The 70916-nt window shown below is 37.4% G+C and overlaps 6 protein-coding genes across 9 annotated transcripts in view; 5 read left to right on the plus strand and 1 right to left on the minus strand.

The window, feature by feature from the left end:
• The first annotated feature begins 2532 nt into the window (after positions 1–2532).
• On the plus strand, positions 2533–6237 carry noxred1 (NADP-dependent oxidoreductase domain containing 1). Of its 2 annotated transcripts, none has more exons than XM_059521091.1 (6): positions 2533–2690; positions 2785–2933; positions 4095–4275; positions 4385–4542; positions 5767–5953; positions 6025–6237. In XM_059521091.1, exons 1-6 carry the CDS (start codon positions 2533–2535, stop codon positions 6182–6184), a joined length of 993 nt encoding a protein of 330 aa, XP_059377074.1. In that variant the 3' UTR covers positions 6185–6237. The 2 variants fall into 2 exon arrangements, with proteins under 2 accessions (XP_059377074.1, XP_059377075.1); XM_059521092.1 differs by having other exon boundaries at positions 6046–6237.
• A 1025-nt stretch (positions 6238–7262) lies between these two features.
• Positions 7263–16925, plus strand: tmed8 (transmembrane p24 trafficking protein 8). 2 transcript variants are annotated; one of them, XM_059520759.1, is made up of 7 exons: positions 7263–7372; positions 7639–7688; positions 7779–7887; positions 7985–8084; positions 8175–8253; positions 10121–10411; positions 15441–16925. In XM_059520759.1, the coding sequence occupies exons 3-7, from the start codon at positions 7781–7783 to the stop codon at positions 15656–15658; spliced, it is 795 nt and encodes a 264-aa protein (XP_059376742.1). In that variant the 5' UTR covers positions 7263–7372; positions 7639–7688; positions 7779–7780; the 3' UTR covers positions 15659–16925. The 2 variants fall into 2 exon arrangements, with proteins under 2 accessions (XP_059376742.1, XP_059376743.1); XM_059520760.1 differs by lacking the exon at positions 7779–7887 and having other exon boundaries at positions 7264–7372; positions 7948–8084.
• A 1272-nt stretch (positions 16926–18197) lies between these two features.
• zgc:163014 (uncharacterized protein LOC100038766 homolog) lies at positions 18198–24693 on the plus strand. The gene is made up of 13 exons (XM_059520761.1): positions 18198–18388; positions 19062–19238; positions 19777–19882; positions 20004–20114; positions 20536–20640; positions 20729–20909; positions 21322–21444; positions 21553–21740; positions 21858–22054; positions 22223–22314; positions 22411–22465; positions 23135–23232; positions 24406–24693. The coding sequence occupies exons 1-13, from the start codon at positions 18327–18329 to the stop codon at positions 24633–24635; spliced, it is 1725 nt and encodes a 574-aa protein (XP_059376744.1). The 5' UTR covers positions 18198–18326; the 3' UTR covers positions 24636–24693.
• Positions 24694–25134: 441 nt separating this feature from the next.
• Positions 25135–26510, minus strand: gstz1 (glutathione S-transferase zeta 1). The gene is given in 5 exon segments (XM_059521176.1): positions 25135–25191; positions 25194–25263; positions 25348–25391; positions 25615–25667; positions 26438–26510. Coding segments are annotated over 5 exon segments (297 nt in total).
• A 2735-nt stretch (positions 26511–29245) lies between these two features.
• aldh6a1 (aldehyde dehydrogenase 6 family, member A1) lies at positions 29246–44829 on the plus strand. 2 transcript variants are annotated; one of them, XR_009425063.1, is made up of 13 exons: positions 29246–29401; positions 29978–30022; positions 30639–30713; positions 31304–31465; positions 32901–32979; positions 36022–36324; positions 36423–36544; positions 37264–37453; positions 38811–38992; positions 39472–39651; positions 43436–43534; positions 44587–44779; positions 44811–44829. XR_009425063.1 is itself a non-coding variant. In XM_059520762.1 (12 exons), the coding sequence occupies exons 1-12, from the start codon at positions 29363–29365 to the stop codon at positions 44689–44691; spliced, it is 1581 nt and encodes a 526-aa protein (XP_059376745.1). In that variant the 5' UTR covers positions 29246–29362; the 3' UTR covers positions 44692–44784. The 2 variants fall into 2 exon arrangements, 1 of the variants encoding a protein (XP_059376745.1); XM_059520762.1 differs by lacking the exon at positions 44811–44829 and having other exon boundaries at positions 44587–44784.
• A 22765-nt stretch (positions 44830–67594) lies between these two features.
• The window catches only part of entpd5a (ectonucleoside triphosphate diphosphohydrolase 5a), an 8337-nt gene continuing 5015 nt past the window's right edge, over positions 67595–70916 (plus strand). Inside the window, exons 1-5 of the mRNA XM_059521093.1 lie at positions 67595–68283; positions 69023–69102; positions 69543–69686; positions 70152–70227; positions 70791–70826. Of these exons, the coding sequence (XP_059377076.1) occupies positions 68001–68283; positions 69023–69102; positions 69543–69686; positions 70152–70227; positions 70791–70826 (619 nt within the window). The 5' untranslated portion in view covers positions 67595–68000. The remainder of the gene's footprint in view (positions 68284–69022; positions 69103–69542; positions 69687–70151; positions 70228–70790; positions 70827–70916) is intronic.

A 70916-nucleotide genomic window follows, 5' to 3' on the forward strand; every position in this document is an offset into this window, starting at 1 on the left:
CGCTAACGTACACACATAAAAACGAAGCATATACTTTGGGCTTAAAAGTTTATTTTAAGCTTAACTAATATCATGAGTGGAGCAAGAGTTAGAATATTGCCGTGTTAGTTAACGCCTAAATAAAAAATACTGTCATCATTTACCCACGTTCATGTATTATCACTGATTAACCAAAACTGTTTGGTTACCAACATTCTTTAAAAGATCTTCTTGTGTGTTCCGCAGGAAAAAAAGGTTTTGGAGTTACAAAAAGGTGAGTAGATGATGACAGAATTCTCATGTTTGGGTGAACTATGCCTGTGTTCGATTGGAACATGTGCTTGTACTTCCATAGACTGTTTCTGACCTCAATGAGTTTGCAAGAGGAAGAGTTTTTCAAGAAATGGTGACCACTGAAACAATCATAAAAAAAAAGTGTTCTTGCGCTTTGACGTGCCTAAAGAAGTTTTGCTTGGAAATGGAATATACAGTATATAGGGCAGGGTCAAGCTTTCAGAAACTGAAGACACTAACTGTGGTAATTTTCCTTTTCTGTAGAGCTTCTGGTGTTCCGCAGCTATGTACTATTTCATGCAGAACACAATGTCATACAAGTCACACTTATTTTTACAGGCCCTCATATAAACTATGCCTGTTATACTTAATACTGGACCCCCCCATCGTAATATTTTCTCATATAAATATTTTAGTTAATGTGATTTGTACTTTCAGCTACTAATATGATTGACATACTCTTAGCTCTGTTAAACATTTACCATTGTTAATCCATTTTACAGATTCCAAGTAGATTCTCTCTGTGTGTCTTGAAATCTAAAATCACTCACCTTGCATATGACATCAGAGATCTGTCAACTTAATGTTAAAAGGGAAGGTTTTAAAATTGCAATACTTTTACAATTTCTTATTTCAATTTCTTATTTCATGGGAAGGGTTCTGAAATGATAACAGTTGCCAGTAATCACTAATTAAACATATAGTTTTATTACATGTGCCACACGACATACCCAATCAAACAAAACTGAACAAAAGTTAGTTTACATTCCAGAACCTCAGCATTTTTGGCTGCTATTTGGCATTTGTCAATCAAAGTTTTACATGTTATAGAGTTCATAAAAAAAGAATAATACCTATTTTAAAAAAGCATGCAGCTAATTCCCTTCAGAGACTGGAACATTAAGTTACACAGTCGTCTTCCTTCTCCGCCTGTACAATGCTGTAATATAGCTTCCACTTCCCATAGAAGGCCAACTCTTTGCATGAGCTACAGAAAAATAACAAAACGCTGCCATGTACAATAAACACAGCTTAAGTTTTCATATACCAGGAGTTTATAACCTGATAAGTACTGTCAGCTTGTAAATAGGGACTTCATGTTTGTTTTTCTCTTAACCTCATTACCCATTTTTAACTTTATATCAGCACTTACAGAGAGACAGTTTGAATACTTACTCAATCCTCAACTGGTTTATATGCGTTTATGTGTTTGAGGATGTGATCTGGTAGGTGATTTACCAGAGCATGTGGGATATCAGCATATGGCATCAGAAAAACCCTAATATTTTCTCACAGTATGAAATATTGGGATTGGAGAAAATTCATGCGTAGCAAGATTTATTTATTGATTTATTTGAATTAGTAATATAGCATCGCTTTAGTCAGACACTAATTACAGTTGCAATCATAGCCTTGTATAATATATAGTCAGTTATTGGTATTAATGGGTCAGATTTAAGACAACGTCTGGCTAATCACCTTAAAAATCAGCTGTTTTCTATCATTACGGCAATAAATTCTCTGGCCGAAAGAAATTACAAGCAATTTTCACTGCAGACAAATTTTCATTTTATCAATTCGCTGTTAAATAACAAAGAAAAAAGTGCAGAATTGTCCATCTATTTATTGATTAGTAAAATACCGTTTAGTATACTGGTTTATCCCATACAAAACAGACTATTCTAATTAAATGAACATGTCACTGAGGTTGTTGTTCTTTGCTTGTTGAATCTCTACCTATTTTATTCCATGCATTTTGTCAGTATATCGAACATTGAAACTGCACAGTATTGTTTTGACAATGGACTGAAAGTTAATCTGTAGAAGTAGCTAAGATTTTAACATATCAACTTTAACATTAGATTTTTTGATGTTACTGCATATTGTTGTTCAAAATTTGTCGAGTGAAATGTACAGTGTACAAAAGAATGTTATGGGGTGGGACATTGCACATTAATATAATTATTTGTGTTATTTTTATTTGTATCATAAATGCAGTGTACAGTGTTATTTTTTCGTTTAGTTGTTTTTTTTTCAATTGGAATTATTTTGTATTTTATTTTTATAAACTTGCTACGAATAAAATTTTCATTCAGCATGCCAACCATGAAAAGTCTGTATATGTGTCGGACTTTTATTTTGTAAACGTGACGTAAGAGTTTTTTTTTTTTTTTTGTTGATACTAGTTTCACTGTTTGAAACAGTTACCATAGAAACCGCACTTCTTTACGTAAAATCTAAACATCCGCGATTAGCAACATGTTGGACTTGACAGTGAATTTAACCTCTCTCGGGTTTGAGGCTGGTCTCAGTGCCGATGAGAGAGATTTGTTATCTCTGCGCAGTCGGTGCGCAGGCTTGACTGTCGCTGGATGCGCGCATGCTGTATTTGCATATAAACTTCTCAGTTTATTAAGGTAAGACAAGTCCAACATTGTTTTGGATCTCATACGACTGTTAATTCCCAAACTGATGTTATTCTTTACTACAGTCGTGAACATTTTCACACAGAATGAAGGTGAACGCTGAGAACACACATTTGTGTGTTGGCGTAGTGGGAGCAGGACTCATGGGCAAACAGCTGGCGACGGCTTTACTGCGCGGATCCAGGCTCGAACCTCGCCACATCAACATCTCAACCAGAAGACCCGAGAGACTGGGTGACTTAGTATGTGTGTGTGTGTGTGTGTGTGTGTGTGTATATATATATATATATATATATATATTGGTTATACACTATTGTATTAAAACATGAGTAAATAAACAAACATACACACACATCTATTTTAAATAAATGTTTTTTGTATGTTATTCATCAAAGAAAATGTATCACTAGTCAGATATTACAATCATAATAGCACCAAATCAGCATATTAGAATGATTTCTGAAGGATCATGTGATACTGAAGACTGGAGTAATGATGCTGAAAATTCAGCCTTGATCACAGAAACAAATACGTTTTTTAAAATGTATTACAATGGATACCAGTTATTGTAATTGTAATGATATGTGAGCCTGGACCACAAAACCAGTCATATGGGTAAATTTTATGAAAATGAGATTTGAGTAAATATGCTTTCAATTGATGTATGGTTTGTTAGAATCTGACAATATTTGGTCGAGATACAACTATTTGAAAATCTGGAATCTGAGGATACTAAAAAAAAATCAAAATATTGAGAAAATCGCCTTTAGAGTTGTCCAAATTAAGTTCTTAGCAATGCATATTACTAATCAAAAATTAGTCTTTGATATAATTACGGTAGCAAATTTACAAAATATGTTCATGGAACATGATCTTTTGATCTAAATGTTTTGAAATCATAGAACCTAGATTGATCTATCTATCTATCTATCTATCTATCTATCTATCTATCTATCTATCTATCTATCTATTTAGTATTATTATTATATATTATTATTGCAACTTAATAAGTTGCTGCTTAGTTGTGTTAGTTTAAGCAACCACCTAATATGTTTAAAAAAAGAATAAAAATAAAGAATGCCTTAAAAATATATTTGTTCTGCTAAGATTAATCATGTTTCATTTGACCCTTATTAAATAATTTATTTGGGACACAAAATAGATTGGCTAGATGCAACCAGATGCAATTCTACAGTTTTTAAAACGATTGCTTCTGAGCGCATTTAGATTGCCGTTCAAAAGGCAGCATTTATCTGATCATAAAAACAGTTAAAACAGTAATCTCACAGCAATCCATTGTGATAGTCCTCAAATCACAATCCTGAAGGCCCATCAGTATGCCCACCAAATGCTTCACGAATCATAAAAATGCTCTTTTCTTTCATTGACCCATAGGAGAATATTCAAACATGGGTGTTGCGTGTTACTTTGACAACATTAGACTGGCTAAATGGGCAGACATGCTGTTCCTGTGTGTCTTGCCCTATCAGCTCGCTCAAGTCTGCACAGACATCGGCTGTCACCTGTCTTCAGGCTGTCTGGTGTACTGCTTCACCTCAGCAGTGCCACTCAACAGGTGCAGACTTAATATTATTAGCCTTAGGTTTGAATTGCCACTGCTATTTATTATGGAATAAGAAGAACTATATGTGCTTTGTTGTTATGCTTTGTCATCTTAATTTCAGGCTTGCTGTGCTCCTTGACCACAGTTCTGTTATCAAACCTCAGTATGAGTTTGTGGCTTGTGATGATGTCAATAGAATTTGGCTTCTTCACAATCAGGTGACCGCAGCTTTACAGGATAAGGAAGTGATTTCAGCCTCAGATCCTCTTTCAATGAATGGTGTGTGACGATTGCGGATGTATCTTTGTCAATACATTTTTATTTCCTCTCAAAATATATCAGTATCCATCTGTCACTGTTATACACATTAAAATAACTAAGAAGAAATAAGTATTAGTATTAGTATTCACTACAAAAAATTGAGGTCTGTATTATTTTAAAGAAATGAATTATTTTATTCATCAAGGATGCACTGAATTGATCAAAAGCAACCGTCAGGAAAAAATCGATTTAATATAAATGGTGTTCTTTTGAGCTTTCTATTTATCAAAGAAAATGAATTAAGGTTTCCAAAAAATGTTTTTATTTTTATGGTATGTTTTAGTTCACAGTTGTTGTTATAAAACTTATAAAAACTTTATTGAACAAAACAAAAATATAAAGCAGCATAACTGTTGTTGTTTTTTTTTTTTACATTGACAATAATAAGAAATGTTTCTTGAGCAGTGAATCAGCATACTGGAATGATTTCTAAAGGATCGTGTGATACTAAAGACTAGTAATGATCTTGAAAATTCAGCTTTGCATCACGGGAATAAATTACATTTTAAAATATATTAAAACAAAATAACAATGGTTTTAAATTTTAATGTTTTACAATATTACATTACTTTTTATTATATATTACACTTTTATTACAACAAAAATTTGTTTTTGTTTTATTGCAATAATGTTTTTTATTTTATTTTTATTACAATAATGTTTTTATTACAAATAGAGACTTTGTTTCACAAAATGTAAAAATCTTACCGACACCAAACCTCTAAACAGGGTTGCCAGGTTCTCACCAAAAAACACACCTCATTCCACGGGGTAAAATACACGTTTTCTTATGGGGTTCCCTTGATAAAATAAGCATTACAGTGGATAAATATCATATATTGGGATTGCTTCAACCTGTGGACATGAAAAACAACTCACAGCAACAGTTTTTTTTTACGTGTAATTGCAGCTAGGCCATAGTTATTATTATTATTTTTTTTCTAGACAAATAATTTCAAAAGTTCATTAAAACATGATTAATCTTAGATGCACAAATATCTTTTGTAGGAATTCTTTTAATTTTGAGTCTTTCTGCAACTTTATAACTAGCCGCTTAAACACACAATAAGCAGTTTATTTCCCTTCTAAATATGTCTGTATGCTTCTGTTATATGAAGTCAATATGGTTTTTGTATGGTGAGCTATGACACACATTAAGTAAACTTGCACTGTTTGCTGAAGGTGGCCTCTTCCTGGATCAGAGATGGCTATCTGCTGTGCTCTACAGTCTCCTCAACATGTGCACGGCTCAGAAGCTGGGCTCTGGAAAGACTCTTCGGCTGCTAAACGGGCTGTTGGAGACAAACACATTCACTTATCACAGTTTTGTTCATTCACCCAGTGCATCTGATCTCAATAACCCTAATGAGTGAGTCTTGTTGTAGATGTTCGACATGAATTATGACTATCATTCAAACTTGCTTTATATGGTTATAATAGTTTGTCTCTGTTGTTTGGCAGCCTTTTCCTATGGATCAGTTTGGTTGGTGCACAAACTAAAGACACTCCATTGACTGATTTGTTGTCGAGAGATAAAGGTTTGCGAGACTGCATTTCAGTTATGTACTACAATATATTCTCAAACTTAGCAGAAAGATAAGATATCATTTTGTTCCGTTCAATGAAACGGCAATTAAACTATGCAACATTTAAGTTTCAGTGTGTAAATTTTTGTGTTCATCTTCAATCTGTTTATCTTTAACCAGCAGGTGTTTGAAAAGTGAAGTCTAAAATAAGTGTTAATTAAACACAGGGGAAAAGTTAGCATGTCAGCTGGATCCCTTTGAGCTGCCGAGTGTTATATTTGTGTTTTATCCTCTGCAGATTCATGCCACACGTGGCCAAATGACTTTGAAATGGTTCCCAGTATATTTGACTGTGCCGAACCATTTACATACACATGATATATGCTGCTAATAAACAAAAGCACTAGAACTGGAACTACTTATCTCACATATGTTGTAATGCTACAGATAAAAGCTCTTAAATGCAAGAAAGATAAATGTAAGATAGGTAATAAATATTTTTTGTATTGTGTTTTATATTAAGAGATGTAATATATGTGTGAATAAATAGTTAAGTGTCATTAAAAAAAATAGCAAGAATGACAGATAAATAAATTATATTTTTATAATGTAATATACAGTAAAATAAAATGTACATATATTTGGCTGATATTATTACTTTTTTGTGCTATTTTATTGTGTAATTAAGTTTACTTCTTTACTATATTTTAAAATGTAATTTATCACTGTGATCAAAGCTGAATTTTCAGCATCATTATACCAGTCCTCAGTGTCACATGATCCTTCAGAAATCATTCTAGTATGATGATTTGCTGCTCAAGAAACATATAATTAATGTAAAAAAAAAAAAGTTATATTATCTAATATTTTTGGGAAACCCAATATATATATACAGTACAGACCAAAAGTAAAAAAAATACATTGTATGGGTCAAAATGATTCATTTTTTTTTATGCTAAAAATCATGTTCCATGAAGATATTTTGTAAATTTACTATCGTAAATATATCAAAACCTAATTTTTGATTAGTAATATGCATTGCTAAGAACTTCATTTATATATATAAACCTTTCTTGAAACATATAGCTTTTTCCCAAACTGCATTTTTGGGGACTTTTATTGTGTAGTCGTGTGTGTTTGGCAGCCATTCAGAAAAGGCTTTACGCTCTGAAACGTATTTACAAATCAGCGGACTTCCTGAGCGTCAAACGTTATCTGTCAGGCAACACTGTTGCATCTACAGCATCACGCGCTCGCCTCAGGTACGTGTGTGTACATTATATCATTAAACTCCACTGTACGTGTGGCTTTAGCGCATAGGGAGGGTTTGGTTCGAATGCAAATGTCTTTTTTCTTGTGCTGAGATTGATGGTTTAATGGTGAATTTCACTTTAGTTTCTCGACGTGTCAAAACTGATTCGAATGTGCTTCACGTGTCGGTTGATGACGACCACGCACAACAGCCTTACTTAAATGTCATTACATTTAATATTAAAGTACAGTATGGATTATTCCCTTTTTCTTACAGATTTAGTTTCATTTTTTAATGAGGTTCATTGAAAGCCACCTCTGAGTCAGGTAAGAGTTTTCAGCTGATGAACTGAATCTTTGATCAGACAGTGATGAATGTGATGATGGTTTATATATTACATGTGTTTGCTGCTCTAGAGATGGAGAAACTAGAGACATCAGAGCTTCAATCTAGACTGTCATCCCTGTCTGTTTCTTCTTTCCCTGGTATAACGTCAAAAAACTGTGAAGCAAACCCTTTAAACAGGTTTGTGCAGGGGTTTTCTTTCTTTCTAGAGCTCAGCAATGGTTATTTTCGATTTTAAAGGTATGTTAACCTCATCCTTCCCACTTTCATTTCGAAGACTTCAAAGCACAGACCTTTCCCAGACGGTAATCCAACCGGACAACCAAACTAAAATGGATGATAACAGCAATAACAGAGAATCTGCTAAATCCACCGAGGTACAGTGTATTGAAGCCTGTCAGATATTTGTGAGCTTTAGCTCTGTGCTTGTATGTACAGTATGTAATGTATTGTGATGTTGTCAATAGGAGCCCAGCTCATCTCTGGGGAAGGCAGAGGCGGGTGACTCACAGGAGAGCAGTACTTCAAACCCTGGAGAGAAAAAAGGTTCGTAAATCCCCCCCCCCCCCCACTAGAGAGGTGAAGCTCAGCTCAGTAAGCCTTCTCATCATCTTTCATCATTGCCTCTCGAGAACAGAGCCGTCAGAACAAAAGAAGGATGTCTATGCTGTTTGTAATGTGCCATTCACAACCACAAAGACTAGTTTTTACCATCCAAAACAATGAGAATCTTTCTATATATGACGCTGCTTTATCCGGATAAGCGCGTGCGTTTTCTTTCAAGTCGCTATTGGGCAGGACACGTGACTTTCAAAAATAGCATGCAGTGTACATTATATAGGCCAAGTTCTGTAGTATGCAGTAAAAAAGTTTGTATAGACTTGTATAGGCTTAGCAGATATTTAGGCGCTGATTGTATCAACTATGATGAAACCTGCTGTAAAAGATACTGATATACAATACAAACTGCTTATCAAATAATTTCATTATAAATGTGCCAGGTCTGCATATCACTAATAAGCTGAAGTTATGCTAAGTAACTTTTTGTTTTGGTGAAAGACTATTTATTATTATTAGGGCTGGGCAAGTTAACATGTTATTATTGCGATAACGCATTAATTAACGTGACAATTATTTTATCTTGCGTTAACGCAGTTTTCATTCACTGGTCTATATATAACTGAACCACGCTTTGGCCCACCTCTTCCAACCGAGCCAGGGAGCGATCACACTAGTCAAACAAACCAGGCTTCAGGGGTCAAACGTGCTCCCGCATGGTTAAGATTGCCTAGTGTGAGCACACCCTTATTATTCTCCCGCATCAGGCACACACGAGTCTCTACTGTGTGGTCCTGCGCCACACTCTGCTGCGATGGGTACCGCGATCATGCAGGTCTCTGTCTGATGTAATGTTATGATCGAGGCTCTGGACTCTGAGCATAACTTGTTTTTCTATAACGAACTATAAAATATGTTCTATAAAAACGTTAATGTCGCGGCAGTGACAAATGGCTTGTTTTATATTTAATTTAATTACATTAATGTTGAGACTTAGGCTACAATAAATATTTAAACTGCGATTAATTGCAGTGCGATTAATTGCAGACAATGATGCCATTAATCGCGATTCCAAAAAAATAATTAATAATTGCCCAGCACTAATTATTATTATTATTATTAGCTACACAAAGGTCATAGGTTCGATTCCCAGGGAATGCATGAAACCAATAAAATGTATCAATTGAATGCAGTGTATGGCTTTGGATAGAAAAAAAAGTCTGCCAAATGCATAAATGATGATGATAATAATAATAAAATAATTCTAACCCTCCTCACAAAATAGTGGATTACATAGTAAATATACATCAATAATGACATTTAATATTTTGGCTTCACTATACATGTTCATCTTTCTTCATAAATAATATTGACAGTCAAAAATTTGAGCTGAGTAAGTTTCAGAAATGTGGTTGATTTGACATGGAGTGACCCTATTGCTGTTGTTATAAAAACAGCATCATAATCAATAAAAAAATATATATATTTTTGATGTCCTCTTAGGTGTATTGATACTTTAGTGATTTTTTCTTTAACACTTCAATTTGCTGGGTGAGCCAATTTATAAATTAATTATATGTTTGTAAAATATGTATTTGTATTTTTTACGTAAACAAATATTGAAAATAAATGACAAATTTGAGAGACCCATGATAAAAATAGTCACAATGCAAAAAGAAAATTTAATAGTCATAAAAATAGGTTAATTGTTTTTATTTAATTTTCATTCATGTCTTTTTCTTTTGAATTTTGAGTGATTTGAATGCATGCACTGCTGTGCAAATATTCTCAGCCATTTCTACTCAATCCAAATGTGAAATGAAAGAATATAAATCGATCAATTGTCTCTTTGCAGCTCTTCCTCCGATGAAAGCAGCATCCACATGGACCTCCACGGATCTGAAGGAGCTGAAGACGAAGCTGCGTCAGGAGAAGGACGGCGTGGTGACAGTATATCGTGGAGACATAATGAGTGTCCACGTGCCCACTGTCCCCGAGGCCAAGCGCGTGTGCTGGGAGTTTGCCACAGATAGCTATGACATTGGTTTTGGGATTTACTTCGACTGGTCACCAGTCACTAGCCGAGCCATTACTGTCCACATTAGCGAATCCAGTGACGATGAGGATGAAGATGATGACCTGGAAGGTGAGGGAGTACTTCCTGTCCTGTTTCCTGCTTTTGTTCAGACAAATTGATAAGAGTTGCTTTGTCTTCTCTTGTCCCTTGAATGCTTAGTGTATCCACACAGTAGGGATGGGACGATAACCGGTTTTATTGATAACCGTGATAAAATGTGCTGAAGGTTAGTAATATCGTTTAAAAATGAATTATCATTAAAACCGTGTTTGATTATCGCGGTTTTAATAACTCGCTATTAAATCATGTCCAGCCAGCAACAGTCTGACGCAAGCGCAGCGCACAATGTTTTTTTTGTTTTTTTTCGAGAAGGAATGGCGAAAGTCAGTGACTTTTCTATGCTTTTCTATGCTTCTACACTTTTCATTGTAAGGAAGGAAATGCCACAGAATTTAATCTTTCTTTAAATTAAGTGCATAGAGTTGCTTGTTTTATTAGTTGTTTGTTGATTATTAAATATAAAACTTGCTGAAATGTTTTCAGTGTGAGCATCAACTATTTTTGAACACTTTCATCTCGTTTCAACAAAACCGTGATAATATTGATAATCGTGATAATTTTAGTCACTATAATCGTGATATTAAATTTTCATACCGTCCCATCCCTACCACACAGTTGCCCTGTGTAAGGGAAACAGGTCAATTTAGCTCAAAGGGAATCATTTAAGATTTTAAAGGGAATTTGAACAGAATCACTGTTTCACGGCTGATCACTGAGATGCCCTGAGCCGTTTAACATCAAATCTGTGCTGGATATTAATATCCAAAATAGTCAAAACACTATCGATTAGCACAGTAACAGATCGGCAGTTTAACCTGTTAACTGTCACCCCGTTCCGAATACAGGACGCCTACGTTGACTATGCTATATTACAATCAAATCTAAACTAATCTAATCTTGACAAACTATATATCGTTGGAAAGGTCTAAGACTCCCAAATATATATTTTACCAATATTTTTTGTTAAAAATTATGTAGGAAAAGTAATAGATCAATTTATGACAAGAGTGCACCCTCAGAAATCTACATCACAAAAGGAGTTTTGACCTTTGTTTAAAAAAAAGACTTCCTCGTTGGCTTTTTCTCTACCACATTTTAGAAATCATTAGAAGTTATATATCACTTGAAAACATAAAATCTCAAAATTCATCCTCTAAAACCCATTTTAAAATCAGATATTGCATCACCATGTAAATGGCACATCAAAATCAAGTTACAAAATGTTTTCAGTCATGAATTACAAAAATTTAAGTTTGTATCATGCACATTCAAGTCTATCTTCAAAAACGTGAGTGACAGTTAAGGGGTTAAGACATTAACTTGTAAGCAGAAAACACAAGATACTTGTCTTTTCAATATGAATAAGGCTTTATTAGATAAATCTAAGACATAACCTAATCTAACACACAAACGCACGCACTCACACATTCACACAAGTTGCAGGAAGATCGAAAGTTAGGGAAGGATGAGTTTAAGAGAAAGAAAATGTGGAATCCCAAGTTTACAGCAATACGTGAAATTGCCTAGACATGAACAACCATCAATCACTTAATTAGATTGTTCCTCAGTGAGGTTAAAATTATATTAGATACACCAACACAAATGTCTGGAGGTACTACGTGCGTCTCCTGTGTAAAGTTGTCGTTGAAAGGGGGTTCCCCGATGTCGCTGATTGGCTGGAAGTTCAGTAGTCGCTGAAGTGACGTCTTGGGAAGCCCGTGGTTGGACGTTGGCTGAAGATGCAGAGTTGTGTGGCTGGTTGAAGTTGAACGGGCACTCGAGGTCAGACTCAGAGACACGGCGTTACAAAACTTAACTCAGAACATGAAACTCTCAAACGGAAAAGAAAATAAGTAAAGTTTGACGAGACTAGGTGGTGTTTCTTCTCATCGTGGTGAAGTAGCAGCAGGCGTGCGGGCCGAAGCACACTGGAACCGCGCTCAAAGAACAGTGATGACTAAAAGCATGGCTAAAAGCTAAAGCTGAAAGCAAGCTAAAAGCTGGCATAACTGATAACAAAAGCTAAGAAGCAAACGCTAAAAGCTAAAAAGCAGAATTTGATGGTGTCCTGAGTATTTAAACTGGCCTGTTGGCCACACCTCAAATGTTGTCTTGACCAATCAGATATTGTCTTGGCTCAAGGTATCATAAATCATTTATCTTATCAAGCACGTGGTCTGAATTTTCCCGCTCTTGAATGGTATAATTTTGGACATGATTCCTACAAGAATATGATACATTTGACAAATAACTGATGGTCAGAAACATTTCAAGCAAACAGATTGAAACGCATACATATGAAACATAAATATGAATCCTTAAGCTATCCAATATTTATTAAAAGACATACACAATAAGTGATTATAAACATGATAGTCAAATGTGTGGGTTACATATAAATGAATATAGAGTATAGAAATGGACTGATAATCATTTATAAGTCCTTTTGGGTTCATTTTGGTCCATTTATATCTAAAAAAGACCGTTTCTATGCCATTCTCTGACAGAAAGATGTTCTGTGGAGACTAGAGGTTAAAAGGTCCCCTTAGGAATTTCAGTCTGGCTCTGCTAGGTGGGGGAAGTCACTCCAAGGATCTTATTTATTACTCTCATGGGTTTACATGTGAGGGTCAGACTGTGCATCTCTTTGATTACTTGCTCCAAATTTGACAGTCTCTTCTCCGAATTGAAATTGAATGTTGAAAGCTGTTCTGTGAAAGAGTTAGTTGGTTATCTTGCTTCTGACTTGTGGCACTAGGAATTGATTTACAACATCCTGTTGCCTTTCTGAGGAATTCGGCTCATGTTTCAACCATGGTCCTGATCGACTCTTTAATTTGTCTGGTTCGGGTCTGATACTCTACACATTAATTTGTAATTAAGGCATACTCAGAATTTCTGTTCTGTATTTTACCCATCCTAAGTGCACACACACATCAGTAAACACACACACACACACACACACACACACACACACACACACACACACACCCGGAGCAGTGGGTAGCCATTTCTGCTGCGCCTGGGGAGCAGTTGGGGGTTTGGTGCCTTGCTCAAGGGCACCTCAGTCGTGTCATTGCCGGTCCGAGACTCGAACCCACAACTTTAGGGTTAGAAGTCAAACTCTCTAACCACTAGGCCATGACTCCCCCAAATTATGAAATTATTTAAATATTAAATAATAAACTAAAACTGCCAGTAGGTGGCAGCAAGTCACGCTTGATTTATTCAGGAACGAAACACAATCATGCTTGGAGACACAAAGCAGCATTGTAGCCAGTTTTGGAGTTGTTTTTGTTGTCGAAATAACGTAAAAACAGGTGATATGGTGTCTAAAGCTTATGTCTCTTAATAGGCTGTACGATTAATCGAATGTGATTAATCACGATTGTCATGCACATTTAGTCAGTAAAGCCTGTTCTGTGGTTAGCAATAAATCTCCCATCACCTGCTTTCAGGTGGAGCAGCATTTAGCATACAGAACAGTAGTTCTCTGACAAGCTATGCAAAATCGTGTTTGTAATCGCAGACGATATATTTACATTTGCATTTAGTCATTTAGCAGACACTTTTATCCAAAGCGACTTACAAATGAGGACAATGGAAGCGATCAAAAACAACAAGAGAGCAAGTCTCAGTTTGCTTAACATCGTAAACGTAGCAAGGGCTTTTAAATAATCTAATAAATGAAAAGAAAACCGATAGAATTGAAAAAAATTTAGCAAGCTTGTGTTAGAGGTCTTTTTTTTTTTTTTTGCTTTTGTTAATTGTATAATAAATGAAAAGAAAACAGATAGAATACAAAAAGATTAGAAAGCTAGTTAGATTTTTTTTTTAAGAACAGAAATAGAATAGTGAGTGCTAGAGTTAAAGGGGGTCAAATAAAGATGGAAGAGATGTGTTTTTAGCCGATTCTTGAAGATGGCTAAGGACTCAGCTGCTCGGATTGAGTTGGGGAGGTCATTCCACCAGGAGGGAACATTTAATTTAAGAGTCCGTAAAAGTGACTTTGGCACAATCAAGCGAGGTTCACTTGCAGAACGCAAGCTTCTAGAGGGCACATAAGTCTGAAGTAACAAATTTAGGTAAATGGGTGCAGAGCCAGTGGTAGTTTTGTACGCAAACATCAATGCCTTGAATTTTATGTGAGCAGCTATTGGAAGCCAGTGCAAATTGATAAACAGAGGTGTGACGTGTATTCTTTTCGGCTCATTACAAATTAATCTTGCGGCCACGTTCTGGATTAATTGTAAAGGTTTGATAGAACTGGCTGGAAGACCTGCCAAAAGAGGGCATTGCAATAGTTCAGCCTGGACAGAACAAGAGCTTGAACGAGGAGTTGTGCAGCATGTTCCGAAAGAAAGGGCTTGATCTTCTTGATGTTGAATAGAGCAAATCTGCAGGATCGGACAGTTTTAGCAATGTGATCTGAGAAAGTCAACTGATCATCAATCATAACTCCAAGGCTTCTAGCTGTTTTTGAAGGAGTTATGGTTGATGTGCCTAACTTGATGTTGAAATTGTGATGAAACGATGGGTTTGCTGGAATCACAAGCAGTTCTGTCTTGGCAAGGTTGAGTTGAAGGTGATGGTCCATCATCCAGGAAGAAATGTCTGTTAGACAAGCTGAGATGCGAATAGCTACCGTCGGATCATCAGGATGGAATGAAAGGTAGAGTTGAGTGTCATCAGCATAGCAGTGGTATGAAAAGCCATGTTTCTGAATGACAGAATCTAATATAATATATTATATTAATAATAATATATATTTGTAGTAGGGATGTTCATTTCGGTTATTTTTCCTTACCGACAACCGATGCTTGTTAACCGATTATTAGCCGCTAACCAATAAGATTATTTTAAAATTATAATTGAATTAACTTAGAAAGGATAAGTGTACTTTAACCAGTTATTATAGGAAAGAGAAAAATATTTAATGTTAAATATTGTGAAACATTTATTTGCACACAGCTTAAAATAAGCAGATGCATGTAAGGAATACTTTCAATGATATATGGCCAATTGTTTTGTCAAACAGGCCCTGTGGTTCCTGGAGATGTTGAGAAGGGCTCTAAATCAGTTGCCAACTCGAACTTGGGAGAAATCCTGCCCGTGTACCGTCAGGACAGTCATCTGGCGGTTCAGAGCGGGAGCCACGAGTTTCCAGGAGAAGGAACATACCAGCTGAAGTTCGACAACTCGTACTCGCTGTGGAGGAACAAAACTCTGTACTACAGAGTGTACTACAGTGCCTGAGAATCAAGTGCATATTTAAAACAAAGCTTTCAGTGATACTGTTTTTGATTGTATGTATTGTGCTTTTCGTTTCATCCAAGCCCTATTGTAGATCAAAAATTACTAATATATATATATATATATATATATATACACACACAAAATGCTTTTTTAATAGAATGGAATCATGAGGATCATGATGTGTCCAATGTGTTTTATGTGGCTTAAGATTTTATGTGCAAGAGGATATATTTCATATAAAAGGTCCAAATATGTTTTATAAGTGTATTGTCTGACACCACAACAGAACTGTGGCATCGTATATCAGGGACTACAGAGTAATCAGGGAAAGTATATGGGTGGTGAACCGGGTCAAATACTTTTCAAACAGTTCTAAACAATTCAAGCGCAAACAAGGAAGGCGAGGAAGTTGATGTAGGTGACATGGCAGAGGTCACTGTGGATTCAGGGCATGACACATGAGTGTTTTCTGTTTGTTTGGTTGTTTTTTGTTGTTTTATGTCATGTAATACTGCATTGAGCAGCGCATTGGAACAGGTCAGACACACTATTTCTTACACACTGCTAATACTGGGCTTGTTTTCTCAGCCACAAAGACACTGGAAGCCACAGCTAGTAAGGAGGATGTGTTTTAAATCTGTTTTTATGGCAGTTGTATACTGTACTGAGATGGCTATCACTGCAGTCACCAGGGTTACTACTCATGGAAATAGTCAAAGCCAGCTTCTTTACAACTTTAAACCATTTCCTGCCACAAAAGCTAATTTGTTGCATAACTGATTCAATATTTGCATGTCCCAGGCATGATTTAGGGTTGTTTGAGTTCAGTTCGGTCTGTATAGATGGATGCAGATGGCCTGTTGAAGATGTTTTATTTAGGTTTATGTTCTTAGCTGATTCCCTATGTACCAAGGTAACTTACAAAATCTACCTGTAGCATCGGTTTTATGATATATCACGTGCAATATGCCATACTAAGTGCTGCCAGCAGGGGTTGAAGTAGTATTTTGTTTCATTTAAATACTTTGTTCTTGATTATATGAATCACATTACAAATGTTTGTTTTGTACCTTAATTATTTGCATGTCTTGAGAGACTGTCTTGCATTGTGCTGTTGGGGTACTCGATTCTGCCATTGTGTTTTTCTGCTTGTCCTTCTATATATCATTTTTTGTATGATATACATATGATACATGTTTGTCATCCTTGTCTTGTTTTTTGTTTGTTGTTTCTTTTGCTGTTCACAATAAACATTACTATGAGTCGAGTGTGCAGTTTGCAGTTGCTTAAAAAATATCCAGCCTTATGGTTCATTTCTTTCAATACATGGCACTTCCTTCTCAGAATAACCATAAAAAAGTGCTTTATCAGCCTTAAAGCTGAGCATTATTTCCCTTGAAACTGAGGTCCACGTTTTGAAGAACAGCAGAATTAAAAGTGTTATTTTTTCTTGTTTTAGATAGAGGGCGCTGTTAAACTGAAAAAGACAATATTATACATATATCATATATATATATATATATTATTTATATATATATGATTTTGTATTTTAAAATAGGATGTTTGATTTGTGTTTATGGTAATCTGTGATATTAATATTATAATCAGCTGTTTATGAGAGTACAATGTATTATAAAAGCACTAATGTAATGATCATGTTTTACTTTATGAACAACATGGTCAACTAGAAATCGAGAATCTATTTAGTATTGATCAGTTTTCTTTCAAAATATTTTTGTTTTATGGCCAACTGCTATGAATTAAACAAATCTTAACAAATAAATTAATTCAGGAATACATTTTGTGATATTAAATTTTGTATAACACACCATTGGGGGGCATTGCTTTTTTTTCTATCTAGTATAAATGTGGCACGTTTTGCGTCAAATAAACATTTGTATACATTTTTGTACGACTGTATATATTTTCTTCTAATCTTATTTAGCCATTTATGATAACTCCCTTTTTATTTGCATATTTTAATGTATTTATTAACTAAAAGCCATTTTATTTAGTTCATTTTTTTGATTTTGGCAGAGCTGTCACTCCATATTCTCAGTATAAAATGTTACTTGGTCATGGCAGTGTTGTGCATGGTGTTATTGTATTGAAGAAATAAAACCAAATATAAATATTACATGCAAATAAGAAGTGTTGTCTTGGCAACAAACTGAAATAAGCTTAAGTACTACAATTACTAAAACCAATATAAACAAAAATAAATTAATGCTAGAAATATAAAAAAAGTTGTATTTATTTAAATATAATACTAATAAAATACTATATATATATATATATATATATATATATATATATAAACAACTATAAGAAAAAGAAATTCGTTATTGCATTTTATTTTTTTATTATTATTTTTCACAAAATGTGGTACTGTAGACTTACTTTTTCTAGACCTTTTTTTAATTATTCCGTTATCAATTATTTTGTATTTATTTACATATTTGTTAGTATGTAGTTTATTACATGTTTTCTTGTTGATAGGGGTTTGTCTCTTCTAAACTGTGAATGTCGGATGTTGATTGGTCGTGGCGGAGCTGTGACGCAGGAGCTGATAAACGTGGCGCGGGGGATTGATCGGTCGCAGTTTTGCAGGCCGCACATCTCGACAGAGAGAGCACTGGAGGTGTTGGATCGATCCTGAATCAACAGCATGGGCAAAGTGCACTTTTATACCCTCTGGTCTTTACGTGAAGCACCTCGACAGTTTATACGGTGGGCGCTTTCCTTTGACCTAACGTTACTTCACTTCACTGTATGACCTGATATTATTGTTTCACTAAACCAAACATTTAAGAGTTTGTTGTCACACTTTTAAGGAATGAGTGTATCTCAGGATATAAATATCTTGCTTACGAAAAAGTAGCTGAACGTTATTGCATTATTAAAAACGTGACATTGATTTGAGGAGAATATGTGCTTTTGTTGGTTTGTTTTATGCGAATGTATTTTTGTTTGTCAGTTTTGGTGTGTTTGTGTTTTTATTTGAGCTCCTATCTAATGTATATAAAAAAAGGTTTTCATACACTAAGACTAAGGACATTTTCTGATAAATGAGACACACACAACCCATCAAACCACTGAAATTGTAACTCACGAATTATAATGCAGCTTGTCCTAACCTTATATTTTTGAGAAATACTCTTGATCAAAGCCAAAGCACAACCTTTCAGAGTAAACTCTACCATAATAATATGTACCCTTTCTCTAGTGTAGTTGATGGTGGCCATGTGTTTAGTGCATTGTCATAAAATGTACAACAGTTCTTAACATGGGTATTGAGTAAACAAGCATTTACACAGTCTAATAATACAGCTGTCGATCTTGCCCTTGTGACCACTTCCCTGTGTGACCATGTTCTCGGTTTCCTCTGATTCACCTCATGCAGAAATGTCAACCGCACAACGTACCAGGTTCAGATGCCGTTACCTTTACCGAAGAAGCTGATCGTGTTTGGTTTAGGGGAATGGTCGTCCTTCTCCAGTGATACGGAGATCTCTGTGGAGGTTCTGCTGGGTGCAGAGGTCAGGTCACAGGTCATCGGGACGCTTTCACCTCACTCCAGGCAAGTGATGAACATCTGGTATGATTTCATCCACATTGGCAGATAACTAAAATGATTACAATTGTAATTAAAATAAAATTGATGTAAATATAAATGAAAAAGCAGTACTTAAAATAAAAATCGTTAATGCCTTTGCAACTAACTAAAATATATATTTTTAAGTATTACAAGTCCTAAAACTGGGAAAAAAAAATAAAAAAAAATAAAATATATATATATATATATATATATATATATATATATATATATATATATATATATATATATAAAAAATAAAACCATAAACTAATAAAATTGAAAAGTCCTAAAACTGAAATAAAAATGTGTGTTTATATATATAAAAACATAAACAATTTGTAGCTGCATCAAATAGCACTTAAACAGTTCCAGAAAGCCAAGTATAAGTAAAGTTGTCCTAAAATCAAACAAATCACCATCATTTAACTGTCAAAGTAAATCAAAATCATATTTATAAAATGAATTCACTAAATGAGACTCGTGAGATTTAAGCTGTGTCTGGGAAAGTCTTTCTGTGAAGGTGTCTGATCTGGCAAGGAGTGTGGACTCCTGAGCTTCTCGCTGAAGCCACACAGAGAGGCAGGAGAGGAGTTTACGCCAAAGTCATGCTCCGCATCCGAGGACAGGTATTTGAACATGACATTATGTCCTCAAACTACTCTTACTAATATCTGCCATATGAACAGCATGCCTTGTTTTGGATCATTTTAACTTTCTTGTCCATCACAAACTACTTATTATTTGTAGGTGAGGTCCAGCTTTATCAGCAGCACTCCACGAATAACAAGGAAACGTCTGGCGTTGAACCACTCCTCCAATCCATCCAGCACACTGCTCAGCAGCGGAGAGAGTCATGATGTGAGGCACGCTTTGCTTATGACTTCAGTGAAATGATCCGCTCTTGGTTCTTCAGAGGCCACAAGGTCAAAGGATAGTTCACCCAAAAATGTCAGTTCTGTTATCGTTTACTCACTCTCAAGTTGTTCCAGTGCTGTATGGATTTCTTTCTTTCTGCTGAACGCAAAAGAAGATATTTTGAAGAAATGCCTGAACCAAACATTTGATAGTGAACTTCCATAGTATAGAGGGAAAAAATACCATTGAAGTCAAAGGGGTCCACTGACTGGCTGATTAAACAATGAGAGCAAATGATGACAATTTTTTGGGTGAACGTTCCCTTTAACCAGTCATCCGAATTCTAGGCATGAGATGCCTTAAGACATGGCTTGTGATGAAGTGAATACACAAAAGAATGACTTCTCCTTACGTCTTTGTGAAGATCACCCAGAGATCTGCTCCAGAGGGAAGCGTCAGCTGTGCAGAGCTGGGCAAAAGTCAAATGGAGATGCGAGAAAACACTCTTCTTCAGGGTGTGTGGCCTATGGTAAGGAGTCGTCCACAAACCAGTTCTTTAGCAAGCAGATTGATCTCCAGGCATCAAGAGTGTCTCAAACTTACTGTGGTTTTTGAAGGACAAAACTCCAAGACGCTCCATTATAGGAATAAAGGGATCTATTTGGAGCTCTGAAGATCCGGAAAGCCCTCAGAGTCCAAACCTAGTTTCAAGCCCAAAGAAGCGTAAACTGTGTAAAATGTCTGCAGTAGATTTCGAGGACGAGATGACCGTCAAACGTGTGAAGAGCTGCAGGGCTGGTAAAGGCTCATTCAAATGTTTCTTTACATGCTTGAAATCTTGATGTTACCTCTGATTATAAATTAGTTATTTATATAACTGTGGATAATATTGATTAGCTGTTAGTAATTATTACTGGTGTTTACTGTTTACTATTGCCAGTAAAAGGTTTTAGAATTTGTATCATCTTAAATTTTTTTTCCGAGTGTGTGTGTGTGTGTATAATATATATATATATATATATATATATATATATATATATATATATATATATATATATATATATATATATATATATATATATATATATATATATATATATTATTTCTATATGTTTATTTTATTTTTTTATTTATATATATAATATATATAAATATATATATATATATATATATATATTTTTTTTTTTTATAATTTATTTGTTATTCTCAGACTGTCCAACACAGCGCTGGAGCCATGCCATGTGTTTGAGTGATCCTGAAACGGCCGTTCTGATTGGTGGAGAGGCTGATGACCAGGCCAGTTGTAAAGATTCTATATGGAAACTTGAGATTGGTGCGTATCGTTTTAAAATTCAATATGAAAAATGTAAAGACTTTACCATTTTCTTCTTAATAATGACATACTTTTAACATGCATATGTATAACTGTAATAATTCTCAGATAATGATTTCTGGTTCCCCGTGGACGTCTCATCGTCTGAGGTCAGTCCTCCGAGCTCTAAAGGTCACTCAGCAACCTTTGATCCTGAGTCTAAAGCTGTGTATGTGTACGGTGGTCTGAGAGACGCTCAGCGATACAGTGATCTCTATATACTGGACACTATAACTTGGAAGTGGAAGCTTGTTTCTGTGAGAAGTAGACCATTTATTTCTTTATACGATTTGTGTGTGTTTTGGAGTAGCAGGTGTAGGAGTAGGCTAATTACTTCCAGTTGCATATATGTATGATGTTCTGGATTGCGATAGGCAAAAGGAAATATACCGTCCTTGGCGTACCACAGTGCCACGTTCTATAAGAAGGAGCTGTATGTATTTGGAGGAGTGCAGCCCAGCCGATGTCCTGAAGGCAAGGTTTGCAGTAATGCATTGTACATTTTCAACCCTGAACATGGTCTGTGGTATCAACCGATTGTGGAGGGTGACCGTCCTCTTCCCAGGTTTGGGTAAGAAGTATTACTTTGTCTTTTCATCCAGTTTCATAATCCCCATCCACAGTATATGCAACTAAACCAGGAACGTGTCCTTTACTCATTGTCTTGTCATTCAAAGTCCCTTTTTTATTCTTCCTCTGCTGTTTTCCACTACATAATAAAATGTGTGTTTTATTAAAGGCACACCACCACGCTGCTGTCAAACAAGATGATCATTTTTGGTGGGAGAAAAACTGCAACATACCTCAGCGATCTTCACATCCTGGATCTTGGTAATGATCCTGAACATCTGAAAGTATTCACTGTCTGCTGTGTTTTTCATATAACCACGGCCTTGTTTACCAAATCTTTTGTTTCTTGTGGAAAAGGCTTCATGGAATACACTGCTGTAAAATATGAGAACATGCCACCATTGGCCCGTGGGTAAGACTTCAAAATATGAATTTTACAACTTATTTTTAAAGGGATAGTTCACCCAAAAATTAAAATGTTGTCATTAATGACTCACCCTCGTTCCAAACCAGTAAGACCTTCGTTCTTTGGAACACAATTTAAGATATTTTTGATGAAATCCGAGAGTTTTCTGACCCTGCATAGGAAATCATATTAGAGCCACAAGAATACTTTATGTGCAAAGATAACAAATTTTTTCAACAATTCTTCTCCCCAAGTTGCCATTATCGAGAGCACCATGATGCATGTGTGTAGGATGGTAACTTGTGGGAGAATACTTGAATAAAGTCGTTATTTTTGTTTTATTTGCACAGAAAAGTATTATCGTATCTTCATTTACAATTACAGTGGAAATACTGATGTCACATGGATTATTTTAACAATGTCCTTACTGTCTTTCTGGGCCTTGAATGTGGTAGTCGCGTTGCTGTCTATGCAGGGTCAGAAAGCTCTCGGATTTCATCAAAAATATCTTTATTTGTGTTCTGAAGACTTATGGCTTTGGAACGACATGAGGGTGAGTAATTAATGAATTTTCATGTTTGGGTGAATTATTCTTTGAAAGAAAACTTTATAGAATAAGCTGATAATGCAGAATTTGTAAATACGGTTTTTCTTTTTGGTCATTCTGCTGTGCAGGTTTCACGCTGCTCTACCCGTGTCTGACAACAGGGTGCTGATCAGCGGAGGCTGCAGCGCTGTAGGAGCCCTACAGGACCTCCACCTCTTCAACATAGGTCTGTCAGTCCATCATTTACCACACTAAATACCATACAACTAAATATATTATAGCTGATAGAGTTGAAATACCTTAAAGACCTGTGAAAAGGTTTCACAATCATACATTTGAAATATCGATGGGTGGGTTTTTTTTAATTGAAAATAGCATAAAGCCTTTTTACTTGTTATTGCTAGTCAGTAGCAGGTGGTATTATGCCACATTATCAATGAACAATTTACAGAATAAGAGCATTTCATCTTCTACAAATATTTGAAGCAATAAAAATGTATGGTCTGGTCTATTTACCAAAATAGAAAGATTATTCATTTTAAAGCAGTGTCTGACTCCCAACATTATTCGAAACCCCTAGTTTAAGATTTGTTGTTCAAAACTTATTTTAATGTAATAAAATCTATTTAAAAGTTATTAAAATAATCAAAATTAATACTAAAACTAGGTAAAAAAAAAAAAACTGTAAAGACCAACTTTGAAGATGACATGAGAAAGCCAGACCAGAAAGTTTGAAAAAGTTTTAAAAGCTAGAAGTTTGGAGGTTTCCAGTTGTAAGAAGTTAAATTGGATGCAAGGACCTGCGAGGATGGATGGATAGATAATTGCAATTACAACTAAATTAATTTCAGGATTCCAGTATCTTTATGAGCTGGATGTTCTTCAAGATCCCCTTTTTTTAAACGATTAATTTAAAGTACGTGACTCTCCCAGTTTGTGATTTACTGGATTAAAAAAAAAAAGAGTTTTTTCCACTTACTCATTTTCTACCTTATTAAATATTTTACAGTTTAGCATAACTGTTGCAATGTATATTTGTTATAAAATGTCCATGGACTGTTTTTAAAAGGATAGTTCAGCCAAAAAAATTCCTAATTTTACATGTGCCAAAAGTGTAAAAAAAAAAAAAAAAAGTCAACTGTGACTTTTATTATATGGACAAAAACAGTTTTAGCATTGCGTTCCACCAAAGAGAGGAAGTCATACATGCATGAAACAATACAAGGGTAAATAAACGGTGACATATTTTGCATTTTTGTGTCCATTTAAGTGTATGACCACATAGATGGGCTCAAAACTAATAGACTTGAAGTCCCAAATCCTTGATTTCTGGGTTCTTTAAAAGACTAGTTTACAGATATTAGTCTGAATGGATTGTTAACAGAAAGCATGTCTGCAGATACAAGCTCCTGGACATCAGTGGTGTCTCCATTGCTTTGCTCTAAGCCTCGTGCAGGCCACAGTCTGATTTGTCTGGGCTCTACAAAGACTTCATCTTCAGACCCGAGGGATCGCCGTCAAAGCAAGAGCCTCTCTCTCCAGTGCACCATCCTAGTATTTGGAGGGTCAGATTGTTCAGGAACATTTTATAATGACACTGTTAAATGCCCGGTTGAACTTCCTGTTTAGGGTCAGGGACTACAGGATTTTTTTCTTAGAAATGAATCTAGGGTACAGAAAAAAACTTGAACTTGAAGCACTTTTAGCATTTTTTTTTTACATTGCAGTTTTAGCATGAACAGCTGTTTTACAGCTACCGTTTTTATATTGATTTCTTTAAAAGCAAGCAAAGCCTTCACTCTCTCACGTGTAGTTCAGGTTTGTATTTAGTACATTCAGAGACTTAATGTATTTTTGTGCAATAAATGTTTTCTCTTATTTTGCACGTACTTTACATGTTTTCACATTTGCATTTTTGTCCACTTTGTATGTTTCACATTGCACTCACACATCTTCCTTTAAGTCACTGGTATGTACAGCTCATCTCTTGTTCATAGATGTCTGAAAGTTGCAAAAAGCGATTATAGTCTTTTCATCAAAGCAATAAATGCAGTACTTTGCTAAAAAGAAACTGAACTGTCTTATTAATGAAGAATCTGACACAATGGTTTTGATTTCATTATTCAGATTATAGCTGCAAATCATCAGGAGTATCAGGCTGACATGACGGATGAGTGGCTTTAAAAGAGCGTCAATCTCAATTAATGTCTGGTTTAACCTTCTAATAGTAGGAAACTGAGACATATCCACCTTGAACCTTTGAAAAAAGACAGCAGAATGACAATTATAGCATTTTGCATTGCATAAACATTAAATGTCAGCCTTTAAAGAGACATCGTACCTTTCAGCAACTTGAGGCACAAGACAAATATCTGCCATGGATATCTAAAAGTGTAGCAGTGTTATTATTTGAAAGCATGTTAAATCAGAGTTTAGATTATGTAAACACTGTTGTTCAAAACCTTAGGGTTAGTACATGGTTTTTTTTACTGGTTTTATTCTATTTTTCTACTCCGTTGTGAACATGAGAGACTACTTTCAAAAATATTAACAAAGCAAAGTTTATATCTATATATATGTGTTTGATGAAGTACATCACGGCTATTACCTCATCACCAACACAGTATTTTTCTGCCGTCTGCTTCAGGATATGCTCAAGGACTTCAAATAAGAGAGACAATAAATGGCAATCAGACTATTAGAGCAATCAAGTGTGAAAACATGTCGAGACAGTAATTGGGTCAAAGATAAAATACAAAATTATTAGAAAACTTGAATTTTTGGCAGCTAAAAATCTTTTCCTGTAGTGTTTCGGTATGAAATATCAGTTATTTTATGGCATTCATGGTATGTACCGTGGCAGTGTCTCCAAGATGCTTCAAGAAACTCACCTGCAAACCTTCCTGAAAAACTAGCACAAGTGCACCGAAGGCAAAAGCTGCTTTAAATGCAAAGGATGGCAACACAAATGTTAAAAATGTTTGACAGCATCCTCATTTTACAGCATTTTTACACAAGTGCATAAAACTTTTAACAGTACTGTAGCTTTGCAGGTGGGTTTCTTGAAGCGTCTCGGAGACGTTGTCACAGTTCTTCTGGATCAAGTCTGTCTCTGTTCTGTTTCTTCATGTTATTCCAGACAGACTGATGATGATGATGAAGAGATCAGATCTCTGTGTGGAGCACTGGCTGCTGTCAGACAAAAATCTCACTGGATTATTATTACAATTCATGGAAAAATGAATGTTTGGAAATGTAAACTGATATTTCACTACAGCAAAAGATAGAAATAACTGACTTAAAAAACATTTTTTATCTGGTGAAAATATAGTGTACTAATAATTTTGGCCACCATTGTATAACCTAATGGCTTACAGTATATGACAACAAGATATAACTACACTGAAAAGAGCTTAGTGGGAAAAACTCACCGTCGAATCCTTGGTTGATGAAATGTTGAGCCCACTGTACCTTCTCTGCTCCAATTTTCTGAATCGCACACATTCTGAAATACAGAATCATTGGAAATAATAGGGTCTTTAAAGTAATGTTTTATTAATATTCCTTAAAGCTTTGATGCAAAATTGTTGCTTTTGGAGGACAAGTGTTAATAACTTTTCCATGTAACTGCACATGATTTTTAAATTGCGGATGAAAACATGATAGTTATGGAAATAATATTGAGACGTTGGCTCAACTTTTTTCTACAGTTGTTGTTTTGTGCACCTGTAAACACAATTTCATGTTGAACCTGGAGGGGCTGGGTCCCAGACGCGATGACGCCACAGATGGTTTTCACTTCACAGGTGTGCCATGTCAGGTTTAATAAGTGTGATGTCTTGCCTTATAAATGGGGTTGGGACCATCAGTTGTGTTGTGCAGAAGTCAGGTGGATACACAGCTGATATTCCTACTGAATAGACTGTTAGAATTTGTATTATGGCAAGAAAAAAGCAGCTAAGTACAGGAAAACGAGTGGCCATCATTACTTTAAGAAATGAAGGTCAGTCAGTCCGAAAAATTGGGAAAACTTTGAAAGTGTCCCCAAGTGCAGTCACAAAAACCATCAAGCGCTGCAAAGAAACTGGCTCACATGCAGACCGCCCCAGGAAAGGAAGACCAAGAGTCACCTCTGCTGTAGAGGATAAGTTCATCCGAGTCACCAGCCTCAGAAATCGTAGGTTAACAGCAGCTCAGATTAGAGACCAGGTCAATGGCACACTGAGTTCTAGCAGCAGACACATCTCTAGAACAACTGTTAAGAGGAGACCGTGTGAATCAGGCCTTCATGGTAGAATATCTGCTAGGAAACCACTGCTAAAGAAAGGCAACAAGCAGAAGAGACTTGTTTGGGCTAAAGAACACAAGGAATGGACATTAGACCAGTGGAAATCTGTGCTTTGGTCTGATGAGTCCAAATTTGAGATCTTTGGTTCCAACCACAAGTGTCTTTGTGCGACGCAGAAAAGGTGAACGGATGGACTCTACATGCCTGGTTCCCACCGTGAAGCATGGAGGAGGAGGTGTGATGGTGTGGGGGTGCTTTGTTGGTGACACTGTTGGGGATTTATTCAAAATTGAAGGCATACTGAACCAGCATGGCTACCACAGCATCTTGCAGCATCTTGCTATTCCATCCGGTTTGTGTTTAGTTGGACCATCATTCATTTTTCAACAGGACAATGACCCCAAACACACCTCCAGGCTGTGTAAGGGCTATTTGACCAAGAAGGAGAGTGATGGGGTGCTGCGCCAGATGACCTGGCCTCCACAGTCACCGGACCTGAACCCAATCGAGATGGTTTAGGGGTGAGCTGGACCGCAGACAGAAGGCAAAAGGGCCAACAAGTGCTAAGCATCTCTCGGGGAACTCCTTCAAGACTGTTGGAAGACCATTTCAGGTGACTACCTCTTGAAGCTCATCAAGAGAATGCCAAGAGTGTGCAAAGCAGTAATCAAAGCAAAAGGTGGCTACTTTGAAGAACCTAGAATATGACATATTTTCAGTTGTTTCACACTTTTTTGTTATGTATATAATTCCACATGTGTTAATTCATAGTTTTGATGCCTTCAGTGTGAATCTACAATTTTCATAGTCATGAAAATAAAGAAAACCCTTTGAATGAGAAGGTGTGTCCAAACTTTTGGTCTGTACTGTATATACCGATATATATATATATATATATCAGCCCCGTTACTACTGAAACTATAGCGTTACATTATAAAAAAATCCACTTCTTAGTCAATGATAAGTACCACTAAAAATACTCCTCCTGGCTAGGTTTGTCGTGACCAAACAACTTGAAAATTATTTAGTTTGTGTAACGTTACCGTTTTCGTTAGATGTCTACTATCGCTCTCTGCATCAAGAATTCATACGGGATTGAAGCATTTACCTTGATTAAACGTGCAGCTGATGCACTCATGTTAGATTGTTGGTCCTCAAGGAGAAATGACTTTGTTTGAGATGGATTTATTATCTGCATACACTGTAGTGAAAAGTCTTTTTTTTTTTAATGAAACCGATTCTTGTTGAGGATTCAGTCGAACTGATTCGCGAGCCATTTGAGGTGTGTGTGTTTAGGAAATAAAAGAAAGCGGGAACAATATTGTTAATAATATTGGGAATTAAAATATATATGTTTAAAAATAACATTGTTATTTATTATATTGTAAGTTATTACATGAAGACTTTTTATAAAAATGTTTGAATGAACCAACAAACACGACAAGACGAAAACACATTCGTAAGCAACTCTTTTACAATAAAATACAATATAAAATGAAATAAAAATAGTGAAACCGTGAAAAAAGGAATAATTTTGAACGAACCGATTCGCTAAAATGATTCTGACTTCAAAACACTGTAGTTTAACTCATTTACATGATTTTGCATCAGAACTGGAAAGATTTCTCCCACCTAAATTATATGACGTTAATGAAATGTATCAAAAATAAAGGTTAATAATAACGTAATTATTTATTCATTTCTTAATTATTATTACTATTATTATTATTATTTTTTATAGCATAAATTTGTAACATGCCTTCTGTCTCTGTAATTACTAATTGACAGGTTTTAATATCCTATCACGTCCTACGCAACAGCTCTCGCCAACAAACGCGCACTACCATTGGTCCATCATCTGCGAGGCCTAACCAATAGATATCCTGAATTAGGGGGAGTATTTGGATGTAACACATGATTGGCTGTTTGAACACGATATCCCGCCCATTCTTAAGGCCACACTAGGAAAAGCGTTTTTTCTGCAGGGTGCAGCTCTCGACGAACGTCCTCTGGCGGGGATTGGACGCACATTAGGGGGTGAACAAAACATTAATCTACGAATTCCATCATGGCAGCGACATTAATGCGTTCCCTTGTAAAGAAGAGGGTAAGGAACACAAAAGCATCGCATTTCACAGTCACATACACGTAGTATGAGTTTGACGTTATGTCATGTGGTCAAAGTATCAACTTCAGGGTCAAACAGCACGAGCAGATACTCTGTAGCACACTAGCCACAATGAAAGCTACTCTATCTATAATGCACTATTAAACTAGTGTGTAAGATGTTGTAGTAACTGCAAGGCGTTTGTAGCCTAATCACCTCAAAGATACTACCTTTTGTTTTTTTATAATTTCGCGACAGTTCTTGTCCTGTTCATTCATGCTAAGTGCTACTAGTGTTATCATAGTCTAGAAAAGCATTGGACTTCATGCACGAATACTTTGGAGCAACAACTTAGTCCTATATGCAAATCAGAAAAGCAGTTTTTCTGTATCTAAAGACAGTTTTCTTTTCATCGAAAGCTGTGTAAACCATTAATATCCTTTCTATGCTGATCAAAAACAAAGTGCACAGCAGTTATACATGAGGTTTAATATACTGACTGATATCTAATGAAATGATGTGCCCAGACACAATATTTGAGAACAGTTAATGTTGTATCTGTGACCTGTTCTGCAGGTTCCTCTTCAGATGGGACGCATGTGTTACTCCTCCTCCTCTGTGGTAAGTCTATTATGTATTTGATCCCATATATTGTGCACACTTATTAGTGTTTTGGGCTAAGAGTAATATGTGGGTTAAGAGAAAGTTTATCTAATATGTTAGAAACTTTGTAAACACAGTAGTTAAGTGATTGTGAGTCAAGCAGACAATGGACTTTGTATAAATGTTGCCTATATATCCAGTTGTTCTAGTCGTCTACTGGTTATCAATATTGTTCCATAAGCTTTTAGTCTTTACACGGTGTAAACATCACATGAGACTTTGCCTGCTCATTTCTGAAGACCTCCACACACCACTGCCTCGTACTGAACCTTGCACTAGATTATATGATCTGACAGTGACCAGAGGAATCACTCATTCATTCTAGACAACACTAACGTAGTCTTGTGTAAAGACTGGAATACACTACACGACTGAAAATCTGAACAGCTTTTAAAACATTAGCCATCAAACACTTGCAGAATTTGGGGGAAAGTCAGGCAGTGTATTCTAGTCTTAAAATGCAATCTAACATCTTGTCTGTCTTATGGTCAGTTATGGTCGTAATTGTTAATGAGTTTTGTTTTAAATTTGCGTTTTACATTCATATGACATAATTTTCTCTGTCCCCTCTCAGCCCAGCACCAAGTTGTTCATTGATGGAAAGTTTGTCGAATCCAAGAGTCCAGAATGGTTGGACATTCAAAATCCTGTAAGTTCATACTGTACTAACAGTTTAACATACCGCAGTTTAACATTCACTGACAACGCTTAGGCCGAGTTAAACCCATTAGATTAACATGGTTTAAGCACATGTGATTTGTGCTGATCAACCTGACTAGACAACACATAAACGTTCCTTAGTTATCCCATCAATCGGTATATAAAACAGCTTCATTTGTTGTTTTTATTTTTACATTTTTAAAAATGTTTCCTCATTGATTATTTTGTACTGTTACCAATGTGCAAAAGGAGCAATAGAGAAAACATTGAGATTAACTGTTTTCTAAGGCTTTGCTGTAATCTGCCTTATACGGTAGATGTCATAATAATTGCTTGTTGGTTTCTTTGCTCTGTTTGCACTCTATATTTCAGAAACTCTGCTTAATATCTCATTAGAGTAGTTTAAATACAGTCTGGGTTTTTGGTGTACATTTGTCAGCAATCAGAGTTTTTTTATTTTTTATAAAAAAATTTTACAGTGTCTGTAACAGCGCTTTTTCAGAGAAAAGGCCACAAGCCAACCGTTAGTTCCAGATGAACTGTCTCTGTGATTGAACTCTAATGCATGCTCATCCTCAGGCCACCAACGAGGTCATCGGTCGGGTGCCAAAGGCCACACACGAGGAGATGTTGGCTGCCGTGGACTCGTGCTCACGGGCGTACCACACTTGGTCCGAAACATCCATCCTCGCCCGCCAGCAGATCTTCCTTCGCTATCAGTTGCTCATTAAAGACAATATTGTGAGTCACTGCCACACATCCTCAACTCGCTTGTTTTGATTTCCAATCAACACTTAATGGTTGAAAATAGTGTCCTTTAGGTTTAATTTGACTAGATCCTGTTCTACACACTTGCTGTTCTTGTTAAAAATGGATCCGTACAGTAACACGGTGATGGACCTTCAGTTGAAAGGTTTTCACTGGGCTTTCATGGCAATGGAAAACTTGGAAATATCAGGGATTTGTGATTCCTAGGTCTGGAAGATTTGTATAAAACTGTGGAAACCCTAGCTCTGCGTGACAATAAAAACTCCCATCTCATTTCCTCCAACTTCAGATTCATCCTACATGGCTGTTTTGCTGTTTATTTGTAAAGGCCGTCTGATCTTCTATGCACTTTTACTTTGTAAACACTGGGTCGTTACTTCTGCAGAGGTGAAAGACGATTTTGAAGTTGGAGGAGAAAATGAGATGGGAGTTTTTCAACATATCCTAACTGTCATGAACCAGAAAAAAAGTTGACACCGTGCTAGACAAGAAGTGCATTTGAGGTTAAAAAAAAAAAAATCTTTTGAAAATAACTGATAAGACCCTTCATTTAAACTGCATTTTGGAAGTTCGAACTCGGGGGCACCATAGAAGTGCATTATATGGAGAAAAAAAAAATTATTTACGACTGAAGAAAGAAAGACATGAACATCTTGGATGACAAGGGGGTGTGTACATTATCTGTAAATTTTTGTTCTGGAAGTGAGCTTCTCCTTTAACTGTTTTTATTACGTGGTCAGTATTTTTTTGTCTGTAATTACAGATTGTTTGATGTGAGTATTTATGAGTTTTAAAACTCAAACACAACAGCATCCATCGAGGGAGGATGTAGACTGACAAACATTCACAAGTGTTAGCCAATCACAGCAGTGGCCGATTACTTCTGAGTCTACAATCCACCCCTATTCAAACAGAGCGTACTGATGAGGGGGTCAAAAACAGGACAGAAAATAGCCCTTTACTTCTAAATGATGATGTTTTTGATGTAAAATTCTTGGTAACAGTATAATTGGACCTCAGAGAACAGTATAAAATAGTAAAAAAGGCAGTTCATGGCCCCTTTAATATTAATTTCTTTCTTAATTTCATCATTTTCAAATATAAACCAACTTTAAAAAAAAAACAGCAGGGAGACCTTGAAATTTCTCTTTTGTTGGCAACAGGTTTGTAAACGCTTATTACAAATGTGGTGAGATTTGTGGCACAACCCAAACTCAAGTTCAAGTGGAGCAGCATTTACTGCAAACCAAGCCACTCTGAAACACTGGATCATGGTCTCTGAATCATGCAGTGCTGCATATGTGTTTCATTAAATTCCAACCTTTTGATGATTGCACTAAGCCATATTTGATTAATTGTTCTGCCTTACTGCTTGCTAAATGTACTTGTGATTTGATTTGTGTTTCAGAAAGAGCTGGCTAAGCTGATAACCCTGGAGCAGGGAAAAACCCTGGCTGATGCTGAGGGCGACGTGTTCAGAGGACTGCGTGAGTCTCTCATTCCTGAGACAGTTCTGTAGTAATATTAAGAGCAATTAGTGCCATGTTAGTTAATTCCTGAACGTAGTAGTTAAGACTGTAGAGTGTAGAACATTATAAGGAATAGTCAGTTACTTTCAACCCAATGACTACAGTACAGTACCAACCCATAATGACTGCTACTACAGACAATCATTTTGACTCACCCTTTCAATTTTAGACAAGCAGGATGCGTTTACAGTAAATAACCTTTTATAGGAGGCTTAAGCACCGCAAATGTGTGATATAATCAAATCTGTTTGAGTCCGGTTATGTCTATTCATAAACTCAAAAATATAAATATAAAAAGTCCAAGTAAAATCCAGAAGTTGCTCCGTTTAATAAAAACAAAAAAGTACTGTATTGTTGGATTCACAAGGTTTTTTTTTAATGAGAATTTATGCACACTACCAAACTCTACCAGTACCAAAGGTTTGGGGTCAGTAAGATTATTTTTATTATTATAGTTTTTTTTTTTTTATGAAATAATACTTTTTTTTAAAAGAAAGAATCAATTAGTGAAAAGTGGCAATAAATACTAATAAATTTATTGTGTTGTAAAATATTTTATAAAAAAAATGCAATATTTAAAACTTACTGTTTAGAATCCTGAAAACAAGAATTATGGTTTTAACAAATGTTTTAGGCATCACAACTGTTTTTAGTATTGATCATAAGAAGATATGTTTCTTGAACAGCAAATCAGCATATTGGCATGATTTCTGAAAAATCATGTAACACTGAAGACTGGAGTAATGATGTTAAAAATTCAGCTTTGTCATCACAGGAATGAGTTACATTTTAAAATAGGTTAAAATGAAAAGTGTATTTTTAAATGTTAATATTTTACAGTAATTACTCTGTTTTTTTTAAAAGGGACCATATGATGTGGTTTTAAAATTTCCCTTTCTCTTTGGAGTGTTACAAGCTCTTGGTGAATAAAGAAGATCTGTAAAGTTTCAAAGACTCACTTCTCAAATCCAAAGAGTGAAGAGTCAGCCACGCTCTCCTAAAACGGCTCGTTCTAACACGTCTACGTCACTGTGTGGGAAGATTTGCATAACAATGCCCAAATGTTCACGCAAAGAAAAGAAGGCGTAACTTTTATTCTTTCTGTTGCCGCTGGCGCCATGTCGTGGAGACGCGGTTTCATTGTCAAAGCAAAAATAAACAGTTCAACCCAAATATTCAGATGTGTGTGCATTTTATGGAGGATAGGGCTGTCAATGAATATTCTAAATTCGAATATGTATTCGAATATAAAAAAAACTAATTTCGAAGGTGAAAATTAATATTCGAATATAAAAAAAAATGTGGTTAAAAACGCCTGCGGTAGTAGAGGCGTGGTTGTCTGCTTTGCGAGTGGGCGTGCTAGCGCACCTGAGAGTTCAGGGACAGGTCACAGCCTCACAGGATTCGCACTGTCTGGCACAGCATCACTGCTGAAAGTTGATGCGTCTTCATGGAAGATGCCAGCAAGTGCAGAGCCCAACTCGACCGCAGCAGAGAAAATGAGGTAAAATTGTTGGCCCGCAAGACAAAGTTGTATGCAAGCTATTTAAGATACAGTTAGCATACCATTCGACCACTAGCAACATGAGGTCACATCTCAAAAATGTGCACCCAAATGAGCATGGCATAATGTGTGGAACTCCAGCTAAACAATCACGTCTTGACACTTAACGTTACTTTGCATCGCCCGCCGCAAGCACTTTGTCTGCAACATGACAAGAGGCCATAACGGATAAAATAATTTCGTTCATTTTTAAGGACATGAGACCGATCAGTATCGCGGATGGGGCACGCCTCGGGGAGTTCTGTCAAGCAATGGATCCGAGGTTTGATTATTTATCGTTTCATGTGAAGGAAAAGTTCCATGTTTACCACAGCACAGCTCGCTCGGAGCATTCAATGTCAGTTCTATAGGCTGTAAAACTCCAATTAATATTAATAATATTTGTTTCAATCACTGAATGAAGCCTGCTATATTTGGGACAACAGTCGCAACCTTAAATTGCTTGCACAAAAATGTGTTTGTTCATTTAAACCGTTATGCGCAGAGAACGTGAGGGTAAGAGCGTGAGGTCTGCAGTCTTGGCCATTAGTTGATTTCCTTGTTTTTGTGTAGGTAATACGTTGTCATATATGTTTAAACTTAAATAGACTATCTATACAAGTAGTTATGTCTCTTTGTATTATTTTGTCATGTTATTGACGTAATGTGCGTCATTGACAACATGTGCAACCAGATGTTCGAATAGTTCGAATATTCGTGTATTTTTTAGAGGGAATATTCGAACGTCATTTTTTAGCAATTTTGACAGCCCTAATGGAGGATGAGTACTGTTTCCTGTGAGAGTAGCCTATAATGCTGATGTCAGTTTCTCGATATGCAACGCAACATGTAAAAAGACAGTATAAGTCATTATAATCATTATGTCCACACTGGCTGCTACAAATGCCTCGTTTTTAATAAGTTTTAGTGGTTTTGTCTCATCGTGCCGGGACACATGGCATCACAGTATGGTGAGGAACGTAACATTTTCGTCACACGAGTGAGGCATTCAGCCAATCACAACACACTGGATAGCTGGCCAATCAGAGCACATCTCGCTTTTCAGAACGATGAGTTTTGTAATGCGGGGCATATAGGAGAAAAATAATAATGTACATTATGGAAAATAATGTGTTTTTGAACCTTAAACCACATAATAAATACTTTGCATTACACCAAATACACCAAATAATGTTCTTTTTAGCAACATCATATGACCCTTTTAAGGTAGCCTTACTGAACATAAGAAACTTCTTTCAAAAAACATAAAAAAAAAAAAAAAACTTACCAACAAAATAAGCATAAGGATGAAAATAACTTGGGATGTTTTTTTTAGTGCTACGGATGAGGCATTATTTGCTGTTAGGACCTAAGAAAGTCTTTGGCCTTATAACTGTTTGCACATTTTGTTTGTGTGCCTTCACAGTTTTTACTATAGTTGTTTGTTGGTCTTGCAGAGGTGGTGGAGCACACCTGCAGTATCACATCCCTAATGCTGGGCGAAACCCTCCCCTCCATCACCAAAGACATGGACACATACACATACCGGCTGCCCATCGGTGTATGTGCTGGTATTACCCCCTTCAATTTCCCTGCTATGATTCCCCTGTGGATGTTCCCAATGGGCATGGTGTGCGGGAACACCTATTTATTGAAGCCCTCGGAGAGAGTGCCTGGCTGCGCCATGTTGCTGGCCAAACTCCTGCAGGACGCCGGCGCTCCGGATGGAACATTAAACATAATTCACGGACAGCATGACGGTATGGAAAATTATAGGAGCAGAAGGGTTATAAATATTTTGACCAGATTCTGTGTGGAGATAACAAAATGATTTTTTTTTCTCCATGTGTTATTCTAGCTGTGAACTTCATCTGTGACCATCCTGCCATCAAAGCCATCAGTTTTGTAGGCTCCAACCAGGCTGGCGAGTACATCTATGAGAGAGGCTCCAAAAATGGCAAAAGAGTGCAGAGCAACATGGTTGGTTCTGAGCATGAAGTTCATGAATTTCACAGAAAAATGTATTGCATGTGAAAGTCTGTTCGGTTATGAGCAAAAGAAATCACACGAAAGCATCCTCTCTGAATTAAAAAGGACAGGAATTTTTTAATTTACATACCCTCTTGTTGTACTAAACAAATAGTAATAGTAGCACGACAGTAGCTCAGATGCTTTAAAACAGTCTAACTAGTTACCATTGCTCAGTGGCCAGATGGTGGCAGCATTTGGTTACAAATGAATCTGCATCATTCTGGTTCATACTTAACCTCCATAATGAGGCTGCGATTTTAGACTCAAGATTCAGGAAATTGGAGATTACCCCTTTCATTCTTTATTGCCTAAAAAAAGTCAGCATGAGAGACTCAAAGATGATGGACAGCAGTGTAAAATCAAATCAAACAGTGCAAAAACATACCTCCTTTGCTCCCACTGCAGATAAACTCACTTTTCTTCAACCCCACAACAACTCTTCAACTATTACAATCTCTTCCAGATTATTGTAGTTTTGCAAAGTAACTTGAGTTTTGAAGTAGAATCTTATGCCAGTTTATTATGACTGTTTTCAAGGTCTGAAGTCCATCACATTTTCTTCCCCCACTTTTACTTTGCCTGTCTTCACTCATTGTGTTAGTGCTAGAATTTGTTGTTTGGTGAAAATGTGGAGCTGCTTCGTTACAATCTCACTTTCTGTCCACCAGGGGGCGAAGAATCACGGTGTGGTGATGCCTGATGCCAACAAAGAAAACACACTAAACCAGTTGGTTGGTGCTGCTTTTGGAGCAGCAGGTCAGAGGTGTATGGCTCTTTCCACTGCCGTCCTTGTAGGAGAAGCACGAAACTGGTTGCCTGAACTAGTTGAACGTGCAAAGGGTCTCCGTGTCAATGCAGGTACTTGAGATTAGTTTTTTTATGCGTCTCTTAAATCTGATCAAGTTTGGGCTGTGGAAAACCATGTCCTAGTCAGGCGCAATACAATAAAGGCCAATAATTTTGCATGTTCCAGCAAGTTATTGAATATATCGAATATCACTTAGGTTGGTTGCATTGCAGCAAATGTGTCCATCTGCACTTTCAAAGGCTGGCGTTTGTGAAATGGAGCAAAGAGAAATTTTACTTATACCTAGAGCAAATAATCCTAAATGGCTACAATGAAAGGCATGCAACTACATTTTGGACCATTGGACCATTTTTTAAAATATTTTTTTATATTACAAGTTAGTTGGTACACAGTGACAAAATATTGAAAATAGTTATTTTCATTTCTAGGACCACCAAAACCTATTTCATAAATGTCATTTTAGACTATTTTTACATGACATTCATTGAATAAAATCTCTCTTCTGCAGTTCCTCTCCATGTAGAGTTTCTCTGAATTCATTCAGTTTGTTTTATCTCTCTTTTTTGGCCTTTTTCGTAGACCACCCATGCCTTCATGACCACACCTCTCCCTGAGCAACTTAAAGCGTGTTCAGCTCACCCAGAGGATAGACGCACTATTTGTCTTGGTCATGCCACAAAGCAAAAGCACATTTTGTGGTATAAAGGGGACCAGAAATTAGTATGGGCCGATCAAATCTTTGAAAAAAATTCTGCCAATGAAAATTGTAATTGTAATCAAGAAGCAAAACCGCAGCAGCTATTCTGAAACCCTGTAACAGACCTTTAAGACATACTGCCTCAGGGTATATAAAATTGTGTCTGTGTTTGTTTGTGTGTGTGTGTGCGTGCGTGCGTGCGTGTTTGGATATGCCAGTACCAATCCCTTTGGTTTCAACCCAGTAAAAAGGGGTAAATTAAAGGAAAGTCAGTAAAAATCAACAAAACAAATGATACAGAAACCATTTCTCAAGATTTTAGGATGTCTAAACTTCTGGTTAACCAACTAAACTGTTGTTTGGAAGACAAACCGCGACATTATTTTCTCCTAGCTATCCACTTAACTCAGTAATAATTCATTCATTCATCACAGTAATAATTCATCAAATTGGTGCATCTGGGTTGTGACTTGAATTACTGACGACATGAATTTAACACGTTTATACTGCTTGAGTATTATCATTATTTATGTAGTGAATAATATGTTCATTTAACATTTGTAACATAGTGCCACGTGATGAAAATGAAGGATTTCGGAATGAATTTCCGTTCTGATGAAATATGTAATTGTTGTAGTTTAAGTGCATTTTGTGAAAACTTCTTAATCATGTCTTTATTTTCCTGTTTCTTCTCTTGCTTGTTCTGTAAGGTGACCAGCCCGGGGCTGATGTGGGACCTCTCATCTCGCCTCAGGCCAAACAGCGAGTCAACAGCCTTATCCAGAGTGGTGTGGATGAGGGTGCCAAGGTGCTCCTTGACGGCAGGAACGTGAAGGTCAAGGGTTACGAAAACGGCAACTTTGTAGGACCAACCATCATTAGCAATGTCACGGTGAGAGCCTCAATGATTACAAGGTTGTACAAGAAGTGTTCAAGTGCTGTATTACGAGTGCTTCCTGTGTTTATTTGCCTCTTTATAATAAATCGCTTATTGTATTCCTCAATTGTAAGCGTCTTTGGATAAAAGAGTCTCTTCTAATTTAATAAACAAATGAATCCCAATTACTCAACCTTATATCTTTCCAAATTTATATGAATTTCTTCTGTGAAACAAAAGATTTTTTTTTAGTTTTAATCCAGACAGTAGAAGTCAATAGGGTTCGGTGTTATTTTGGACCCAAATGACTTTCAGATGGGCTAAAAATTTTTTTGCAATATCTTATTTTACATTCCATAGACCTGAAGTCATATATGTTTTCAGCAACATGGTAGTAAGGAAATCTCTTTAATGGCTGTAAGTTAGAACATGTCAGTATTATGCGAAGACCATGTAATGTTGTTCACTTGTTGTTTGTTCTGCTTTAATTTCAGCCGGATATGAAGTGCTATAAGGAGGAGATATTTGGCCCTGTGCTGGTGGTCCTGGAGGCTGACAGCTTGGATGATGCCATCAAAATAGTCAATGAGAACCCATATGGCAACGGTACTGCCATCTTCACCACCAATGGTGCAGCGGCACGTAAATACACTCATGAAGTCGATGTTGGGCAGGTGAGATGTTTTAAATATACATATCATAAACAGGGCTGGGTTTATAATACACATTTCCAATGCATCAAACTTTCATAACTTGACTAATGACTCAAAGCGATAGTTAACAAAAAAATTTAAATTCTATCATTATTCACTCAACGTCATGTCATTCCAAACCTTTAAAGACTACCAGTAACTAAACCCTAAACCAACTTTTTTTAGTTAATGATCTGTAAGAATGGGGCTTTATTAGTGCTGTTCATTAATTCGAGTAACTTTTTTGACATTTGAGTATAAAGTGTTTTAATTCTACAATATATGGTGTAAAAACGTCTGAGTGCTGCCCTCTTCAGGTTGAACGGTGGCTACTGCAGTTGATTTTTCCTATTGGATGTTTGCGGTGGCAGGTGACGTATGCAGTTTCCAGCTCACCAAGCCCCTTGGTACGAGCTAACACGCCCTTGGCAGTATAAAACCATCTTGTATCGTCAAAATCACTGTAGTGAGTCAGGAGTTGGAATTGCGAGTATTGAAAACGATCAGGATAGAGTATTTTAGCATCTATTTAGAATAGCATTTATAAAGTTATTTAGATTATTTCGTGTAACCTATGTAGTTAATTAGCATAGCTGTTAGAGTAACGTAAGTATTTTTAGAAGCATAGTAAGTAGCATAGTATTGCATCAGTTACGATAGCTTCAAGTTATCGTAGATTAGTTTACAGTGGTCAGGATGGTACGTAGGTGTAGTGTTGCTGGTTGCAACAGTACTGCTGGACTGCATAGTTTTCCAGCAGACTTGAAAATTAGGCACCAGTGGTTGCATGCACTTGGCCTGGAAGACCGTGAGTTCCCGCCTAGAGCTGGAGTGCACAAACTGCATTTTACGCGGGATTGCTTCTTCAACGCAATGGAAGTGGAAATGGGCTTCTCCACACAGCTGAAAAGCGACGCAGTGCCTTACTCAGAGACTGGCCCCATTCGGTCTTGATCGTCGGATGCTGATCGCAATGCGGGAGTTAAGACCGCAGTTTGAGCCAGCGGCTCGAATTGATATGGCTCAGGCCCTGGCCCTGTGTCCACAGACACTGCGACATCCTCCACTTCAGGTGAAGGTGGGAGAGAAAAGTCCTCTACTTCAAATGAACGCTCTGTTGCAAAGCTACTTGCGTCACTACAGTCAGCGACTCTGACAGCAGCTGTCAATCCATCCATCACTGCGGGTCTCAGGTTCACACCCCACCCGCTCAGCCCCGCCCTAGGTTCGTCCCCTCTATCTCTGCTGTGCTCTGCCCACTTTTCAAATATTGCCAGTGGGTGGAGTCAGGCTCTGACCAGGAGTTTAGTTACCCTTTAAGACCTTAGTTCATCTTCGGAGCACAAAGTAAGGTATTTTTGATGAAATCCGTGAGCATTCTGACCCTGCATAGACAGCAACAGTTTTATGACGTTCAAGGCCCAGAAAGGTAGTCTTGCAAACATAGTCATAGTCTTACGGGTTTGGAACAATATGAGGGTGAGTAATTAATGACAGAATTTTCATTTTTTTTTGTGAACTATCTCTTTAAATGCACAATAGCTACCACATTGGAATATCTTGTTTTAAAGCTTATTTGGGTGACCTGGTTCTTCACTGGACTTCAGGAAATGGGAATGCTCATATGAATAAACATTCATTGTAAAACATTCATCAAACAGCGTTGTGACCAACAGTTGAATTTTTTTTTTACTTCACACGCTGTTTTAAAAACCCAGTACTATGTGCAAGACATAAGTGCAACGCTGTCACATGTGTACTTAGAAAAACAATGGAAAAATAGTGCACTGGAATGGAAAAATGGCCTCTAACAGTGTCAAAACAGTATCTGTGTGACTTGAAATAGGTGCATGCAAGAGTCAGACCTTTGAGAGACCTCGAAAAGGAAAACCTTATAGACGCCCTAGACATGCTGATGTTCACTTATGTCGTACTGGGCTCCTCCACATGTCATGTAGGCTCTTGACAAGACCATTCCAGGCACACCTCTAGAGCAAATATTAGAACATGATGTAAATGAAATGTGTAAAATCCCCTTGGCGCCACTCCCCGACCCAAAGCCAAGAAGCACGTTTTGGATGTAAGTCTTGCCTCTTTAGTGGCCATATATATACTAGGGGTAGCACAAGCCTTGCTTTAAAAATCTATGTAAAAACAGTATTTTTGTTTTCCACTTGGACGTACCTTGTTTGCCACAGCTTCGAAAACGTACAGCTGCGACCAGAAAACATGTGCACTACAAATAGTTCCCAGCAAATATGTGCTTTTTAATCAAAACAGCACTATGCCAAAATATTTAGCTGGTAAAGGCCGAAGTCTTAAATGAAACTCATAAGGGATCCCTTGCACCCGTTGATCTGGTGCTTATGCAAAAACTGTCCCCTTTTTACCCCGGTCTGTTTGCCCGTGGTGAGCAGCTATGCCTTGTGTTTGCGATTCACATGCTGGAGTACACGGCACGGGCCATGTGCTGAGCTGCCCTCCAAAACCCCCGCATACAAGAACCTCCTTTTGCTTTTTTTGCTCCGTCCACTCCCTCACGAGTCACCTTCGGTCAAAAGGCTCAAACTGTTCAACCGCATTTAAAAAAAAAAAAAAAAAACATTTCAAGATGATCTGCCAGTTTCCAGCCTCACCCCACCCCAAAAACAAAATGTTTTGTTTAGTTATTCTCTGCATGCATTACTTTTCTCGGCTGGTACACAAATGATTGTGGCTTTCAGTTGTGTGTCGACTGCTTCGTCAACACATTCAATAGAATGAGCTGATTGTCCCACACTTTCCATACACCGCTGAAGCCCCACAGCAGCTTGTTCTCAAAGCAAAGATGTGCAAGTTTCTTCAACTTCAGATACTTCTAAGTCTCAGGCTTTTATTTTTATTAGAACAAATTGAAACTACTATTTGTTACATAAATATAATATTACAACTTTTTACCATGCCGTCATTTATATTTGCTACATTTCAAATGCCCTTTGTGCATTGATGTAATTGTTTTACCTTTGTCACATAATCAGACTTTGAAACTTAAATTAGGCATGAAATTATTATTTTTTTCTAAATGTAGATTGAGTGATTCACACAAATGTATGTTAAATTACATTTATTTATTTATTTAACCTTGTTAAAATTGTCATAATTGGATCTTCCAGTGAAGCGGCAGACTTTTCTCTGGGGACACATGCCAGACTTCTCCATATTAAATATAATAAATGATTTGCTTTTTTGGCAGAAAACTCACGTGTGACATTATGGAAGAAAGATCTATTGCTGCTTCAATTTCATCACTGTTTTAAAATATAAAGATCCATGTCTTACAAAAAATAAATAAATCTACTGGAATCATTCTCCTGCTTTTTAGTTTAGTTCGCTATCTAGTAAAGGTTAACACTCATTTTAAACTAGTTTTCTTAAACGGTCCTATTTCGGGATTTTAATTGGTACATTTACAGTGAAGCGCAGTGGACATGCTCTACAATACACACTGGAAAGGCTGGAGCTACATGTGTATGGTGAGATTTCTAGGTTTACATTGAGCAGGGAGACTGACATGAAGTGGTAATGTATAGAATTTACAAACCGTCTCTCCCACATGGTGTCTAGAGACGTGGGGAAAGCATACAGCTTTCTGCGGCAGACAAAAATGCATTTGCGTCTGACGGGTGTGTGTCAGATATGTGAGATGCAGAGAACATGACCGCTCAAGAGGCCAAATGCAGCTGACCTTGGAGACGTCTGTTAATGTACTGTTTGCTTTTTTTAATAGATTGGAGTTAATGTACCAATCCCCGTCCCACTGCCAATGTTTTCGTTCACCGGTTCCAGAGGCTCCTTCAGGGGTGACACCAATTTCTATGGAAAGCAAGTAAGTATTTGCGACTGGATATCAGAATATTTTGCCATGCAGAATAGGTCTAAATTAAGGCCCATTCACACCAAGCACGATAACGATAAAGATAACGATAAAGATATAGTTCTAAAAATCATTCTCAATATTGAAGAATAGCAGAGTCCACACCACAACTATAACGATAAAGGCACAGAGAAACGATATCGTTGGAATCATTTTCAGAATGATTTTTTCCAGCTGATGAATGATACAAACATTGACAGACAATCATCCTGCTGTAACAAGCTCAAGAATTTAAAGCGGTAGACGCATGTGCGCTAAGAATAAATTTTTTCTTTATAGTTATCGTTCTTGGTGTGAACTGGGCTTTAGACACTAAAATACAATAGTCATTTCACTCTTTTGCCGCCAGTGTTTCTAAAAATAAATCTGCGAGCCACAGTCAGTATTTTTTATTTTATTTTTTATTTTTTTCACAAAATTTCTTGGCCCCCAGAATATTTTGTTGTATGAATGTCTGAACATGCAATATGTCAAAAAAAAGAACCGAGCTTCTGCATGTAAAAAACAACAACAACAAAAACACTTGAATGTGGGTACGTTTTATAAGGCCACATTTTGAACACACAATTTTTTTGTCAAAGACTATGTAAAATAAAGAGACTCCATTCAATTATACAATTAATAAAAAATCTAATTGAAACTAAAAAAAAATAAACTTATGGTAAATAAATGAATAAACAAATGGTGAATTATTGGCCATATCTTCCCCAAATGTACCGGGTGACGTTTAAAATCAGGTCATAGGCATGGTCCATTTGGTTTGCCATTTGAGTTTGTCTGTAAGATTTGTTTTGGTATAAAATTTCGTCAGCTGTATTTTGTCATAAAACAATGACTGACATGTTTTGACGCAAGTGGTTTATTGTTCCCGCCAGCGCAAGTTTGCCAGCCACCTGCCATTTCTCATGTGATGTCATTGTCATTTTGAGAGGGTATTAAAAAGAAGATGACTAATCTTGAGTCATTGTTTAGTCTTAAGGATTTTGCTATTCTTTCCATTGCAGGGCATTCAGTTCTACACACAGATCAAAACTGTTACCTCGCAGTGGAAGGCAGAAGATGCTACCCTAAAGTCCCCCGCTGTTACCATGCCAACAATGGGACGTTAAGTATTAATCTCCTGTATAATTTCTCTCTGGCCCCTAAAATTCAATACTACTTTTAACTACTGTACAGATTGATATTTTCAAACGTGCTCTCATATGTATATGTAGTTAATATGTAGTTACTCATATGTAGTTAAATAACTCCAAATTAACTCCAAAAATGTAAACTTTTTTTCTTTCACTGTTCAATAAATTAGAATTTTTTTTTATTTTTTTTTACAAAGCATGAATTTCTTTAGACCACTGGATTAAATTTTTTTGAAATGGTCGTTCTCACCCTGATATATAGCCGAAGTTTGTTTCAGAAAATAATGACTCCACATTCAACACTAAATTTACTTTGGGTGTTGACAAGCTCTATTAAGTCTGCAAAAAAGGTATTATCTATAGCTAGCTGGCTCTTCTGAACTGTTCAACCAGCATACTGTCTTGTTAATTATGAATGTCTATATAAATATGCAACATTTGTGAACTCTTGTTGAATAAAAGACTGTTTTGGGCTGTTTGCCTCAATAAACAAGACAATGAATTTGTTCTTGTAAATCGTATTTATTTTAGGGTACATTTACACAACAACAGTGTGCTAAAAATTGAAGTTTTACCTTCTTTTTTCATGTAAAGATGACAACAACAATGTCGTAATGATCCGGAAAAACGACTTAAAATGCTGTAGTTTGCCAGGCCAGTAGTTGGCGATGTCACGATGTAAAACAACACTACATGAACACATAATATGTATGGGAATGATAAACCTTTTTCACAAATTTGCGTTTTGTAGGCAGAAACGGTATAAATTTCAAAAACTTGTACTTTTATAACCGGTTTTCAAAATTTAAAGCGCCATTGTTGCATAAATTAATGACCAAAATGAATAAAATGTTTTCCATTTAATTTGAAAATGGTGGCGTGTAAACGTTCCCTTAGTAGCACCTGCTAAGGTATCACTATTTTACTTACATATCCCCAACTTATTCTACACCTTGTGCACTTGTGCAACTATTATATATTTAAGTATTATTTATATATATATATATATATATATATATATATATATATATATATATATATATATATATATATATATATATATATTTAACTCGTATATTTAAAGTGCCCCTATTATGCCATTTAAAATATTGCATTTAATGCAGTGTGAAATGTAGCTGTATGTGAATATAAACGGTCTGCAAAGTTGTAAAGGTCGAAAGTGTACAATAAAAAAAAAAGGTAATGCCCCCCCAAACAATTGACTCTGGACAGCCTTTCAATCATTTGAAATGCACTTCCATGACAGCTACATATTATGGGCTATAACACATTTGCATAATGCACGCTTATGTTCTACGTTGGGTGGTCACAAACAGCTCAGCCTGACCTACAAACACTGCCAGATCACAATGGACTGGTCCATCTGACCAATCGGAGCAGAGTAGACTCTAAGAAAGGAAGGGTTTAGAGAGACTAAATCTTAGAATGATTCAAACAACATGTCTGTGAATCGTTGGAAAATTAGGTGATATTAAATGCATATTTTGAAACCAAAGCATTTTTGACCTTGCTTGCATGTAAAACTATTGTAGGAGACTCCCAAAACAACATTAGGAACCTTAAAAGTGGCATAATAGGGGCACTTTAAATGATTAAATCTAGAAATAGGTGATCTGCAGATCAAGTGGGCTAATGAAGTCAAAGAGGTTGACAGGTCGTGATTTTTAGGTTATAAAGATCGTATGATGTGATTCCTTAACAATCCTGTTTGGGAGACAGCACTCTGTAGTACGACATTAATTATGGCGAACCAGCATAGAGAAGATGTAGAGCTGAGATAAATTACTCTGGATCTTCATCTTACAGCTTGACTGCTCAGTCTGCTAAACAACCAACCTCAGATGGAGTAAATTTTTTGAAGATGCTTTGTAATTTGCATGGCGTCCTTTGGCATGCTAAGTGTCTAACCCTGGATGGCTGGCACCCTTGGAAAAAGCTGACAAAGCCAAGAGATGGGCTGGTTTCTTATGTGGGTGAAGAAAAATGCAGACAACATAAAATGGTTTAAACTGTGGGGAGGATATACATTACCTGTTACCATTTAACTTTGAAGTTATTTCACTGGATCCTAAAAGTATGTACATTTCAAACTCTTCAACCCAATATCTTACTTAAGTAATTAAGCGTCAATGACATTTTTAATGACCACAACAAAAATGTTGTAATTTTCCTCTTTTCGTTTAAAACTTCCAGAATTACTTTCTATGAAATACTCAAAATAAAAGTCAGTAGGGTCCAGCATTATTTTGTACCTTGCTAACTTGCATTATATGGACAAAATATTTTGAAACATTCTTCAAAATCTCTTCCTTTGTGTTCCATGACATGGTTAATAATTACAACTTTAGGTGAACTATTGCTTTGTGAGTAAAACTAAAACTAGGTATAAAAGGATACAGCAGGGGTGTGACATAATGTAATCTGTAAACTATGTCTCTTAACACTCATCCCACAGGATTTACATGGCTAAAACAAACCCAGAAGTTCCTCCACCTAGAAAAGTAGTTCCACCTTTAGCTTCATTAACAAATGTCTTATTTACGAACAATTCATAAACATGCTTTAAACAAATACAAGTTTCACATTTCTGCTTCTAAATGCTTTGGCTTACTGACCTGCTTTGACTGCTGCAAAGTACTGTATGACAAATGTGTTTTCCATTCGTTTTTACAAACTGAAGGATGAGTCAAAATTCTTTAGTAATCAACCACCTCCCACAAATTCTGGCCACAGAGTAACCAAAAATATTCCTTGTGTCTGCAACTCAGCATGATCTAATTAGGTTATCCTGCTTTCTCTAAGATAATCTACAAATAATTTGAACTTACAAAATGTGCATGTGAAGCTAAGTGGGATGTTCAGATTCTGCATGCAGATGTCATGGCCAGTGCAGCCCTATTTTTACCCTTAACTCACGGTTTCGTCTAAGTCGACTTTGCTTCATGTCACCCATACATTTACCCTTAAAAAAGAAGGTTACTTAAAGAGAACCAAGTAATAACTGGGTACAACAGTACATTTACTAGTATTGAATTTGACAAGAGCTGTCATATGCAACTTCATGCATCAAAATAATTTTGGCATTTCAAGTAACAGTACTTATATAGAAGCTTCGTTCTTTCAGTTTTTGTGTTTTTCCTTCTTAAACTATTGCATAATGTATGGTGCCATTACCCAGGTGAAAAAAGTGCACTTCCATAATGTATTAAGATATCACTCCTTGTACACTTGAGTGTACTAGTGTATAAACGATAGGTTCAAGTGTACTACAAGTGGTAACTAAATAAATTGTTCAAATACAGAGATAGTATGTTAAAAGCACGTTTTAGTTCTTATTCATGCAAAATAGCACAGTTAAGTACACTCAAAGTCCTTTTATGACAAGTCATGTCACTCGGCTGCCATCATTGAAATGCCTCTCATGCATGTAAGAGCACCTCCTATATCTTTGAGTGTGGAAGCATCAAATTCTCCAATGATTTAGTAATTTGTTACCTTGTTTTAAACACACACTGCGCACAATTTACTAAATTGTTACCTCATTTTATGCAGATCGGTTCTGTTCGTTAAATGATTTGTGTATAGCCTGTTTGTTGAATGAATTGTGAATAGGAATTAGTAAAGCGCGATTTTACTAAAATGAGGGAACAAAGTAGTAAGTTGTGGGAACAAATTGTTGATTTATCGACACAATAGTAATATATTTATATCATGTTTGGAGCTCTGTATAATTCCCCTAGTAAAAGAGTTGCAACATAACTGTGGCTACATCCAGATATGCACACTTCCCTACTATATAGCATGCAAAACCAGTATGTGTATAATAGTATGTTCAAACACTGGGCCTAAAGTACCCGGATGACCTACTATTTCCAGAAAGATTCTGAAGTGCACATCAATGGGCGATTTACTAGTTTCCTATGAGAGGATTTGTACATGGCAGTGGATGGACGCAACGGATGCTGGGACAGTAGAGTCACATGACACTGGCCTCATGACAAATGTTTAGTCAAAGTGTCCCACGGACTGTTGAACGTCCGATGCATCTGGCACACTTTACTGGAAAAGCTTCAGGAGTGTCGAAGTCGTTATCTGATTGGTTCTACTAGTTGAATTCTACATGATTTCCGGGATACATGCCTGTAGCGTCATGGAAGAACATAGCCGTCACATTTACAGTGACAGTGAGTGCTTGTCAGGATAAACTAAATGCTGTATTTTCAAATGTATGTGAAATATGTCAAGCTCAAGGCATAGTGTCCAAGAGTTTTACACACTGGTCTGTAATTGTGGGGACATTTCCATGGCCTTAAATATGATGTGGCACAAAATGAAACATGATTGGTTGCTTTACCTGTCAGTCATATGTCCTCTTGGGTGGTCCTTGGTCATTCAAAGTGGCCAAGGTTCTCAGACCTTCTGCCATCAGACTGAAGGTCTGGCTACACAAGACCTAACAAATGTAGCATATTCAGATTACACTTATATAGAACATACTTTTTTAACAGCTGCTAAGTAATTACTAATTCTAAAAAAGTAACCAACTTGGAGAGCATGTAATTTTCCATTCATTGTAATTCTGTAAAAACTATGCCACACATTCCGGCAATGTACTATTACTAGGGTCTGTGGACATGATTGAATTCTCTAGTTTTCTTGCATTACAATTTGTATTCACAGAAGAATTTAAAGCAATTTGCACAAAAAAAACCAAAACAAAAAAACATTGTGAACAAAACCCTAAATGCAGTCATGTCATTTTCCCTCCTTTACATAATAGCAAAATGCTCACAGCTGGTAAAATATTTGGACTAGGAATGTTGTCAGTGGTTCTGAAAAATAGTGATGGTAACAAATTGAAATGTAAGAGGAGGAAAAGATGGGCTTGGATGCACATGACTACATTTAAAACTAATCTTAAGCAAGCTGTTTGTGAATAAAATTTCACCCTGTAAAAATATTTTCCAGCATGCTGCAGACCACTTAGACATTTGAGATGAGGTGCAATGACTGCCAGTAAATCTTTGAAGAACTGATACAAGTTTAGCCTCCTACTTCTATAGTGACACAAAAATGTGTATACATTTAACAAGAGTATCTTTAAAACTCAGAGGCGCCAAGTTTTGCTATAAATTTGCCAGGGTGTTATAAGGCAGGGGTGTCTGATCCTCCTCCTGGAGGGTCACCTTTTAGTAGTATAGCTACAGTGCTTATCTGATCCATCAGATAGTGGTTCTCCAGGAGCAGTAGTTGGACACCCTTTATCTAAGGTATAGCCCATCACCATTTCTATAATATTCTGGTCTCACGATATGGCTCAATAATGTAAGCCTGTCTGAATTTCCCGCTCTTTCTTTCATGTTTTTTTTGAGAGGTGCAACCTTGTTTCATACCAGAAATAACCTGTGGCCTGTAGAACAAAGCGAGATGAACAAACTCAAAGTTGCAGAGTAAGTTTTCAGTTGACAAAACCCGATAAAGCCTACCAGGTTTAGATCAGGTTCACCGGGCTTACTACGCTTGATATAAACGTTCTCTGTCAACTCAGAGCTTGAACCAGAGTTTGTGATTAACTCTGGAGCAAGCGTGCCCCTGAAAGTGTGACATGTGCAGCCAACAGCCAATCACAGGGAACATGTGGAGAGCATCAACAAAACATCATGGATTCATTTCTCATGAGTCAGCTCAATTAAATTTTCTACCGAAGATTAAGAGATGTCATTCTTTAAAATGTAATACATTTTACTGCATTTAGAAGGCAATAATAAACACGTCTTTTGAAGAAAAAGTTTGTAAGCAGAAAGAAATCATATGCAAAGGAATCAACTAAATTTAATTACATATGAAGAATTTGGTTCTAAAATGCGATAAATGCCATGTGAAAAAAAAAATTGAGTTGCCGCAAAAATCTGTATTATATCTGGTCGGTCTTGAAAAGTAAATTTTTAATTTGACAGAGTTATTGGGTCACGTTCTCTTCATTTTTTTCCAAACCACAGCAAACGCCAGTCTCCCTTTTTTGCAGAACACGATATATCTGCAATTACAGCGCACCATTCCACGCACTCTAGACCGTAATGGCAGCACTTTGAATACACCCGGCATCCTAGTTTTCCTCATCTACTGTACTTTGTGATCAACAAACAAGGGCTGCACAATAAATTGCATCTGATTGCCATGCGCATCTCATCAGTAAGGTTCCACGATTAATAGTACCAGTCAATCTCGATCACATGCTTTCAGATGGAAATTATTCAGATGCATTTAATACACAGAGCCGTAGATCACTGACAAGCTATGCTATATGGCGTTCATTTGATGAACTGCGTTCGATTGTGAACGCAATATTGCATAGCTTGTTAGTGTTAGTGTTTTTATTAATGCCATTTATGTTTTTGTTAATACTGCACAATGCACTAGTCAACTAAATGAATGTAACATGGAAAAGATGAATGCACTTTTGGAAGTTGAGTGTAAGGGAAATGTTATTTTGGAATTTCGGTGGTTCTTGTTCATGATGAAATTTTATTTTATTGCTGTAATTAATTTATAGCATTAATAAGATGACCCACTGAATTCATTTTGGAAGCGATGTCTGTATACTGTGTGCCTGTATAAGATTATTATTGACTAAGTTCAGAGGCTGTCATATGTGGATCAACTTACTATGTTGTGCATTTTCATCAGTTTAAATATGAAAAATAACTTTCATATTGATTCAGTGGATTAATTGCATTTTGGGGAATTTTAATTTTTTATAATCTTTGGAAATCAAAACCTGGATTTGAATTTTTTATGTTATTATAACCTAAAGATGCTATGTAAAAGTTTAAAACAGAAAATAGTGTTTTTCATCTTGCCACTTTCTTGGTAAAGAAAACACATTTTTTACTCCAATGAATCAAAATGGATTTATTGTGTTTTGGAACCAAATCTTCATATAGTTTCACACAGAGCTCAAAAGAAAGCATAAGTTATAAAACGGATAGTTCCGGTCCTTGATTCTGATTGGTTGATCTGACTTGAAGCTGTTGTAAATGACTCCACAAACATACACCTTAGTTTACGCCTGTGTGTTGCTCGGCAACCACTTTGTCGGAACCACAGCTGTTTCTGAGGAACTACATTGTTTGATGGAAGAATACTGTTTTTATTAATATCATTACACTTTATTTGCTCTGTTTTGTTCTGTGTAACCTTACTACATACATGGAATATTCGGATTAAAGAACAAAGCTTTTAGTCGTGCTTAATAATGCCCCTTAGCTGTTATAAATTCACTGTAAACCACAGCTTCTTGGGGCTTATTGATTTATTTAGTCATTTTAAAAGTTGGATATATTAAAGATTAGGGGGGGGTTCATAGTTCAGTGGTGCCTGGGGCAGAAGAGGGGAGGGGGGGGCAAGTTCGGGAGGGAGTTCAGCTTCCTGACAGCCTGGTGGATGAAGCTGTCCTTCAGTCTGCTGGTCCTGGCCTGGAGACTTCGCAGTCTCCTCCCTGATGGCAGCAGACTGAAGAAGCTGTGTGATGGGTGAGTAGGATCATCTGTGATGCAGAGGGCTTTGCGGGTGAGACTGGTTCCATAAATGTCCTGGAGGGAGGGGAGAGAGACACCAATGATCTTCTCAGCTGCTCTCACTATGCATTGCATAGTGTCTTTCGGCAGGACGCGTTGCAGGCGCCATACCACACAGTGATGCAGCTCGTCAGGATGCTCTCGATGGTGCCTCTGTAGAAGGTGTACATGATGGGGGCCGGGGCTCTGGCTCTCCTCAGTTTGCAGAGGAAGTAGAGACGCTGTTGTGATTTCTTGGCCAGTGCTGCGGTGTTTTCAGTCCAGGAGAGGTCCTCTGTGATGTGCACACCCAGGAACTTGTTGCTGCTCATTCTCTCCACAGTCACACCGTTGATGGTCAGAGGAACGTGCTGAGTTTGTGCTCTCCTGAAGTCTATAACAATCTCCTTTGTCTTCTCTTTACTTGGCCAGGCGGCTCACCTCACTCCTGTCTCATCTTTGTTGCTAATGAGACCCACCACAGTCGTGTCATCTGCAAACTTAATAAAGAGGTTGGAGTTGTGTGAAGGTGTGCAGTCATGGGTCAGCAGAGTAAAGAGGAGGGGGCTCAGCACACATCCTTGGGGGGGCCCCAGTGTTCAGTTTGATGGTGCTGGATGTGTTGCTGCCGACCCGTACTGCCTGAGGTCTTCCAGTCAGAAAGTCCAACAGCCAGTTGCACAGCGAAGTGTTGAGCCCCAGCTGAATAAGTTTGTAAATGAGCTGTTGAGGGATGATTGTGTTGAATGCTGAACTGAAGTCTATGAACAGCATTCTGACATATGAGTCCTTTTTGTCCAGATGTGTGAGTGCTGAGTGGAGGGTAGTGGCGATGGCATCATCGGTCGACCGGTTGGACCGATATGCAAACTGGAAGGGGTCCAGGGAGGGGGGGAGGGCAGACTTGATGTGGTGCATGTGGTGCATGTTCAAAGCACATCATGAGGATGGGGGTAAGTGCAACAGGACGGTAGTCATTGAAGCAGGATGGAGATGGGTTCTTCGGAACTGGAATGATGGTTGTAGTTTTGAAGCATGTGGGAACAACAGCCTGACTCAGTGAGATGTTGAAAAGGTCTGTGAAGACATCAGTGAGTTCTGCTGCACAGTCTTTCAGTACACGCCCAGGGATGTTGTCAGGACCCGGAGCTTTGCGTGCATTGATCCTGCTGAAGGATCTCCTCACGCTGTCTGAGGTCAGCGTCATCACCTGGTCGCCGGGAGGAGGTGGAGTCTTCTGTGCAGTGGTGCTGTTTTGTTGCTCAAAGCGAACGAAGAAGGTGTTCAGCTCGTTCAGTGGAGAGATGTTGCTGTCACAGGTCCATGGTGGGGGCTTGTAGTCCGTAATGGTCTGTATCCCCTGCCACAGGTTCCTAGTGTCTCTGCTGTCGCTGAATTGATGAGCTATCCTCCTGGAATGCTGTCTCTTAGTCTCTCTGATACCACGGGACAGGTTGGCCCTAGCTGTTCTCAGGCCCACCTCATCTCCAGCTCTGAAGGCAGCGTTCCGTGTCTTCAGAAGTCTGTAGACCTCCCCTGTCATCCATGGCTTCTGGTTGGCCCGGACAGTGATGGTTTTTGTGACCGTTACATTGTCAATACACTTGTTGATGTAGGCAGTGACAGTCTCTGAGTACTCCTGGAGGTCAGTGGTGTTATTGCATGTGGCAGCCTGCTTAAACATGTCCCAGTCAGTTGTGTTGAAGCAGTCTTGAAGAACCTCTGATGATCCTTCTGGCCACACTGATCTGTTTGTAAACTGGTCTGGCGACTTTAATGAGTGGTCTGTATGCAGGCATTAGCATGACAGTGATGTTGTCTGAGGCTCCGAGGTGGGGGAGGGCGAGGGCTTTGTAAGCTCCTCTCTGTGTGGTGTAAACAAAGTCAAAAATGTTATTACCTTGTGTTGGAAAGTTAATGTGTTGGTGTATTCTTGGAAACACACTCTTTAGGTCAGCATGGTTGAAATCCCCAGCTATGATGAGAAAAGCATTGGGGTGTGCTGTCTGCTGCTCACTGATGTGCTGGTACAGTTCATTTAGTGCGTCGTTCCTGTTGCTGATGATGTTGAACGGGGGAATACACCGAAATGAGCAGTATAGCAGTATATTCCCTCGGCAGATAGAACGGCCGGCACTTAATATTCATAAACTCCACCAGGGGTGAGCAGTGTTTGTTGATCACAACAGTATTGCGGCACCACACGTCATTGATGTAAACACAAAGCCCGCCGCCACGGATTTTTCCTCCCGCGACGAGAGCTCTGTCCGCTCGATAGCAAGGCAGCTGGTTGAGCTGAATAGCGCAGTCTGGAACGCTGTTGCTGAGCCATGTTTCTGTGAACACAAAAACACAACAGTTACTTACAGTCCTCTGAGTTGAGCGTAGTAATCGAATGTAGTCCAGTTTATTGTCCAACGAGCGTACGTTAGCAAGTACGATGGTGGGGATAGATGGCTTGTGTGGGTTAGCCGTTAGCCTAGCCCGGATACCTCCGCGTTTACCCCTCTTCTGCTTCCTCTCACACCGCTTGTGGCGTCTCAGCTGTGGGCGAGATGCAGTAGTGGGGGTTGGTGATGGTGAAGGCCTCCTTAGCAGACCGAGATCCCGCAGCTGTTCTGTGTGCGCGGAGTTTAACTGTAAAAATGCGGTTCTGCCGACATTCCTCTCATTCCGACATTTTTCCTCAACACTGGATACATGTAAGCTGGATAGATGTCTAGGCTCTAGTAAATTCTGGGAACAAGATTATAATATCTTTGGTTTGTTTGTAAGGGTATTCATATCTCAGATCGAAGAGTGTGTTCAGTACCAGTGTGTCCACAATTTAGGTATCCCACATATGCATTTCCCAGCAATGGTCCAAGGGCAACAAAGGGATTAGAGAACTGCCAGTTTGGAAAGCAAGAGCTTTGGAAAGAGCGCCAGGCTCCAGGCCACAGAGACAGGAGACTGCCTTCTACTGTGGAGGTGAAGGGAAAAAGCTACCGCAAGCAAAACAAATACACAAGACGGTGCAAATAAATACCTTGGGAGAGAATACCGTTCCTGCTGTCCCCGGCAGAAACCTGGACATCCCGGAATAAAACAACTTAGCATACTATCACTTTACAGTAAATCTATAAGTAGGTTTGATGTATTTTCAGCAAGTTTGTTTTTTGTGCCAAGATGACTTCCCATTGTGCAGTAGAGCTTTAAAAATTGACATTTTTCATTTCAGTTATCTTCTTGTGACATCAGGAAGGAGTCTGGTCAAATAAACCCCATATTAGAAAATGAGAGGAATTTGGAGTTAAAGCTTGCACACCAAGCTCATGGAAAGACTGTCAGTTATAGGGTACAGCTTGTGCTTCCAGGCAGTGTCTGTTCTCATTTCGTTTAATGGAAACTTTAGCAAATATTTAAGTTTCTTAATTTCAACATATGCTGCCTTGATCTCCCATAATTCTTTGTGATAGATTCTTTCAATCTTTTGCAACTCAAACAGCACCAGGGTGCCCTTAAAATTAAAATTACAGTTTTTTTTTTTTACTTCTATTAAGTGTGAATCTTAGTGCAACAATATTCAGTAAGGTAATAAAAGTTGGGTGGAAAGGGCAAGTTTGATAAAAAAATTCCATCCAATTAGGGCTGGGATAAACGATTATTTTTTAAACGATTAATCTAGCGATAAATACTTGTTTAGAGCAATTGAAAGAATACAGTAACCAATGTAAACTTGAAGGCTTTAAGCTAATACAGAGAGTGCTTTTCCAAAAAAAAAAAAAAAAAAAGGCTTTGACAGCCGCCAAAAAAAAGATCAATGCAGAAAAACCCCTGGATTGGTTATATAACGTTGGACAGAATGTTGATCCGGCCATCGCGTATATTCAGCGCACATAAGGTAAACGTTTTTTAGAGAAATAAAAACAGCATATTTTGCGTCGACGTATTTTTTGCGTCGACGTCATCGATGACCTCGACGCGTTGTCCCAGTCCTACATCCAATGCAAATTCAACTGGGTAAAAACACATTGTGAAAACATTTTGGGAATAAAGTAGCATTTTCATCTTTTGTGTTCAAAGGAACAAAAACATTACTTCTGAGAAAACTAATGTAAAACAGGAACAGAAATGTAAGTTGTAGCCATTGGAACCACTGTGGCTCTCTCTCTACATATATATGTAATAAACTACTTGCAAATTAAAATGTGCAGACAAAACACTGTGACAAACTTAATGTTATTTAGCAACTGGCAATTAGATTCTAAAGCAGATTCTTTTTATAGAGCGTTTATGAACATGCAGGAATATATATTTGATTATTTAACCAAATTAAAACAAACACACACACATATATATATATATATATATATATATATATATATATATATATATATATATATATATACAACCCGAATTCCGGAAAAGTTGGGACGTTTTTTAAATTTTAATAAAATGAAAACTAAAAGACTTTCAAATCACATGAGCCAATATTTTGTTCACAATAGAACATAGATAACATAGCAAATGTTTAATCTGAGAAAGTTTACAATTTTATGCACAAAATGAGCTCATTTTTAATTTTGATTTCTGCTACAGGTCTCAAAATAGTTGGGACGGGGCATGTTTACCATGGTGTAGCATCTTTTCAAAACAGTTTGAAGACGTCTGGGCATTGAGGCTATGAGTTGCTGGAGTTTTGCTGTTGGAATTTGGTCCCATTCTTGCCTTATATAGATTTCCAGCTGCTGAAGAGTTCGTGGTCGTCTTTGACGTATTTTTCGTTTAATGATGCGCCAAATGTTCTCTATAGGTGAAAGATCTGGACTGCAGGCAGGCCAGGTTAGCACCCGGACTCTTCTACGACGAAGCCATGCTGTTGTTATAGCTGCAGTATGTGGTTTTGCATTGTCCTGCTGAAATAAACAAGGCCTTCCCTGAAATAGACGTTGTTTGGAGGGAAGCATATGTTGCTCTAAAACCTTTATATGCCTTTCAGCATTCACAGAGCCTTCCAAAACATGCAAGCTGCCCATACCGTATGCACTTATGCACCCCCATACCATCAGAGATGCTGGCTTTTGAACTGAACGCTGATAACATGCTGGAAGGTCTCCCTCCTCTTTAGCCCGGAGGACACGGCGTCCGTGATTTCCAACAAGAATGTCAAATTTGGACTCGTCTGACCATAAAACACTATTCCACTTTGAAATAGTCCATTTTAAATGAGCCTTGGCCCACAGGACACGACGGCGCTTCTGGACCATGTTCACATATGGCTTCCTTTTTGCATGATAGAGCTTTAGTTGGCATCTGCTGATGGCACGGCGGATTGTGTTTACCGACAGTGGTTTCTGAAAGTATTCCTGGGATCATTTAGTAATGTCATTGACACAATCATGCCGATGAGTGATGCAGTGTCGTCTGAGAGCCCGAAGACCACGGGCATCCAATAAAGGTCTCCGGCCTTGTCCCTTACGCACAGAGATTTCTCCAGTTTCTCTGAATCTTTTGATGATGTTATGCACTGTAGATGATGAGATTTGCAAAGCCTTTGCAATTTGACGTTGAGGAACATTGTTTTTAAAGTTTTCCACAATTGTTTTACGCAGTCTTTCACAGATTGGAGAGCCTCTGCCCATCTTTACTTCTGGGAGACTCTGCTTCTCTAAGACAAAGCTTTTATAGCTAATCATGTTACAGACCTGATATCAATTAACTTAATTAATCACTAGATGTTCTCCCAGCTGAATCTTTTCAAAACTGCTTGCTTTTTTAGCCATTTGTTGCCCCCGTGCCAACTTTTTTGAGACCTGTAGCAGGCATTAAATTTTAAATGAGCTAATTAAGTGGATAAAAGTGTAAAATTTCTCAGTTTAAACATTTGCTACGTTATCTATGTTCTTTTGTGAATAAAATATTGGCTCATGTGATTTGAAATTCCTTTAGTTTTCATTTTATTAAAATTTAAAAAACGTCCCAACTTTTCCGGAATTCGGGTTGTATATATATATATATATATATATATATATATATATATATATATATATATATATATATATTTACAGTACAGACCAAAAGTTTGGACACACCTTCTCATTCAAAGAGTATTCTTTATTTTCATGACTATGAAAATTGTAGATTCACACTGATGGCATCAAAACTATGAATTAACACATGTGGAATTACATACATAACTGAAAATATGTCATATTCGAGGTTCTTCAAAGTAGCCACCTTTTGCTTTGATTACTGCTTTGCACACTCTTGGCATTCTCTTGATGAGCTTCAAGAGGTAGTCACCTGAAATGGTCTTCCAACAGTCTTGAAGGAGTTCCCCGAGAGATGCTTAGCACTTGTTGGCCCTTTTGCCTTCTGTCTGCGGTCCAGCTCACCCCTAAACCATCTCGATTGGGTTCAGGTCCGGTGACTGTGGAGGCCAGGTCATCTGGCGCAGCACCCCATCACTCTCCTTCTTGGTCAAATAGCCCTTGATGCCCTTAGTGTGACTCTACAATTTTCATAGTCATGAAAATAAAGAAAACTCTTTGAATGAGAAGGTGTGTCCAAACTTTTGGTCTGTACTGTATATATATATATATATATATATATATTAGGGGTGTAACGATACGCGTATTCGTATTGAACCGTTCGGTACGAGGCTTTCGGTTCGGTACGCGGTACGCATTATGGACCGAACGGTTCGTTGGACTAATTAAGTATATTTGGAAAATAAAAAAAATTGTGAAATATAATGATATGCTTTCAACAAGGTAGCCCAATAACCCATACGACGTAACAGGCAACGCCCCTGACACCCCCGAAGAAGAAGAAAAACACCAACTTATATGTTTATGTTAGGCTACTCAGTCAGGCGCTCGCTCACTCAGTAATACACGCTGAAGGCTCGTTGCAAAATGGCCAATGCGTTTAACAGACCAGAAATAGAAGATCCTCCAATAACCAACAGGTCTGGTGTTTGGGTGCACTTTGGATTCCCTGTAAGCTATAATGGTGATGGCAAGAGAGTGGTGGATAAAAAACAACGATATGTCGCATCTAGGGTAGCTACACCAGCGGGAATACAAAAAAAAAAAAAACACCAGCGGGAATACTTGAAACATGTCAACTCATTTACGCCGACATCACCTTAGTGTGTCAGTATCTGGGAAAAGATGAAAAAAAGAGAAACATACATGCAACAAACTATCCCCGCAGCATTTAGACAGACATTTCCAACGGATTCAAACAGGGCAAAAGACATCACCACGCCGATTGGTAGGCTACATTTACGTTATAGCCGCGCATATGAGACCTTACTATTTACCATTCATTCTATCATCACCATTATAGCTTACAGGGAATCCAAAGTGCACCCAAACACCAGACCGGTTGGTTATTGGAGGATCTTCTATTTCTGGTCTGTTAAACGCATTAGCCATTTTGCAACGAGCCTTCAGCGCGTACTGAGTGAGCGAGCGCCTTATTTACTCTGTAGTGGAAAACATAGGTTTTAAGAACATGCTTAATGTAATTGAGCCCCGTTACAATATTCATTCACGAGCCCATTTCAGACAGACCGTAATTCCTGCTTTGTTCCAAAAAACATAAGCCCTATAGAGAACCAATTGAGTAAAAACACACTCAATATAAAGAGTTATAGAGTTCCATATAAAAAGTTACATCTTTGTATTTGTTCATAACTAATATAACATTTTCATTTTTTTTTTTATAAGGAGCTGTTTTTGTTTTATACAGTATGCTGCTAAGAAAACACCATAGAAGATGGGTAAAGAATAGCTCCATCATTGTTCAATGTAAAAAAAAAAAAAAAAAAAAAAAAAAAAACATACTTTGTTAGTTTTAATAAATAAATTTTTTTTAAAAATCAAGGAAATTTATCTGCCAACTTTTTCTTTTTGCTGTATCTAAAACATACCGAACCGAACCGTGACACCAGTGTATGGTATCGAACCGAACCGTGAATTTTGTGAACCGTTACACCCCTAATATATATATACATATACACATATACATATATATATACAATTTTCAGTGTGCATCTGCATTTGGGACATTTGATTCTCATCTTGGTTTTTTAGATCAGCATTTTATTCCAAAAATCACATAAAAATGTGTGGATGGAAAGCGAAAATAAGACTTTTTTTCTCTGAATGGAATAAATGCATTAGTGAATTATGCTAAATAACAGAAATCCATATTAAGACAAGAAAATAGGGTCAGTTTTGATTTAATGTTGACTAATGCCAGGCCACTGAGCGAGGAAAGACATTCTTGTATGCCAATCATCCATCTTAATTACCTTGGGCACTGTTAAATGTGTCAAAGGCGAGACCAAATGATGCAAAATTGGCAGGGAACTCCCACAAATTGCCTTTACATCCCACCAAGTTACAATTCTGGGTCATTGGGCTGGTCTTGGCTCCGCTTTCCTCTGACTCATCTAATTGAATTAGGCTAACCTCAAGTGCTAGGTTTGGGGAAGCAGGTGAAGGATTGCCCCGTGAAATACTCCCAATCTCCCTGGCAGAAGGCTTCCACACATTTCCACATAAATGAACTAGATACTAGGTGTTTTGCTGACAAAACTAATCATGTTAAACTAACATGGCTCTTTGTGGCAATGAAAAAATAAACACAATGACAACTGGTAACATAATCAAGCATATGGCAGTGCTTCCCACACTGTGTTTGTAGAACAGCCCCATCCGCTGAAGGTAATCATTAGTTTAGGTGATATATACTGTCTCCAAGAGGGAAAATATAGAATTGTCAAAATAATAACCTTTTTTTTTTTTTTTTTTACAGAGGTTATTTATTTTCATTTACTGAATGACAGTGCAGTTTGAAGTGTAAAATTAGCCTATAATTGGAAAGAGGGTAGAACAGTGGGATGGACTGTAAAGTGCTAGCTGGGCGATCTTTGCTGCTTCCTTCTGTAAGCAAATTTCTATACAAAGACACTACTTTTGCAGTTTTATTTTCCCCAAAAACCCACTCTTTTTTTTCACTCGAGCTAGACTGTCTCCACGTGTTTATTTTCAAGAAGAGGTATTCTATCACATATTATATGAAGGCTGAATGGAAAGGACTAAAATAATGCTACTATTATATGACATTTATATGGCTGGCTCAAAAGTAGCTATTTCAAAGGTTGTTGTTTTTTTGTTTCCTGAGCCTTCCTACTGTTTAAAATACATTTTATATTGACATTCATATTGTGTACCGCTAAAACAGAGAAGACCGAGAGGGTTTATTGCCTTCTCGGCTCATGAAGAACTTACAACAGCCTTGCTGTAGGCTTTATTTATGTAACAAGCTCAATGACAGTGTGCATCAGTGCAGTGTCATCTAACAGTCAGTCATTACAGAAAACATTCGAGTGCTCTTTTTTGCTCCACAACCAGAAATGTTTGGGAACATTGCGCGATTCTGCAAAGCCAGCATCACAATCTAAAGGGTTACTGGCAAAAGCACAAAGTCTGACCTATGGTCTTTTCTTGTGATTCCGGTTTGGAGAATACATAGTTCTTCAATAGCAAAGTACCAGCTACAGTTTCTGTAATTTCAGACCTTTAATTCTGTGCTTTATATTTTATTGACCACATTTCATAAATATCACTTAACATTTCAAATTATAAAATGTCCTTGAGTAAATTTAGTTTCTGCTTACTGGATCATCAATTTAATCAACTATCATGGCATATGATGTTATTTCATGAGTGTCATAGTAATGTAATGCAGAAATGAGGTTGTACGCAAAATACGGATCACTTTTTAAAACAATTTCCAATACATAAATCAGACAGAATGCCCATGAGAACGGCCTACAGACTATAGCCGAATAATATTTTTTTGTGTCTAAGTGTGTGTTTTGGATTGAAAAGCTGACCCAAATTTAAACACAACTGCCAATGTCCTAAGGTTTTGACCATACTGTCAAACTGAATTAGGAGATGAATCTACACTTCAAATGTCAAATATCCTGTGGTGGCAATTCATGCCTTTTCTCTCTTCCTTTGCTGTTTTTAAATGCTGTCAAAAATGGCTGGGTCACAAGGGACACAGCTGGAAAAGCCTTGATGAAATAACAGTTTGGCTGACTGAATTTCACTCTGTTTTTAGTCACATGTCAGACCACTTCACTAGTAAAATAATAATAATAAAAAAAGAAGCAGACACTCACGTTCACTCGTTTTGTTTCCATTAGCTAAGACCTTTCTCAAGTGTTTTATCACATAACGTGAAGGCCAAGGGGGGATGGGCCTGGAAATGCCATCTGAGTCCACCACAACAATACATTTTCCAGGATTTTGCTAGATTGGCAAATGTGAAATTTCCATGAGAGTCTAAAAAGGGACGTTTCAAGGTTGTCCAGACCAGGCTTCTTGTTTTCTTTCTGTCGGACACTTACTGGGACCCTGTTTTTTACCAGTATGAAGTAAGGGACGGCAAATGGAAAACAGCTGTTGACCAAAAAAGCACATTTTCAAACTTTAAAACAACCAGGCAAAACAACAGTTCTATATAGGATTCCATGAAAATTATTTGCAATGCACTTCATGATCGAAATACGGGGTTTCTAAAATGTTTGTATCAGCAAAATAATAAGGTACAAGTTTCTTTGTAGTTTTTTCTTGTAATTCGCCAGTTGCCACTGCCAGCCCATTGAACACGTGAGGGCCATAAAAGCTTACACTTCAAATCAGACATCACACACGATGAGAAATTCATCTTCATAATGTAATCCACTACTGGCAAAGAAGCAGTAACCGAACATTCATGCTGGAACTTTAGATTGTGTAAAAAATAAATATACTCCAGATAAAGATAGAGTAAACGGAACAGTAGGAACGCAAATGTTATGTTTATATCTAATAATACCAATCTATTTCATTTGGAAAAATGATATGGAAACCTGCTGTTTTCACTTGTTTATACTTTCTGTTGTCTTTTTGTAAAATAATAAAACAAAATGAATACTTTAAATGCCTCTTTGGTTATTATATCAATGCTTTATATAACATATCTGGAAATAGTACTTGATAGAAATAGTACACAAAAAGCCAATCAGTGGTATTGTTGGAATCACAGAGGAATTAAATAATATATTATTTAAAATATATTATTGCCAGCATTAATTTAGCATTTTTCTGGGAATATTCTCCTGTAACTGGACATCACGTGTACACGCAACTCTATAAAATCTCCATATAGCCATTTCATGCATGTGATGTGAAGGCTGCGGTAATTTTGTAATTATGGACATGTGGGTCTACAAGATTCTTTGGTCTCATTATTTTTTAGATGAGTTTTGAGTTTCATGTTAACTCAGACCAGTATGGCATTAAAAAAACAAATATATCCAAGCAAGTGGGGTTTAAACAGGCACAATTTTGCCCATTCATCAATAGAAAAAATAATTGCATTGTGTGTTTACATACTTAGACACAGTTTTGAGGAATTTTCTAAAACCTATCCAGTACTATGCTAAAACGTTAGCTAAGATAAAACCTAAAAATGACAACATTAGCTTCCTTTGTTGAGGTTACTTCATATTTAAATGCATGTTTATTTCGAAAGTAGGTCATGTATTGTGTTGACTTGTACCTTGCCAAGCTGTTTTAAAAGCAATTCATATTGTTGTCATTTACTGATCTGTCAGTTCTACTCAGTCTTTATATAGAATTTTACTTTGATATTCATTGCTGTGATTAAAAGAGAATGGTTGCCATCACCCTATGATTTCCTATGAAAAACGGTTCACTCTGTGGGGACTCGTGTATAAAATAGGGGGTCACGTAATGGTCGGTATTCCCTGTTGTTTGCAACACCAGGGTGTAGCCTTCAGAAACCAAAAAATTGAGGGGTGAGCTGTAACTGAAGCACCATAAGGTTATGTAAGAAAAAGGGGTTCACTTCCAGTTCTTCTAGAGGAGAGCAACTTGAGCAAGTGATTGACATGTCATTCTATATGCTAGAATTACATAAGATGCGGAGTAGCCGCAAAGCTTAAACAAAATTGTAGTTGACTTAGCAGATACTCAGGGGCCAAGCTAAAAAACAATGTAAACTTAGCTCAGAATAATTTCGATTCCATCCAGCAGCACCACCCTCACATTGCATGCTTTTTACTCGAGTTAGCTGCCGGCTTCCCAGCCAGTCATTTCTGTTCTGTTTTTTGATGAAGCTGGTGTGCATCCATAAAACATTCCACAAGCAGAAAAAGGCAAAAGAACATATGTCTAAATGTCAGGGTGTAGCTACTGTAACCTTATGGCGGCTCTTGTCTTTAAGTTCATATATGTTGTCGGGCAACTAAATTTAAAGCTAACTGCTATGACTGAGAAGAAATCAGAGACACCCCCCTTCCACACCCCCATAAAAAAAGTATCATCTTTATAATCATGTCTGTAATTACAAGGTTCAACAGAAGGTCTTGGGCAGGGCACCTGTTATAATCCATTCCTGTGGCACATTATTTAATGTATTTATAAGATTTATTTACAAAGGCACATAAGAAGTAAACCCATTTGTTCATTAAAATAAAAGACATGTGATAAACTGTGTATGGTTTTACATTTGTTAGGTAATTTCCTTGAAAAGTGTAAGCATCCCAACTGACCCAACACAGTTTAACGGCTTAACCATTTGTATGAGACTTGGTACAGGTATATTTGTTTGTCTAACCAATAGAAGATGGGCGAGTGTTTGGAAAACCTGTCTGATTATATTTGCAATTGCATTTGCAATTTTGTTTAGTGACATTGGAAGCGCACAAACTATAGGCTTAACCTTGGTCAACTATGCATGTTCGACCTTTGAAATCTGTCAAATAATCTAAAACTATTTAAAGATGATCAGTGAGCTGCTAGAATATTTGCTGACACTCTTGGGTGCTTTAATATGTGTAAAAGTGATTCATAGTGTGCTGCCGTTGTATTTTAATTAGCCAACGTTCATTAAGTGATCTCATTTTGAAATTTTGAGGGTAAGTTAATTCTAATTTTCGGGCGAACTATCCCTTTAAAAACCAATGCATATTGCATAATGAATAACACATTGAGTTCATTTGCGCATGGTTAGACCTCACAATTTTGTTGTCATATTTTTTTTATGCGCTATAGAAGTAGTTTATTGTTTTGTAACTGTTTTCATTATAATGTAGATTAAAGGATGCATTTTACATTCTACTGGGCTGGCAAAAAAATTCTTCCAAATTATTATTGTTTCATTGTGGCAAAACATGTTATAGTCAACATCACACAAATGGTTTTGAATGTGTCAGGCTTTTGGCGTGCTTCCTGGTTTATTTATTTTTTTTGCATCAGCTTAAACAATGTACTGTAATTGCCCTGCTTTATGCCATAAATACTGTTTATGATGTTTTGTGATAATTCAATGGATGTACAGACTGCCTTGTCAGTAATTGTCTCAGTTATGTGTGAACATAAGTACTCATTTAGCGACAAAAAGGGTGCATTTAACTGCTGCTGTAACATAGTCACTATCATGTGTAGTGCCATATAAACCTGTACATCCTGAAAGCTAACAGCATAATAGGAAACCCCATGAAGCAATGATCTTTTGCAGGAGACTAAGCAATTTTTATTAAGCTTAAGTAGTCAGGCACCTATTAAATTAGCTCTATACTGTTGCTAAGGCATGGTTGAAAGTGTTCTTTTAACTTGTCAGAAGTCAATACGATGGCCTGCACATGCATGCTTGGCACGGGAGAAAAGACCATTATGGGGTACCGCAGGTTTGAAAAAAAAGAAGAAAAGAGAAAAGAAAGTATAATATTTTTAGTTCCAAATTGCAACGTTGGAACTGTTGCTTTGCTCAGCCGACTGTCCGGGGATTGGAATGGCATGATGGGAGCAAAGGCACTGCCAAACTCCACCCAGGTTCTCTCCCTCCTTCCCTCTGCCCTCTCTGTGCTTCTCATCTCCCCTCTCAACACTAAAATTGCAGACCAGCCTCCACCACCCCTTATTTCTGCTCTACACCATCCCTGACCCAGGTCTCATCTGCAGTGGCAGTGAGAGCCATTCTTAACTCGCTGTGCGGTGAACCACTTTCATTAGTTGCAAGTGAAAGAGCAAAAAAAGACGTCATCGTAATGCAACCCTTCTGTCAGGCCTGAATATTTGAGGATTGCACAAAACAATTAATCTGTGCAACCCTCCTTGATGTGAAAAAAAGATTCACAGAGTCGAGAAAACCCCTGTGTAACCCTACTATTCAGTTTGTAGGAGGCTTAGGAGGCTTTCAATTCAATGCTTACCAAAACTGTTACCTAAGAAAATGCAATTACTCATGTGCTTTCTCTCTGTATGATCCTACAATATGCCTTGCATAACATTTTTATAAGGAACTTACTAAACATTTTGCATTTACAAATCCTATATTTTAGAGTAACTTTAAATATAAATATATATTATTAAATGTAGCCATTTACCTCAAAAAAGGTGAATTGTTTTGATTCTAATGTTTGACCGTATGTGTCCTGGGTACAGGATCTTCCACTACTCTGCGGTCACTGAAAGTACACAGACACTGAAGTTTACCATCTGCTGTGCCAAAATACCTGGCAACTGATGTGAAAACAACACAAGAAATCAATTGTCTACCCTGCATTTGAGCTCTGAAGTTTAATGATAATAATGTAATTTTATATCCTTGCCACAAACTCCTACAATAAATTAGATAATGTCTACACCTCTTTTAAAGTGAACAAAGGAGGGAAAAGCCCTATTTTAGAAGTTACGAGAGAAATAACTCAAATTAATTGCATGTAACACAGAATCTCAAGATGCCAGTTAAATAGCCATTTAAGATTCTTTAGGAGCTAGTTCATGAAATAACTACTATTGGAAAGGAAGCTGGCTTGCAGCAATTGGAAGCTTGCATGAGTAGGTTTTAATGCTTGTTAGGAGAAAGAAAAAGTGGTGAAGTAACAAGACTGGCCGTAAGTAAAGCTGTAAGTTTTAATTAAGTACACCCATAAAATGTATTTTTAAACCAATGCATTTACTCCTAGCAATCCAGCTGGTTTTGAAGTCTTAATATATATTCTCTTTTGTTCTTCTGAAGACATTTTAGCTGCATCTAAACCACTTCAGATGATGGGGGAGGGTATGAGAGGGTAATGCCAATTTGAACGCCTTACGTATATTTGACGAGGAAGAAACCGCACTCTTTAGCAGGTATTCCATGTCCATTTTTATAAGCAAGGGAAGGGTATGAGAGGGTAATGCCAATTTGAACGCCTTACGTATAATTGACGAGGAAGAAACAGCACCCTTTAGCAGGTATTCCATGTCCATTTTTATAAGCAAGGGGAGGGGATGGTGGAGGATGGATTTCAGAAAGGCTTGCAATGACGAGGCTCAGGATTGGTGGATGCCGTTGTTTGGCATGGCCCCCTGCCAAGCACTTATGTCTTTATATACTGTAAACAGATGACCGACCAGTCCCGTGTGTCTCTGTGTTCACCCTCTCCTTCTGGCTCTATCCATCTTCTCTTTCTTCTCTTTTTCATCTTTTCTGTAGACCTTTGCTGCATCTGTACCCCCTCAAGACTCTCTCTCAACAAGACCGGGCAAAAACTGCAAACACATCCTCCTCCATAAAAAATCTTTTTCAAGAAACCGCCTGTCAAGCCTTCAGCTGTTTGCAGTGTCGGCGTGGGAGAAAGAAACCATGTCTCAGCAGATGTTTCTCTTGATGGTGGTGTCCATGTGGCTTTTTGCCGGGTACTTCCTGGCAGAGGCAACATATTACAACCACCATATGTACAACCGCTACCGTGCGCTCAATCACCATGCCAACATGGACAATCAGCTCCCTCCAGAGGTACCTGTGGTGACGGAAGCAGTGGCCCCTCGTCCAGTCAACTTCAGTCACACCTTTTATGGGATCATGTTTGATGCAGGCAGCACCGGCACCCGTATCCATATTTACAAGTTCATTCAAAAAGACCCAGGTAAGTCCTTTCTCCATATTCCTGTTTTTGCAGATTAAATTAGCTCTGGAGTTCCCCAGATTACTTACTTGCTCCTCTTGTAGCTAGAATTTGACTACTGTTTGACTGATGGTCCTGACTCACATCCATGCTTCAGTGTAGCTTACACCATGAACTCAGAATGATCTTGAAGAGTCCCGCCTTGCAGACTCTGTGAACGGCTGCCCACTTCATCTCTCTCTCTCTCTTGATCGCTTTCTCGCTGCATCTGTCTCAGGAGCCTGTGGGTCATAGCACCTCTGTGTTTGCCGTGGTTCATTTGCTGCATGGTGAGAAAGCAAACAAAAACACAGGGGTGGGAAGAGGAAAGAAGGATGGAGAAAGTTGGGTAATAAGCGGCTGCAGTTTCATTTAATAAATTGCAGCCCTGAGCAATAAGATAAAGACCATGGGTTTCAGCTGAGGTTTCAGCTGATAATGCAATAATCGGTTCCACAAAATACCCATCAAATGGAGACATGGCATCACTCCTGATGAGGTAAACTCTGAGCCTTGAGAAACTCTTAATTTTCCTGTCTGGAAAAATCTTGGTGGTCGCCATTTGTGGTAAACATACAATAACCAAAAGTCTCTGCTCATGCACAAAAACCTTAGGAGATGGAGTCGAGTTGCCCACAGTCCATTGCTAATGTGCACCTTCTAATAGCAGACATCTTCAATTGTCCACTCTGACTTTTCTCTCTGTCTCTGTGTCCCACAGTTGAGCTTCCAGTGCTTGACAATGAGATGTACCATGCCGTGAAGCCTGGACTGTCAGCGTATGCGGATATGCCCGAAGTGGTAAGCCACTAACTTACTTATGACAACATCAGGGAATGTGTTGCTTTCTATTACATTTTAATAGCTTTGACATTTTCCAGTCTCCTCTGCACAGTGCAGATGAAAAAAGCCTTTTTTAACATTTCCACCAAAAATGACATCAAAAACACCTAAAAGTCTTTATTCAGCAAAATGGAATTTGAATTCTTGATGGAGCAGTTATTCTTGAGTTTGTGACATTTGCAGATATTCTAGTAAAAACAGTTCGCTTTATGCCAGTATATTTATGGTACATTAAAATTCTCTGGGTATTGAAACACCTTTTTGCTTGTAGCCAAAAAAGTTGACAATTAACCTCATTATAGATCATGGTATTGTCAAAGGACAGGACTAGAATGGATTTTTAGCCCACTTTGAGGAATTTTGGAATACTTATAATAACATGTTTTTTCATTTTCTAGGGTGGAGAAACCATTAGGCAGCTGTTGAAGGTCGCAAAGAAGACCATTCCCAAAGAGCAATGGATACAGACACCTGTGGTTCTGAAAGCCACTGCTGGCTTGCGCTTGCTGCCTCAAGAAAAAGCCAAAGCTCTTTTGGATGAGGTAAGGCTTTCTCTTCTTCACAGACAGTTTAGTAGAGAAACCAACCATCCCAAAGGAATAAACCACGTTGTGTGCAAGATGGAGAGAAAGAAAGACAGGAAAAGTAAGAGAAGAGAAACCAATAATGTGCAAAAGCAGCTGTTCTGAGGCTGTCTGGAATTGAATGGACCCAAATGCATTTTGAATTATCGTATTCAACGCCACCACACCAGCCGCACTTGTGGTTTCATGCTTGCCCAGTTTCAGACAAATTTTACCCAAGATTGATTCAGTGAACTTCCCGTCGACTCCAGATGAAAAGAGCTGGCTTGAATTTTTATGTTGTAACAACCAAATGGTTTCTTTCTTTATACGGTGTACATTACAGAGCAACACATGAGTCATGAACTCTTAGATTTCTTTATATTGTAGAGCTGAAAATGCACACAATGGTTAATATATGTAATTTCTGGTTTGTGTCCACAGGTCAAAGAAATTTTTGATGATTCTCCTTTCTTGGTACCAAACAACAGTGTCACCATCATGAATGGCACCAATGAGGGTACTATAACCTTTCTCTGTTTAACACATCCATGCTGAAGCACAAATGTAAATTAAACCTGCATCACAATGCACATACTTTGAAACATCCTTTTTACCCCAGCTTTCCTGTGTCTGTTATTGTGAGAGTGACCTGAGTGTTTAATATAGCTGTCTGGATTAAACTTTGTCTGGAAGCCTCCCACGCTCAATATAAAATAATCCTCCACATTTTTTAATTTCAGTTGAAATTAGGTTTCATGAAAACTCAGACATTCATGTACTTGTCTTGTGGTTTTATGAGGTGTGACTAATTTCACATCTCAGGCATGTTTAATTACCTGGGCTGGTCCCTGATGGCCCCAGTGTAGATGTACAGATGTATAATTTCAATGGATACATTAGCCTACATCTCAATGCCATACTATTGAATATATCAAAACTACTTGTTAAGAGTTATAGCAAGGTTCAAATGTCAAATATTGTCTAATAGTGATCGGTGTTTACCATGTTATTTAGAGCTGAGACTAAATAATTAAGTGTTCAAATTCTGCATCTCAACTGCATGGATTTTCTCTCTTACAGGGATCTTGGCATGGGTTACAGTAAACTTCCTCACAGGTACAGTCATACAATATTATAAGTTATTAAAGTATTCAGTTTAAGAGTAGCCTAAGAGTAGACCATGACTCAGCTCCCAACATGAACTCT

Source organism: Carassius carassius, chromosome 32, assembly GCF_963082965.1.
Source record: "Carassius carassius chromosome 32, fCarCar2.1, whole genome shotgun sequence".
NCBI classification, from domain to species: Eukaryota; Metazoa; Chordata; class Actinopteri; order Cypriniformes; family Cyprinidae; genus Carassius; species Carassius carassius.

What these genes read in the sequence shown, in the direction of transcription:
- noxred1 (XM_059521091.1), top strand. Translation starts at nt 2,533, where the DNA reads ATGTTGGACTTGACAGTGAATTTAACCTCTCTCGGGTTTGAGGCTGGT. An exon ending in TCAGCAGTGCCACTCAACAG is followed by an intron (nt 4,276 to 4,384) that starts GTGCAGACTTAA and finishes TCTTAATTTCAG; the next exon opens with GCTTGCTGTGCTCCTTGACC. An exon ending in AGATCCTCTTTCAATGAATG is followed by an intron (nt 4,543 to 5,766) that starts GTGTGTGACGAT and finishes TGTTTGCTGAAG; the next exon opens with GTGGCCTCTTCCTGGATCAG.
- tmed8 (XM_059520759.1), top strand. Translation starts at nt 7,781, where the DNA reads ATGGAGAAACTAGAGACATCAGAGCTTCAATCTAGACTGTCATCCCTG. An exon ending in AATCTGCTAAATCCACCGAG is followed by an intron (nt 8,085 to 8,174) that starts GTACAGTGTATT and finishes TGTTGTCAATAG; the next exon opens with GAGCCCAGCTCATCTCTGGG. An exon ending in TGAAGATGATGACCTGGAAG is followed by an intron (nt 10,412 to 15,440) that starts GTGAGGGAGTAC and finishes TTTGTCAAACAG; the next exon opens with GCCCTGTGGTTCCTGGAGAT.
- aldh6a1 (XM_059520762.1), top strand. Translation starts at nt 29,363, where the DNA reads ATGGCAGCGACATTAATGCGTTCCCTTGTAAAGAAGAGG. An exon ending in AAAGAGTGCAGAGCAACATG is followed by an intron (nt 36,545 to 37,263) that starts GTTGGTTCTGAG and finishes TCTGTCCACCAG; the next exon opens with GGGGCGAAGAATCACGGTGT. An exon ending in GGGTCTCCGTGTCAATGCAG is followed by an intron (nt 37,454 to 38,810) that starts GTACTTGAGATT and finishes TTGTTCTGTAAG; the next exon opens with GTGACCAGCCCGGGGCTGAT.
- zgc:163014 (XM_059520761.1), top strand. Translation starts at nt 18,327, where the DNA reads ATGGGCAAAGTGCACTTTTATACCCTCTGGTCTTTACGTGAAGCACCT. An exon ending in ATGCCACCATTGGCCCGTGG is followed by an intron (nt 22,466 to 23,134) that starts GTAAGACTTCAA and finishes TCTGCTGTGCAG; the next exon opens with GTTTCACGCTGCTCTACCCG. An exon ending in CCTCCACCTCTTCAACATAG is followed by an intron (nt 23,233 to 24,405) that starts GTCTGTCAGTCC and finishes GCATGTCTGCAG; the next exon opens with ATACAAGCTCCTGGACATCA.